This window comes from Malus sylvestris, chromosome 13 (assembly GCF_916048215.2).
Source record: "Malus sylvestris chromosome 13, drMalSylv7.2, whole genome shotgun sequence".
NCBI lineage: Eukaryota > Viridiplantae > Streptophyta > Magnoliopsida > Rosales > Rosaceae > Malus > Malus sylvestris.
In genome coordinates, this window is record NC_062272.1 from 17,511,963 (window position 1) to 17,584,051 (window position 72,089).

General features: G+C 40.2%; 2 protein-coding genes, 2 long non-coding RNA genes and 1 pseudogene across 4 annotated transcripts; 3 read left to right on the plus strand and 2 right to left on the minus strand.

The window, feature by feature from the left end:
- Positions 1-6,808: 6,808 nt before the first annotated feature.
- Positions 6,809-7,853, plus strand: LOC126595306 (uncharacterized). The gene is made up of 2 exons (XM_050261643.1): positions 6,809-7,255; positions 7,329-7,853. Exons 1-2 carry the CDS (start codon positions 6,809-6,811, stop codon positions 7,851-7,853), a joined length of 972 nt encoding a protein of 323 aa, XP_050117600.1.
- An 8,448-nt stretch (positions 7,854-16,301) lies between these two features.
- LOC126597128 (uncharacterized) lies at positions 16,302-17,524 on the plus strand. The gene is made up of 3 exons (XR_007614144.1): positions 16,302-16,578; positions 16,667-16,768; positions 17,218-17,524. It is a non-coding gene; the product is annotated as an uncharacterized LOC126597128 (long non-coding RNA).
- A 10,082-nt stretch (positions 17,525-27,606) lies between these two features.
- On the plus strand, positions 27,607-29,214 carry LOC126597125 (auxin-induced protein 22D-like). The gene is made up of 3 exons (XM_050263900.1): positions 27,607-28,025; positions 28,147-28,455; positions 28,557-29,214. The coding sequence occupies exons 1-3, from the start codon at positions 27,838-27,840 to the stop codon at positions 28,630-28,632; spliced, it is 573 nt and encodes a 190-aa protein (XP_050119857.1). The 5' UTR covers positions 27,607-27,837; the 3' UTR covers positions 28,633-29,214.
- On the minus strand, positions 28,307-28,591 carry LOC126597130 (uncharacterized). The gene is made up of 2 exons (XR_007614147.1): positions 28,531-28,591; positions 28,307-28,500 (listed from the first exon to the last, which is right to left on the minus strand). It is a non-coding gene; the product is annotated as an uncharacterized LOC126597130 (long non-coding RNA).
- Positions 29,215-54,400: 25,186 nt separating the features above from the next.
- LOC126595307 (uncharacterized) lies at positions 54,401-57,703 on the minus strand (annotated as a pseudogene).
- Positions 57,704-72,089: the final 14,386 nt, after the last annotated feature.

The window sequence follows — 72,089 nt, forward strand, 5'->3', positions numbered from 1 at the left end:
CACATCAGTAGTAACTTAGGATATAAACCATTGTTTGTTGAACCGACTATATAGAGTGTTGATGCACAAAATCAGCGAGGACTTTGGTACAACAAAAAGTGTTAAGTTTGTGATGCAAACATAAGATGTACGTGGTTCACCCAGATTGGTTACGTCCACGGAGTAGAGGAGTTCTCATTAATTGTGAAGGGTTTACACAAGTACATAGGTTCAAGCTCTCCTTTAGTGAGTACTAGTGAATGTTTAGTACAAATGACATTAGGAAATATTGTGAGAGAATGATCTCTATTTATAGAAGAGAGTTTCTAGTTTCATTCTGACATTGACACGTGTCGTGTTGTGATTGGCTTCTGATGTTGACATGAGTCGTGCTATGATTGGCTTCTGACGTCGACACGTGTCGCGCTGTGATTGGTCTTCGGTTGAAGGGAAACTCTTCTGGGTCCTTGACGGTATAACGTTGACCGGTGCTCAGTAGTTTCGGGATTGGTCAAGTATGGTACAAACAGTGCTCCCCTAAGTTCCCGAGTGAGGGAAGCTTCTCGGTTGGGGACTTGCAAGATCCAAGCCATTGAGTAATCACGAAACTTCTAAGTACCGAAATGTGGTATCATTTTTACTTGCCTTATCTGTCTCCTACGTAGATGTGGTATCTTTTCTGGAAGTACTTTTCCTCCATCCAGGGGTGGTATCTTTAACCGATGAAGATGCACAAGGTAATGTATCAATTTCACTTGAAGCTTGCTTGTAGTTTCGGGCTTGGTCAAGTGCGATACAAAACCCTATAGTAGGAGTCCCCCAAGTCGCCGAGCTAGGAGATTTGCCGAAAGAGGTAACAGACAAGGTAAGCAATCAGACTTCCAAGCAAGCAACCTGGATCGGAGGTTCGACTTCGGCTTCCGGTTGATTGTTCTCCTTCTTCTTGTGTTGTAAACAACAACAAGGATAAGGAGAAGCAAATGGAGAAGAGATGATATGAGATACTTTTGCTTTTGAAGAAGTAACTTTCCATAGGCTTATTCTTGAACTGGGCTGAAGGGTTTTCTGGTTTCCTCCAGAGTATAAGGCCGACTTAAGAATTTGAGGGTCAAAACAAGTCGATCAAATCAAAAGTGCGTTCGACCTTGATGATATGGGATACTTTTGTTGTTGACGAAGTAGTGGATGAATCGACACGTGTTATGTTGTGCTTGTTTCCACATGCTTCCTTGTACCCTTCTCACTTGCCCTATCTGTTCCTCAGGCAGATGTGGTATTTTTTTTGGAAGCATAAGATATTGAAGATGAGTACTTGAGAGCAATGCCAGGTAAGTAGTCAGGCAAGGGGTTCCAAGCAGTCAGTTCTTGACTAGAAGCTTGATTCCAAGTGCTGACTGATTGTTCTCTTTCTCATTGTCTTGCAGGTAAGAACAAGGGTAAAGGAAAAGATAGGGAAAAAGCATGATATGAGATACTCTTGCTCTGGTGTGGCTAGTTTGCATAGGTATTATTGGGGGCGGGGGAAGAAAGCTGAGTAATTCGAGAGGCTTCGTTGGGAGTGCCCTATCAGATATGAGGAAAGGTTGAGCATTTTTGCAGGTCTGCCTGTCCGTGGAGGATGGAGGTCGACATATATAGGAGTCTCCCTAACAACAAGTAGTAATGCTATTCCTTTACCCTTCTTGGTCGTAGCAATGTAGTGGGAGCTGCAAGCTTCATGTGTTTTAACTTTGTCAGAGCACTTTGAAAAAGTGGTATGCGGTATCTAGAAAGCTGATGTTGCGTGTGAAGATTGCAGACAAGCTTTATCCAAGGAAATCTGATTCTCGAAGTTCAGAGAGAGATGCCTCTTCGGTTTTCGAACAAGCAATCCTGTCAGGGATCTGGCTCTCGAGATTCGGAGAACGGTGCCTCTTCGATTTTTGAGAAAGCAATCATGTTGGGAGTCTGGCTCTTGAGATTCAAAGAGCGGTGCCTCTTCGATTTTTGAGAAAGTAATCATGTTGGGAGTCTGGCTCTCGAGATTCAAAAGGCGGTGCCTCTTCGATTTTTGAGCAAGTAATAATGCTATTCCTTTACCTTTTTTGGTCATAGCAATATAGTGGGAGCTGCAAGCTTCACATGTTTTAACTTTGTCAGAGCGCTTTGAAAAAGTGGTATGCGGTATTTGGAAAGCTGATGTTGCGTGTGAAGATTGCAGACAAGCTTTATCCAAGGAAATCTGATTCTCAAAGTTCAGAGAGTGATGCCTCTTCAGTTTTCGAACAAGCAATCCTGTCGGGGATCTGGCTCTCAAGATTCGGAGAACGGTGCCTCTTCGATTTTTGAGAAAGCAATCTTGTTGGGAGTCTGACTCTTGAGATTCGGAGAGCAGTGTCTCTTCGATTTTTGAGAAAGTAATCCTGTTGGGAGTCTGGCTCTGAGATTCGGAGAGTGGTGCCTCTTCGATTTTTAAGCAAGCAATCTTGCTGGGAGTGTTTTCTCGAATGTGAGTAAAGGTTGGGCATTTTTGCCAGTCTGCCTTGCCACGGAGCACGGAGGTTGACACACATTGGGACTTTCTAGTTATCAAGCAGTGATGCTGTTCCTTTACCCTTGTGCGTAATAGTAGGGTAGCTGGACTTTCAAAATTTATGTGTCTAAACTTTGTCAGAGATCTTTGGCAAAGTTATCTGTGGTACCCGATGAGCTGATTTTACGTGTGAAAAGTGGTGCCTCTTCGGAATCCAGAGGTGCCTCTACGATTCTTGAACCAACGGCCCTGTTGCCCTTTCTTTTATAAGGGCACCAATTGTGTGCAAGAAGTACATTTAGAGAGTTATTGCTTGTAGGAATTTTCCCCTTATTTCAGAGATTTATTGCATCTCATTTCTCCTTCATCATTTCTGAGAATGTCTGGCCCATCCGACCGTCGTTTTGACTTGAACTTTGGTGAAGAGGCAGCAATGCCTTTTCAAGACAACATATGGCGCCCATCCTTCTTATCTTCTACTGGTCCTCTTACCGTTGGGGACTCTGTGATGAAGAATGATATGACCGCTGCGGTGGTGTCCAGGAACCTTCTCACTCCCAAAGATAACAGACTACTTTCCAAATGGTCTGATGAGTTGGCTGTTAAGGATTCTCTGGCTCTCATTGTTCAGTGTGCAGGTTCTGTGTCTAATATGGCCCAATGCCTATTTGCTCGAACCCGCCAAGTTGAATCATTGGTGGCTGAAGTGATAAGTCTCAAACAGGAGATGAGAGAGCTCAAACATGAGAATAAACAGTTGCACAGGCTCGCACATGACTATGCTACAAACATGAAGAGGAAGCTCGACCAACTTCAGGAATCTGATGGTCAGATTTTACTTGATCATCAGAGGTTTGTGGGTTTGTTCCAAAGGTATTTATTGCCTTCGTTTTCTGGGGCTGTACTGCGTAATGAAGCTCCAAATGATCAACCTTTGGTGCGTCCTTCTTCTGGGGTTCTGCCTAGTACTGAGGCTCCGAATAATCACCCTCTGGTGCCTCATCTTTCTGGGGCTCTACCGACTGCTGAGACTTCTCCTGAGCAACCTTTGTGAAGGCTCCTTCTTGTTTGTTTATTTTGATTCATGTATATGCACATATTTGTAACTTATCGGAGATATCAATAAACAAACTTTGCTTCATTTCAACGTATTGTGTTAAATACACCAAGGCCTTCTTCACTAAGTTATTTGAATTTTTCCTTTTGTTGAAGCTTTTTTGAATGAAGCATGTAGGTTGAGGTAGTGCTCCCTGAATTTCTTGAGTGAGGAAAACTTCTTGTTTGGAGACTTGAAAAATCCAAGTCATTAAGTGGTCGTGAGACTTCTGAGTATTAAGGTGCAGTAGCATATGGTAGGAGTCCCCCAAGTCTCCGGTCGAGGGAGTTGACGAATAAGACATTTCCTTTCTAAGTGGTAGCCCAAAACTCCTTCTTCATAGATATTTGTTATGAAAGTTGTTAGGTTCAAAGAAGAGGAGGCCTAGGCAATTTTTTATTTTTTTTTTCGAAATTTTTTTTTTCGATTTTTTGAATTTTTGAATTTTTGAATTTTTGAATTTTTGAATTTTTGAATTTTCGAAATATATATATATATATATATATATATATATATATATATATATATATATATATATATTTTAAAGCTTTGTAGGTGAAGCTTTGGTGTTGAAACTTTGTAGGTGAAGCTTTGAGGTTGAAGCTTTGTTGGGCACCATGAATTGATTTTGCTTCACACTATCTTGATCAAGATAGTGTGAAGCTCTTGTAGGTGAAGCTTTTTTGTTGAAGTTTTGTAGGTGAAGCTTTTGTGGGTCAAGCTTTTATGGGTCAAGCTTTTGTGGGTGAAGCTTTTGTAGGTCAAGATTTATTGGGCACCATGAATTGATTTTGCTTCACACTATCTTGATCAAAATAATGTGAAGCTTTTGTGTTGAAGTTTTGTAGGTGAAGCTTTTATGGGTGAAGTTTTGTGGGTCAAGCTTTTGTGGGTCAAGCTTTTGTAGGTGAAGCTTTTGTGGGTCAAGCTTTTGTGGGTGAAGCTTTGTGGGTCAAGCTTTGTTGGTCAAGCTTTTGTAGGTGAAGCTTCTGTGGGTGAAGCTTTTGTGGGTGAAGCTTTTGTGGGTGAAGCTTTTGTGGGTGAAACTTTTGTGGGTGAAGTTTTTGTGGGTTAAGCTTTTGTGGGTGAAGCTTTTGTAGGTCAAGCTTTTGTGGGTCAAGCTTTTGTAAGTGAAGCTTTGGAGTTGAAGCTTTGTAGGTGAAGCTTTGGAGTTGAAGCTTTTGTTGGGTACCATGAATTGATTTTGCTTCACACTATCTTGATCAAGATAGTGTGAAACTTTTGAGAATTTGTAGTTGTCTTCCATTGATGAAGCTTTTGTTGGTGAAGCTTTGTAGGTGAAGCTTTAAGGTTGAAGATTTGTTGAGCACCATGAATTGATTTTACTTCACACTGTCTTGATCAAGAGTGTGTGAAGCTTTTGATAATTGTGGTTGCCCTCCATTGATGAAGCTCTTGTTGGCACCATAAATTGGTTTTGCTTCACACTGTCTTGATCAAGAGTGTGTGAAGCTTTTGAGAGTTGTGCTTGTCCTCCATTGATGAAGCTCTTGTTGGCACCATAAATTGGTTTTGCTTCACACTGTCTTGATCAAGAGTGTGTGAAGCTTTTGAGAATTGTGGTTGAACTCCTTTGATGAAGCTCTTGTTGGCACCATAAATTGATGAAGCTAATGTGGTCACCTCCTCCCTTTTTTTTTTTTTTTGAGGGAGAGAGGGGGTGCTGCAAGTTTGAAATTTGAAAACTCCCTAGCTTGTGTGGAAGTTTGAAGACTTTCCATGTGGGGTTTTCTCATGGTTTAAATTTTGAATTTTGAATTTCTTTGGCCATGTTGAACCCTATAAGAATGAGAAGTTTCCACTCTTTTCATTGTCTTCATTTGCTCATTTTGTAGTGATTTTTGGAGATAGAGTGCTCTTATAGTTGAGAGGGATTCCGGCATTGTTTTGCACCATTTTCAGGTTGGTAATCTTCTCCACTAGATCACATGCTTTCCTTCTTGTTGAATTGTTTGAGTGTTCAGGTATTTGGTTGAGAACATAATGAACTGATTGAGCTTTTCTCCATGCCTTAGGAACTTCCTTATGTTTCGATCTTTCATGTGGTGATAGAGTTTGTTTCTTTTTGTTGTAGATGTCAGAGTTTGGAAGTCCTAGTGATGGGGGCTTCCCTAACTCTAACTCTAGGTTTGAGCTTGCAATGTTGGAGTCTTCAGGGCTTTTGTTGGAGTCTTGTACAAAAAATTCGAGATTGGGTGATCCTCGCAAGTGCCAAGCCTTAGCCAATATTGGTTCTTCCTCCTTAATGTTAGTGGGTGAGGGGGTTGTTTGTGACGCCATACCCATATTTCGCTCTGAGTTCACAGTAGACCATTTAGTGCAAAACTTGTTAGATAACGAAAAGTAGCTTGAGGCCCTAAGGCAGTCATGTAGTATCCCCCGTAGTGTAGGAATGCGTTTGGTGCATCATGAAGAATTGTCCTCTGAACCATCCAAGGGTCATGTTATGTTCTATACCCAGATATTATTGACTTTAAGGGTGAAGCTGCCTTTGCACCCGTGGTTGCAATGGATACTGTCTTTCATTGGATATGCGCCTGGGCAACTCTACCCTGGTTTTTGGGATACCTTGATCGGGTTTTAAATTATTTGGATGGAATGTGGGTTAGGTGAGCCTTCCTTTCATCAATGGCGCTACTGTTATAAGATGCGCCCGGTGAAAGCATGCATTGGGTATGCCGAGTGTGCGTGTCGGAGTGAGAGAGAGCGTATTGTCTTTGGTAAGAAAAAGACGTACTGCACTTGGAAAAATCGTTGGTGCTTTCTTTATAATAATTGGGAGTATGCTAAAGGTGTCACACCTGAGCGACGTGTTCCTACTCACTTCCAGACTGTAGGTTGTAATGTATCCATTGTTTGCATTATTTGCTATTTGTTGTGATTTTCTCTTGCTTTTAACATTTTTTCTTCGTGAAGTGATGCGAGGGACCATCAAGCTGTCTAGACGGGAGCTAGCTGACATAGAGAAGGTGTTGAGGGTGCCCAAAGAGGATAAACATTTGGGCAAGCTACGACTCTTATTTCGAAAGTACGGTTTCCAGCCCCTAGTGTCAGAGTGCCAGAAACGAGCATGTAAGTTATGTCATTCATTTTGCCCTCTCTTTCTTTTACAAAGTTGCATTCCTTACTTTGATTTTTCTTGTTCAGTGGAGAAAATGGGCAAGAAAGGGGAGACTAATGCCAAGAAAGGGAAAACACCTATGTTAGTTACCATAGATGACATTTTGTTTCACAAGGGAGCTCGTAAGCACCGGGTGAGGCCAACCCCTAAACCTAAGTCGCAAGAGGAGGTCCTCAAGGTTGTTGCCTCGAATAAGGCTGAAGTTGAGGCCATTGGGTGTGCTGCTACCATAGTTGCAAGGGAGGAGAGACTATTATTGCCTCATCTTCCTACCATCAATCCCATATTTCCTCCAACCATGGAGTCTACTGACCAAGAAGGTGGCCCTAGCTGTAGCCGTAAGAGAAAGTATAAGGAAGAGGTTGGCAGCATTCATTGGAAGGACTTGAAGGTTGCCATGCAACCAAGTAGTTTTAGGTATGTCAATAATAGCCTAGCAGGACGTCGATCCACTGTTGATGAGCTCGGCGAGCCGCTAGATGAGAACGAATCAGATCGTGACCGAATGATGAGGCTATCTTCTTATGTAAGTGTTACTTTGTCATTTCTTTGTTTTCTCCCTTCTTTTTCCTGGTAGTGATGATTATCTTGTCATGTAGGTCATGATTGAGTACGATGATAGATTACGAGAAGTCGAGCGGTACAAGGCAAACTTTAAAGAGAATAAGCAGCTTGTGAATGACGCCAGAAAAATGAGCAAAGCTTTGGCTGATGCCATCCGCCTTAAGGATGAAAACTTTGAGAGTTTGAAGAGGTGGAATGGTGAGAACGTGAGGCTCAAGAAACAATTGGAAGCGACTAAGGAACAGTTGGAGACAACCATCCTTGAGGTTTCCAAGGTTAAAGGGGAGTTGGATAGTGCCTTGGTTGAGGTTTCTGGGCTGAAGATGAGTATCCCAACTGAGAGGGATGCTGCTGTTCAGGAGTTCTTAGGTTCCCAGGCATTTCACGATGCTTTTAGACCTCACTGCATCCGAGCGGTTAATTTTGAGAAAAGGAAATGGATGGCCATCCTTGAGCGTTACGATAATGGAAACATTATCCGAAAGTACCGTGATGAGATGGATGAGTACCGACAAAAGGGTGAAGCCTTCGTCCTTGCAGTTGATGGTCCTGGAGAGTGAGGCTAGTATCAGTGAGTAGTCTCAGGAGAGAGAGGATGGTCTTGGAGATGCTGAGGAATATGGTGATAACGATGGGGTTGAAACACAAAGTGATATTGTCAGGGGTTTGGCCTCAGATGAGGATGACTCGTAATGCCCTCTTTTTCTGCATGTACTATGCATGTACGAGTTTGTTGTTTGTGTGGCATGTGCCATGTACTTTGGATGTACTAGTTTGTTGTTTGTGTGGCTTGTGCCATGTACTCTGGATGTACTAGTTTGTTGTTTGTGTGGCATGTGCCATGTACTTTGGATGTACTAGTTTGTTATTTGTGTGGCATGTGCCATGTACTCTGGATGTACTAGTTTGTTGTTAATTACCAAGTATTTGCACTATCATTGATGAATGCTTGGCTATGTTTAAGCAAATCCTTTGTTTAGATATAAGCCATAACTTGGATGTACTAGTTCTGTTCAGTACTGTTTGTTTATTTGTATAGTCTTGTTGACATATACTTAGACTTGATTTCCTGTTGGAAGCATTCATGTCGAAGCTTTAAACCTGAGTGTTTCATTGCTAGGAATGTAAGAGGATTAGGACCGAGTTGTCTAAATCACCTCTTTATTGAATTCATGCCAAATAGTCTTCGTTACATAGGATGCCGAACGACTGAAGCTTAACACTTGTACAATGTGAATTTACTTGTAATAGTACTTCAAGTGATCAGCGTTCCATGGATGGCCACGGGTCTTGCCATCGGAGCTTCTAAGCTTGTAGGAGCCAGGGCAACTAATGCCAACAACTTCAAACGGTCCATCCCAGTTTGGACTAAGTGTTCCTTCACTCGGGACTCTGTCGCAGAGTAATCTCTTCTTCAATACCTAGTCCCCCACTTTGAAAGAACGAGGTTTGACCCTAGAGTCATAGTAGTTGGAGATGCGCTGCTTGTAGGCGACATTCCTTAAGTGAGCCTGGTTTCTGTGTTCCTCGACTAGATCTCAGTTGAGGGTAAGTTGTTTGTCATTTTCACTTTGCACGTAGTTTTGGACTCGGAATGTTGCTTGCTCAAGCTCAACTAGGACAACTGCCTCTGTACCAAAGGCAAGTGAGAATGGGGTTTCTCCTGTTGATGTCCGATACGAAGTGCGATATGACCAAAGAACTTGGGGTACAAATTCTGGCCAACAACCTTTAGCCTTGTCCAAACTGGTTTTCAAAGTTCGCTTGATTATTTTGTTGATGGCTTCAACTTGTCCATTAGACTAGGGATGAGCTGTGGAGGCAAAACATAAGTTGATGTTGAACTTAGAGCAGAACATCCAGAACTTATTGTTGTCGAACTGTCGCCCGTTGTCAGTGACTATCGCATTGGGAACGTCAAATCTGCAAATGATGTTCTTCCATACGAAGTCTTCTATTTTTGCCTCAGTAATGGTTGCCAAGGGTTCTACTTCGGCCCACTTTATGAAGTAGTCAACTACAACGATTGCATAGTGGACCTTGCCCTTCCCTGTAAGCATTGGGCCGATCAAATCAAGTCCCCATTGGGCGAAGGGCCAAGGGCTGATCATAGGAGTGAGCAGCTCAGGAGGGGAGTGAGGAATAGTTGTGTAGCGTTGACACTTATCACATAAGCGGGATATTCTGATGGCATCTTGGTAGAATGTTGGCAAGTAATATCCTTGGCAAAAAGCCTTATGTGCTAGGGATCGAGATCCAGCATGATCTCCGTAGACTCTTTCATGTATTTCCCGAATGACAGTTTCCGCCTCTGCGGGCATAAGGCACCTTAGGTATGGTAGGTTAAAACCCCGTTTGTAGAGTTGGTCATTAATGATCAAGTAACGGGTAGCCTTGTATCGAATCTGCTTAGCTTGGACTTTGTCATTTGGAAGGGTGCCATGACCAAGGAATCCATAAATCGGGGTAATCCAACTATCCCTCTGTTGTAAGTTGCACACTTCCGCAGCCATGGTGCTTGGTGCTGCCAACAATTCGACTTGAATTTTTCCCCCAATCTTGTCTTCCACCGCTGAGGCAAGGCGAGCCAAAGCATCTGCATGACTCTTGTCTTCCACCGCTGAGGCAAGGCGAGCCAAAGCATCTGCATGACTGTTTGCCGCTCGAGGAATTTGGGTGATCTGGTAGTGGAAGTGCTGGAGCAACAATTGTGTTTGTGCCATATATGCTGCCATAGAGCTATCCTTAGCATCAAAGTTGTTGGTGACCTGATTAACCACTAATTGGGAGTCACTGAAGATATCAATTCGTTTAACTCCAAGGTGTTTGGCCAAACGTAAGCCTGCTAGGAGGGCTTCATATTCGTCCTCATTGTTCGACGCCTTGAATTTGAAACGAATAGCATATTCCATCACCACTTTGTCAGGGGTCGTAAGGATTAGTCCTGCTCCACAACCCTATTGGTTGGACGAGCCATTAACATATAGACTCCATGCTGGGGTTGTTGGTTCTATTTTCTGAGCTTCCAAGGGTAATGAAACCACTTCTTTAGGCGTAGAAACAATGTCAATAGGATATGTGAATTCGGCGATGAAGTCTGCCACTGCTTGGCCCTTCTCAGCTGGCTTTGGTTGATAAGAGATGTCAAACTCACCCAATGTTATCGCTCATTTGATCATTTGCCCGGAAGTGTCAGGACTTTGGAGTATCTGTCGAAGAGAATGATTGGTAAGCACGATGATGGAGTGTGCTTGGAAGTAAGGGCGAAGTTTTCGAGCAGACATGACCAATGCTAGAGCCAATTTCTCAATGTTGGAGTATCGTGTCTCTGCATCTTATAAGGCATTGCTAGCGTAGTAGACAGGCCGTTCGACATTACCATCATTTCGAATGAGAACGGAACTTACTACTGAAGCCGATACCGACCGATAGATAATGAGAGTGTCACCAACCTTAGGTTTGGAGAGCAGAGGGGCTTTACTCATGTAGTCTTTAAGGTTCTTGAATGCCTCAGCACATTCATCAATCCATGTAATGTACTTCTTACTTCCCTTAAGTGCTTTGAAGAAAGGAGCATATCTGTCTATGGCCTTAAAGATGAACCTAGTTAAGGCTGCCTCCTTGCCAGTAAGGCTATGGATGTCTTTTGAAGTTACCGGTTCCTTCATGTCGAGGATTGCTTTGATCTTTTCGGGATTAGCCTCAATGCCTCGTTGGCTTATCATGAAACTTAAGAATTTGCCAGAGCCTACACCGAAGGCACATTTGTTGGGGTCAACCTTATTTGATACCTCTTCAGAATGGTGAAAGTTTCAGATAGGTTGGTGATGTGTTGGTCAGCATGTTTGCTCTTGACTAGCATATCATCAACGTAAACTTCCATGCTCTTCCCAATCTGTTTGGCAAACATTGAATTGACCAGTCTCTGATAAGTCGCTCATGCATTCTTTAGGCCGAAAGGCATGACTTTATAGCAATATAGTCCTCTGTCAGTAGTGAAGGCTGTGTGTTCTTGGTCTGGAGGGTTCATGAGGATTTGGTTGTATCCTGAGTAAGCATCCATGAAGCTCAGAAGTTCACACCCTGCCGTAGAGTCTATAAGTCTGTCTATGAGAGGAAGAGGAAAACTATCCTTCGGGCATCATTTGTTTAGGTCGGTGTAATCGACACACATTCTCCACAAGACCTTTTGGAGCAGGAGACTTTCCTTGGTCGGATTCTTCTTTACAAGGACAACATTTGCTACCCACGTTGGATAATTAACTTCGCGGACGAAGCCTATGCCTTTGAGTTTTTCAACTTCTGCCTTCATTGCCTCGTACTGTTCAGAGTCATAAGATATTCGCTTCTATCTCACTGGCTTGGTCTTGGGGTCAATACTTAAGCGATGACAGATGATATCGGGAGAGATACCTGACATGTCCTCGTATGACCAGGCGAAGACCTCAGTGTTCTCTTGCAAAAAAGAGATCAATGCCAACCGAATAGGTGGTGACAAGGTGGTGCCAATCTTCACCATGCGATCTGGATAATCTTTTGAGATAGAGACATTCTTCAACTTTTAAGCGGGTTGTGCTTGCTGGGTGAAAGAGTCATCTCGAGGATCGTCGGGTTGACTGTTGCCACCGTGAAGATCCAAGTTGGCTTCGTCTGGGCTGGTCTTTATGACTTGATCATGTATAGAAAGGGTTTCCTTGGGCACATGCAGGTGTTGTTGCTTGACCGAAGTGTTGTAACATGATCGTGCACTAAGTTGATCTCCTCTGATGTAACCATTGCCATAGGAGGTTGGAAATTTCATCAACAACATATGTGTGGATACCATGGCCTTGAGATCATTGATGCCTGTGCGTCCGAAGATGACATTGTATGCCGTTGGGCAATCAACCACCAGGAAGTTAGTGGTAATGGTAGCTGTGTAAGGGCCTGTACCAATGGTGAAAGGTAAGTGTATACTCCCCAAAGGTTGCACGATATCACCGGAGAAGCTTATCAGAGGGGAAATCGAGCGATCGAGCAAGTGTTCTGTTACATTAAGTGCCCTGAAAGCTTCAGCAAACATGATATTGACCGATGCCCCTGTGTTTACCAGGATTCGTCGTACTTCAAAGTTGGCTATGTGAGCTTCCACGATCAGTGGGTCATTGTGAGGGTAGATGATACCTCTTTCTTCTTCAGGGTAGAAACATATTGGATCCTAGTTAGGCTTTTGATGCTTACCTCCCCTGATGTCTTCCACGTGAAACACTTGGTGGCCAGACCTTAAAGCTCATTCGTTATTTTTCATGGCTCTGTTGGAAGATTTAGATATGGGTGTGCCGCCACTTATGGAATATATCACATTCTCCTGGCGTTGGTTACTGTTACCCCTTTGAGGGTGAAGGAGGAATTAATCAATTTTTCCTTCATGTGCCAAAGCTTCAATATGATCATGAAGGGTGATACACTTCTCGCCATCATGGCCGTTATGCTCGTGGTAGCAGCAAAACGTGTCCGTGTTCTTCGTGGGCTTGTAATCCGGGTGCCTTGGCTTTGGCTTCGGTATCAGGTGTGCTATGTTGGGGTAAATGGCCACGCATGTGGCATTCAAAGGTGTGTATGCCTCATACCTTGGGGTATGGGCTGTTCTAACACGTGCTTGACCTACTGTGTTGACTGCCTGAGGTCGAGGATTATCATGGCGATACCCTTGGTTACCGCGATAGTGTCTCTTACTTTTTTTACTAAAATGAGATTGGTGAGGATGAAAATCTTTCCTTTTGCCTTGAGATTGATATGTTTGTTGACTTGGCAAAGTATTAAGTAAGGCAGGGGGAGGCACCACTGCCGTTTGGAAGGTCGAGGTCTTCTTATTTGGTTGGATCTGGCTTCCACTCCCTACTTGCTGATAAGGGGTGGTTGCAGGGGGTTTCCCTTGATATGTCATTGCCTCAGCGGAGCATGGTTGTAAGCTTGTGCCATCACCTCAGAGTAAGTCTTCCAAGTGTTGGCATTGATCATGTACTTGAAGAAACAATCACGTAGGCCTGCCGTGAAGGCCTTAAGGGCGGTCTTGTCATCTGCCTCAGCGCAGCGAGAATACTCATGGCTGAAACAACCGGCATACTTTCGTAGTGACTCGTCTGACTTCTAGCGAATAGTGTACAAGTCATCTGCAGAATACAAGCGATCGGTTTGGAAGATGTGTTGAGAGATAAACAATTTCCTCAGTTTCTCAAATGAGTCTACTGTCTTAGGTGGAAGACGGCAATACCAGGTTAGAGCTCCGCCAGAGAAAGTGAAGGGGAAGAGAAGACATCGCTCTTCGTCGGTATGCATCCGATATGCCATGGTGGACTAAAAAAGGTTAAGGTGTTCAATTGGGTCTTCCCTTCCAGTATAGAGTTGTAAACCAAGCTTTTGTTTTGTCTTTGCTTGAAGGGGGTGTCGAGAATCCTCCTTGTGAGAAGGTCAGGCCTGGGTTGGTTCCAGTTAGGTTTCTCGGCTTGACGTTCGGCCTTCAACTTGTTTACTTCCTCAAGGAGCCGTAGGACGAAGGGGTCTTGAGTGGAGTCATGTACAACTGGAATTTTCTTTTGTAAGTCTCTATCGCCTCTTGGAAGTAGGAAAGTGTGAGCAAGGGAGTGTGATTTTTCCTTGGACTCGCCATACTGACTTCAAGGGTGAGTCTATCGGAATACCTCAGAGTCCCATGTACCTTCATGTTCCTTTATGACATGTCGTTCCTTCCTTAGATTGGCAGCTGGCTTGGGTCATGGAAGGGGACCGAGTCTTTCAGAAACCCTTGGGTCATTGATCTTCAAGCATATGTGGAGGGGATTCTCTCGACGTTGCTTTAGGAAGTCTCGGCAGTCACGATAAATGGCTTTTGATCATTCTAACCCTTCTGCAAGGAGGTGTATTCCTCCACTTATCCTGCTTCGGGTTGAAGCAGCTGGGTTGAGAGAAGTCTCACGTTGATCAATGTTTTGATGATTAGCTCGCTCATCATCAAGGATACCCATGTCGAATGAAGGTGACCCTCCGTGTTGGGGGGCACCTAGATGATGGTTGATATCCACAAAGGCAATGAGCTCGCATGTTTGAGTACACCTAGTTTGGTGGAGCGTCTCAAAGAGCTTCTCATACTGCTCCTGGATGACTTCATTCTTCATTGCTATTTTGTTGTTCTGAGCTTCTAGCTCATCGACTTTAGCTTGAAGAGTAACCCTTTTTCCTTCATTCTTTCGTTGCTTCGCACTAGGTGCAAGAAGGGTGTCATTCTGTGTGTTGTGGTTTCCTTCGCTCCCCATGTTGGAGATGGATGCCTGGTCAAAAGAGAGTGTACGAATGGTGGAAACCAGCTTGACAAAGCTGAAGAGAGTGGGAATAAGTGTCATTTCCCACAGACGACGCTAAATGTTGATGCACAAAATCAGCGAGGACTTTGGTACAACAGAAAGTGTTAAGTTTGTGACCTGCGCTAGATTGCTCCGATCACTAGTGTGGATAAGTAAGTAAATGGATAGAGACAGGGAAGCAAACACAAGATGTACGTGGTTCACCCAGATTGACTACGTCCACGGAGTAGAGGAGTTCTCATTAATTGTGAAGGGTTTACACAAGTACATAGGTTCAAGCTCTCATTTAGTGAGTACTAGTGAATGATTTTGTACAAATGACATTAGGAAATATTGTGAGAGAATGATCTCTATTTATAGAAGAGAGTTTCTAGTTTCATTCTGACATTGACACGTGTCGTGTTGTGATTGTCTTCTGATGTTGACACGTGTCGCGCTATGATTGGCTTCTGATGTCGATATGTGTCGTGCTGTGATTGGTCTCCTGGTTGGAGGGAAACTCTTCTGGGTCCTTGACGGTATAACGTTGACTGGTGCTCAGTAGTTTCGGGATTGGTCAAGTATGGTACAAACGTAGAGTATTATTTCCTTGTATTAGATAAGATTGGGTTGTAATAACTGTTTTGAGATGTCAGAAATACATCTTTCTTCTCCTCTAAACTTCTTTGTATTCTTCATTTCTGAAATTCCTTCATCAAGGTTAAACGTATATTACGATTTCTGCAAGGGACTCTAATTTTGTGGTCTTACATATACATTAGGAACTTCCATGGCATTGTCTGCATTCATTGACTCGGACTGGTCTGCCAATCTCAACACTAGACGGTCTATCATAGGATATGTTGTTTATTTGGGGGACAATCCTATTCTTGGCAATCAAAGAAGCAAGCTTCTATTTCAAGGAGTTCTACCAATGCAGAGTATAGGGGTTTTGCACATACAGCTGCTGATATAGCATGGATCAGGTTGATTTTTCGCAATGTCCATCATTTCATGTCTTCACCTCCCTTAATTCATTGTGATAATCAATCTGTAATAGCACTTAGCTTGAATCCAGTTCAGCATTGCCAGATCAAACATTTGGAAACTGACTTCCATTTTGTTCGAGAGAGGGTACAAAAGGGAGACTTAGTGATTCATTATGTTTCAACAAAAGACCAGGTTGTTGATGTTCTCACAAAAGGTCTTCATGGTCCTGATTTTCTTCACCATTGTTTCAATCTTAAGCTGGCCTATCCCAGCTAAGATTGAGGGGGAGTATTGGTTATATATGCCAGGTGTACTGAATATATGCTAGGTCATTAAAACTGCCACATCAGCAGTAGCTTAGGATATAAGCCATTGTATGTTGAACCGACTATATAGAGTATTATTTCCTTGTACTAGATAAGATTAGGGTTGAAAAAAAATCCCAAAAATTCCAAACCAAACCGAAAAAATCCCGATCCCAAACCAAAATTCCCGAAATTTGCGGTATGTAATCCGGAACCAAACTGACATTTTCGGTACGGGATTCGGTTTTACATTTCAATTTTTTTGGTAATCCCATACTGAACCGAAAATAAATATTATATATATATTTTAATTATAAGAGAATTATTTCAACCATTCATTGTTTTGGATTTAATCTATGCCGTTCATATGTTTTTAGGTCAGAATCCCATTTCACGGTTCACTTTCATTCCATTGTTGCTTCAATCTCGTCTCTTATCTCTCCCTCACCGAGCCGCGCGAGCCCTCATCTCATCTCTTTCTCTGTGACAAATTCCAGCCACAGACCCACCACCACACCTGAGTCCTGACTCTCCAGCCTTCCTTTACCACACAGCCACCTCTCTCTCTCTCTCTCTCTCTCTCTCACAATCTCTCTCTTTGGGGCGATTTTCTCTCACAGACATAACTCTCGATCCAGCACCGAGTTCGAGTCTCTATCACCCCAAATTAGGTAATTAATTTAATTTAGTGTTTTGAAATCTAATTTCTGTCTTTCTTTTGAAATTTAATTTAGGGTTTGGAATTAATTTTGTTTGCAGAGTTCACTACTTCACTTCTTCCTCGGCCTTTCCTTCCACAACCCACGGTCCACCTTAGGCATCCTCTTCCTTTTTCTCCTTCTTCTTCTTCCTCCACCTCAGGTAAAAAAGTTCGTAACTTTCGTGTTTCTTACTCGTAAGTTTAAGACTGTTTGGATGTATATGTCATTCTGTTTGAATTAATGTTTGGGATTTAAGACTGTTTGGTTGAACTTTGAACTCGTGGGTAATCGGGATTTTGGCTGGATGAAGATCAATGATGTTGTAGCGTTTGGAAATTAATGTTGTTGTCAGGCGTGGATGCTAATAATGTAGCTGTAGTGGTATTGAGTAAAGTTTCGAATGCCTATTATGTTTCTGATGGACATCAACTTGCAATGCAGCACTTTTAAAACCAAATTTTGTTTCTGTGATATATAATGGTTAAGTTAAAACGTGTGGTTGCTATGAAAATTCATATGTCAATGGAATCAATATGCATCTATGAGTTATAGTTCTTGTATTCATTTTATAGACAGCTTTTTTCATAATAAAGTTACTTTATTTATTAGGTCAATGCCATCTTTATTGCAATGATATTAGTATTGTAACAATCTTGCTTCTGATAAATATTTGGGGAAGAGTACAAGTACCAACATCAAGGAAGCAACCACAAACATCAACAAGATCAAGGGGCCGAAGAGGCCAACAATCTTTATAAACTTTAAGCTTTGCTTTTTTATTTTTGGTTTGTAACTTAATTATTGAAACTTTGGCTCGTAACTAATTTTTCTTTTTATTTTGGGTTTGTTACTTTATTTATTTTCAAACCTTGGCTTGTAACTATTATTTTTGCTTTTGGATTTGGTACTTAATTCATTTTTATTGCATGCATGTGTAGTAGAAATTGAATAGGCAGATGTTATTGTGCACAGATGGGTAGTGGGCAGATTGGTTATATACTATGAAACTATGTCAAATTTGTGCACATATTAGTAGAAACAAGTCTTGCCATTTGATTGGCAGATTAGTAGAAACAAATTGGCAGATTGGGCCCAAAAGCATAATATGTCAAATTGTAGTCCAAAAGCCCAAAAGCCCAAAACCATTTCGGGATTCCTGATTTGTCCCGAAATCCCGAAACTATTTCGGGATTCCCAAAAATTGGAATTCCCGAAAATTTAGTTTGAGATCGGTATTGAAATTGGGATTCTTGAATATTTCGGTTTGGGAATCGGAACAAGAGTTTCGGTATAGGATCTCATACCGAACCACCCCTAGATAAAATTGGGTTGTAGTAACTGTTTTGAGATATCAGAAATGCATCTTTCTTCTCCTCTAAACTTCTCTGTTTTCTTCAATTCTTCAATTCCTTCGTGAAGGTTAAGAAGTAATAATGACAAAATTCCCGACAATGCCAGAAAGGTGAAATAGCTTAACGTTCGTCCTATAATCGTCCTTTTACTTGACAGCAATGCTTCAAAGTAACAAAAAAAGGAAAACACTGGAATCTAAAATAATAATTTTACACCAAAATATATATATATATATATATATATATATATATATATATTCAACATTGTTTATTAAGTTTTGATATTCCTTTGCTTATTTATTATGTGATAATAGATACTTATGGCAGTAGAAAACATATTCGGGGTGTACACAAATGCCCCAAACCAAAATTTAGTCAATTTACCATCAAAACTCATATTTTAGTGATAACGTATCATCCCGTTAGTTTTATTTACAAATTTAGTCAAAACGTATAATTTGTAATGCATGTGAACTATTTTTTAAGAATAGTTTTTCCACTTAGAGACCCATTCTAAAGCTCGTGGGACATATTTTCTTCTTACTTGAAGACAAGATGTAATCAACGAAATTCTTGCCGCAAGTCGTGTATAAGGATTTAGAGTGGTGAACATAGGCATGGAAATTTTTCCGTGCACAAACGTGGTCTGGTGAAACTTTTAACAAGCCTTAATAGAGAGGTGGTACGTCCACCTTAAAAGTGAAGTCTGGTGGTAAATTTGCAAGAATTCTAATTTAAGTTGCGTTTGGGGAGGTTTTGAAGCATATCTGTTTTGCCATTTTGTTATGACTGGAGAAAGTTATATTGTTGATGTTCTTGATTAACCCCCTTTCGAGTTTTTATTTATTTACTTATTTTTAACTTCGACAGTACTAAGGGAATAAAACGAATATCAAAGAAAAACGCTTTCTAGAGCAACAAAAAAGGATTTCTGTGTATGTGTGAAGAAAATGATATATTTCAAGAAAAAGTTTATTATATTCTGAGCCGGTACTTGCAAACAAGGGTATCAAAATACAAAATAAAATTTACAGATGTTGCAATATAGTGTTGTAAGAGACGGAGGATCCACAGAAACCAAGACATCCGACGCACCAAAGTCATGTGAAAGATGAAAACTATCAAAGCTGCCGCGGATAGGAAACACAAATGCTTCTATCTGGTCAATATATATAAGGACATTGCAACTCTAAATTAATTACCTCATGATCCCAAAAGCATCGAAATGAAAAAAAAATTACCCTAAAAGCATCAAAAGGTTTGCTAATTTCCAAGCCTATATCCTAAATGCTAATGCCAGCATTAAAAATTAAAAACGTTGCCAAACGAATTTACTGCTTGGAAATCGATCAAGTAATTTGGCTAGTAAGTAGTTGTTTTGAGATTAATTTGCTAATGTGGATAAGAACATGAGAAATTGATATTTGAGTGTGTTCTTGACAATAATTGATCATCGTTTTAATGTGCACGAGTGCGGCAGGGAAAGGATGGACCAAAATGCATTTTAACGAGTAGGTTGCGATATACATTGAACAAGCATAATACTGTGAGCAAGATGATGGTCCAGACTCCATATTGATTGAAAGTGTGGGACTCACCTTTTAAGGACATGCCCTTCAAAAATTCATTACTTAATTGATCAACCTTTACTTTTGATCCCCCCAAAATATAAAGTAAATAATAATTAAATAGAAACCTTGCTTTGCTAATACCTATTGCCGCATTCAACATGTCAATAATTCAGAACGATAATACTTGTGTTAAAATTATCCTAACTCTAATTCTCTTATATTTATATTATTTTTAATTTTATTTAGATTTAAATTCAGATTATGAAAAAGTCCATCTTGTATTCGATTTCAAATGCTTATCAATGAAGGGTCATCTTTTTCTTACTAATTATCAGTGTTTTAAAAGACTCGCCTCAGAGCTCGCCTAGGTGGCCTTAGAGGGGGCGGGGCTGCACCATTTTCACCTCTGTTTTAAGGGAGTCTGCAAAATACATGCCTAGGCTTCTTGGGGTGTGCTTGAGATGTGCTTGAGGCATCAATTGGGCATCCCCTTTTCTTTTTTAAGTTTGAAAAATCTGGAAATTTTTGAGAGTTGTGGAGCTGTTTTGAGTTGCACACCACGAACACCAGCGAAGGAGATGAAGAAGATGAAGAAGACGGCCAGGTTTTTTGGGTTGAGTTGGTGTTTTTATTATTTTTTAATGCTTAAATTGACCCCACTTTACCACATTTATTACGCCCATTATCTTCATTTTTTTAAACTAATCCCACTTTAAAGACATTTATTACTGCACTCTCTTTTTTCTCTTCATTTTTTATTTCTAATATTTATTTTCTCATATACTAGATATATATTAGATAAGCATTGTTTTGTTTTTGTTTTTATTATTTTCCTGAATATTGTCATGATTGGCTGTAGTAAAGAAAACATTTTTTTTATTTGGATTATTAATTTCTTAATGTTATATTATTCTTTTTTTTTTTTTAAATTTCGTTATATTCTTTTCCTTATTTCTTTTTTTTTTAAGACTACCTATCCCACGCAAATATTATCCAAAACTCTCATATAAATAGGCACTTAAGTAGATGTTTGAAAATGATTAATTTGATTGCTTGATTAAAACTTGTTTGTGACTATTATATTTTTATATGTATAAAATATGTATTAAAAAAATTAGGACTTGTGAGGCTTTGCCTCACGCCTATAAGGCTTTTGCCTTGGCGGGGTTATCCATCAAACACCTCACCTACACTTTTGCTTTTTAAAACATTGCTAATTATTAAGTAAGTGGTCTTATAACATCATACATCGCCCAAGGGAGTGGATCATTTAAGCCTTATCTGTACATTCCCACCTTCATTTAGCACGAGGCCTTTTGGGAGCTCATTGGCTTCGGATTCCGTAGGAACTCCGAAGTTAAGCGAGTTCACGCGAGAGCAATCCCAGGATGGGTGGCCCACTAGGAAGTTCTCATGTGAGTTCCCATCAACAAAACCGTGAGGGTGTGGTTGGGGCTCAAAGCGGATAATATCGTGCTACGACGAAGTCGAGCCCGGGATGTGGTGGGGACCCGGGCCGGGATGTGACAATTTGATATCAGAGCTAATCCCTGGCTTGGAGTATGCTGACGAGGACGTTGGGCCTTTAAGGGGAATGGATTGTAACATCCCACATCGTCGAGGGGAGTGGATCCTCTAAGCCTTATATGTACATTCCCACCTCCATTTAGCACGAGACATTTTGAGAGCTCACTGGCTTCGGATTCCATCGAAACTCCGAAGTTAAGCAAGTTCGCGCGAGAGCAATCCCAGGATGGGTGACCCACTAGGAAGTTCTAATGTGAGTTCTTATAAACAAAACTGTGAGGGCGTGGTCGGGGCCAAAAGTGGATAATATGGTGCTATGACGGAGTCGAGCCCGGGATGTGGTGGGGGCCCGAGTCAGGATGTGACAATTTGATATTAGAGCTAATCCCTGGCTTGGAGTATGCTGACGAGGACGTTGGGCCTTTAAGGGGAATGGATTGTAACATCCCACATCGTCGAGGGGAGTGGATCCTCTAAGCCTTATATGCACATTCCCACCTCCATTTAGCACGAGACATTTTGAGAGCTCACTGGCTTCGGATTCCATCGAAACTCCGAAGGTAAGCAAGTTCGCGCGAGAGCAATCCCAGGATGGGTGACCCACTAGGAAGTTCTAATGTGAGTTCTCATAAACAAAATTGTGAGAGCGTGGTCGGGGCCAAAAGCGGATAATATCGTGCTATGACGGAGTCGAGCCCGGGATGTGGTGGGGGCCCGAGCCGGGATGTGACATCTTATCTGCAATTTTTAGTCAAACAATAATAATCACATCAAGATTAAATTGCACCTCACTTGGTCAGTCGGGTTCCAGTTTTGGAATTTGGAGTTATACAGCAAGTTTTGCCTGGTCAAGAAAAAGAAAATTTATTTCTCTAAACAAACTACATATTGAATACAATGAAACTATAGGGAAGAAAAAAAAAATGAAGACATAGGGACTAAGAGGATGACCATGCAGAACAATCTTTTCCAGCAATAAATATTGAGAAAAATAAAGTTATAGGGAAGAAAAAAAAAGAAAAAGAAATGAAGACAGAGGGACTTAGAGGATGACCATGCAAAATTATCTTTTCCAGCAATAAAATTTGAGAAAAATAAAGTTTACACAAAATTAGGTTTTCATCTTCTTCATATTATAAGGGGTAAGATTTATGTCTTTTATGACTGCATGTAATTTTTTTTTCATTCAATAAAATTCAAACAACAACAACAACAACAACAACAAAGCCTTTTCCCACTAAGTGGGGTCGGCTATATGAATCCTAGAACGCCATTGCGCTCGGTTTTGTGTCATGTCCTCCGTTAGATCCAAGTACTCTAAGTCTTTTCTTAGGGTCTCTTCCAAAGTTCTCCTAGGTCTTCCTCTACCCCTTCGGCCCTGAACCTCTGTCCCGTAGTCACATCTTTGAACCGGAGCGTCAGTAGGCCTTCTTTGCACATGTCCAAACCACCGTAACTGATTTTTTCTCATCTTTCCTTCAATTTTGGCTACTCCTACTTTACCTCGGATATCCTCATTCCTAATCTTATCCTTTCTCGTGTGCCCACATGTCCAACGAAGCATCCTCATCTCCGCCACAACTACGTGTTGATGCTTCACCGCCCAACATTCTGTGCCATACAGCATCGCCGGCCTTATTGCCGTCCTATAAAATTTTCCCTTGAGCTTCAGTGGCCTACGACGGTCACACAACACGCCGGATGCACTCTTCTACTTCATCCATCCAGCTTGTATTCTATGGTTGAGATCTCCATCAAATTCTCCGTTCTTTTGCAAGATAGATCCTAGGTAGCGAAAACAGTCGCTCTTTGGTATTTTCTGATCTCCGATCCTCACCCATAACTCATTTTGGCCTCTGCTTGCATTGAACTTGCACTCCATATATTCTGTCTTTGATCGACTTAGGCGAAAACCTTTAGATTCCAACACTTCTCTCCAAAGGTTAAGCTTCGCATTTACCCATTCCTGAGTTTCATCTATCAACACTATATTGTTTGCGAAAAGCATACACCAAGGAATATCATCTTAAATATGTCCTATTAACTCATCCATTACCAACGCAAAAAGGTAAGGACTTACGGATTGTTGATGCACAAAAGCAGTGAAGACTTTGGTACAACAGAAAGTATTAAGTTTGTGATCTTCGCTAGATTGCTTCGGTCATTAGTGTGGATAAGTATGTAAATGGATAGAAACAGGAAAGCAAACACAAGATGTACGTGGTTCACCCAGATTGACTACGTCCACGGAGTAGAGGAGTTCTCATTAATTGTGAAGGGTTTACACAGTACATAGGTTCAAGCTCTTCTTTAGTGAGTACCAGTGAATGATTTAGTACAAATGACATTAGGAAATATTGTGGGAGAATGATCTCGTAATCACGAAACTTCTAAGTACTGAAGTGTGGTATCGTCTTCACTTGCCTTATCTGTCTCATAGGTAGATGTGACATATTCTCTGGAAGTACTGTTCCTCCATCCAGGGGTGGTATCTTTAACTGGTGGAGATGCACAAGGTAATGTATCAATTTCACTTGAAGCTTACTTGTAGTTTCAGGCTTGGTCAAGCGCGATACAAACCATGTAGTAGGAGTCCCCCAAGTCGCCGAGCTAGGGAATCTGCTGAAAGAGGTGACAGACAGGGTAAGCAACCAGAGCTCCAAGCAATCGGTCCCAGATCAGAAGTTTGATTTCGAGTTCCGGCTGATTGTTCTCATTCTCCTTATCTTGCAGACAGCATGAAGGATAAAGAGAAGAAAAGGAGAATAGGTGATATGAGATACTTTTGTTTTTGAAGAAGTAACTTTTCACAGGCTTATTCTTGCTAGGTAAGTAATCAGGTAAGGGGTTCCAGGCAGTCAGTTCCTGATTGGAAGCTTGATTCCAAGTGCTGACTGATTGCTCTCTTTCTCCTTGTCTTGCAGGTAAGAACAAGGCCAAAGGAAAAGATAGGGAAAAAGCATGATATGGGATACTCTTGCTTTTAACCCTGATGATATGAGATATTCTTGCCATGGTGTAGCTTGTTTGCAGAGGTATTCTCGGGGGGAAAGAAAGCTGAGTATTTCGAGAGGCTTCGTTGGGAGTGCCCTCTCAGATATGAGGAAGGGTTGAGCATTTTTACAGGTCTGCCTGTCCGTTGAGGATGGAGGTCGACATATATAGGAGTCTCCCTAACAACAAGTAGTAATACTATTCCTTTACCCTGCTTGGTCATAGCACGGTAGTGGGAGTTGCCAGCTTCACGTGTTTTAACTCTGTCAGAGCACTTTGAAAAAGTGGTCTGTGATATCTGGAAAGCTGATGTTGCGTGTGAAGATTACAGACAAGCTTTATCCAAGGAGATCTGGCTCTCGAAGTTGAGAAAACAGTGTGAAGATTACAGACAAGCTTTATCCAAGGAGATATGGCTCTCGAAGTTGAGAAAGCGGTGCCTCTTCAATTTTCGAACAAGCAATCCTGTCGGGGATCTGTCTCTCGAGATTCGGAGAACAGTGCGTCTTCGATTTTTGAGAAAGCAATCCTGCTAGGAGTCTGGCTCTCGAGATTTAGAGAGCGGCGTCTCTTCGATTTTTGAGAAAGTAATCATGTTGGGAGTCTGGCTCTCGAGATTCGGAGGGCGGTATCTCTTCGATCTTGAAGCAAGCAATCTTGTTAAGAGTATTTTCTCGAATGTGAGTAAAGGTTGGGCCTGGTTGCTAGTTTACCTTGCCACGGAGCACAGAGGCTGACACACAGGGACTTTCCAATTATCCAGCAGTGGTCTTGTTCCTTTACCCTTGTGGGTAATAATATGGTAGCTAGACCTTCAAAATTTATGTGTCTAAACTTTGTTAGTGCTGTTTCTTTGCTATTCTTTTACCCTTCTTGGTCATAGCGATGTAATGGGAGCTGCAAGCTTCACGTCTCTAAACTTTGTCAGAGATCTTTGGCAAAGTTATTTGTGGTACCCGTGAGCTGATGTTGCGTGTGGAAAGTGGATGATTAAACAGTAACATTCACGTGCTTTCTACTTCACCAGAAATCTTCGACAGAATGCCCATAATTTCCGCAAAGTTGAGTGTGCATGTGACATGTGCTGACAAGGCTGAAAAAGTAGGTGCCTCTTCGATTTCTGAGATCAGCCCTCGTGGTTTCTGAGCAGCCCAGTTTTTGAGAAAGCTAGCGCCTCTTCGATTTCTGCGATCGGCCTTCGTGGTCTTTGAGCAGCCCAGCTTTTGAGAAAGCAAACGCCTCTTCAATTTTTGAGATCAGCCCTCGTGGTTTCTGAGCAGCCCAGCTTTTGAGAAAGCAAACGCCTTTTCAATTTCTGAGCAGGCGCCTCTTCGATTTCTGAGCAGGCGCCTCTTCGATTTCTGAAGCTCCGTCGAGTGCAGATTTTTATAGAGGCTAGCATTAAGTTCTAAAGCACACTTGAATGTCCACCAGTATAAGCTCTCTTCTTGCATTTCTAAGATCTTGATTTGTCCGACCTCTTCTCTCTTCAACACCTTTGAAAATGTATGGCCCCTCCGACCGTCGTTTTGACTTGAACCTTGTTGAAGAGGCAGCCACGCCTTCTCCAGACAACATATGGCGCCCATCCTTCTTATCCCCTACTGGTCCTCTTACCGTTGGGGATTCCGTGATGAAGAATGATATGACCGCTGCGGTGGTGGCCAGGAACCTTCTCACTCCCAAAGATAACAGACTACTTTCCAAACGGTCTGATGAGTTGGCTGTTAAGGATTCTTTGGCGTTCAGTGTTCAATGTGCAGCTTCTGTGTCTAATATGGCCCAACGCCTATTTGCTCGAACCTGCCAAGTTGAATCATTGGCGGCTGAAGTGATGAGTCTCAAACAGGAGGTTAGAGGGCTCAAGCATGAGAATAAACAGTTGCACCGGCTCGCACATGACTATGGTACAAACATGAAAATGAAGATTGACCAGATGAAGAAATCTGATGGTCAGATTTTACATGATCATCAGAGGTTTGTGGGTTTGTTCCAAAGGCATTTATTGCCTTCGTCTTCTGGGGCTGTACCGCATAATGAAGCTCCAAATGATCAACCTTTGATGCCTCCTCCTTCTAGGGTTCTGTCCAGTACTGAGGCTCCGAATGATCCTCCTCCGGTGCCTTCTCTTTATGGGGCTCTACCGACTGCTGAGACTTCTCCTAAGCAACCTTTGTGAAGGCTCCCTCTTGTTTGTTTATTTTGACTCATGTATATGTACATATTTGCAACTTATCGGAGATATCAATAAATAAGCTTTGTTTCATTTCAACGTATTGTGTTAAATACACCAAAGCCTTCTTCACTAAGTTCTTTGAATTTTTCTTTTGTTGAAGCTTGTATGTTGAAGCTTTATGAGTGGAGCATGTAGGTTGAGGTAGTGTTCCCTTAATTTCCCGAGTGAGGAAAACTTCTCGGTTGGAGACTTGTAAAATCCAAGTCACTGAGTGGGGTCGGCTATATGAATCTTAGAACGCCATTGTGCTCGGTTCTGTGTCATGTCCTCCGTTAGATCCAAGTACTCTAAGTCTTTTCTTAGAGTCTCTTCCAAAGTTTTCCTAGGTCTTCCTCTACCCCTTCGGCCGTGAACCTATGTCTTGTAGTTGCATCTTCTAACCGGAGCATCAGTAGGCCTTCTTTGCACATTTCCAAACCACTGTAACCGATTTTCTCTCAGCTTTCCTACAATTTTGGCTACTCCTACTTTACCTCGGATATCCTCATTCCTAATCTTATCCTTTATCGTGTGCCCACACATCCAACGAAGCATCCTTATCTCCGCTACACCCATTTTGTGTACGTGTTGATGCTTCACCGCCCAACATTCTGTGCCATACAGCATTGCCGTCCTATAAAATTTTCCCTTGAGCTTCAGTGACATACGACGATCACACAACACGCCGGATGCACCCTTCCATTTCATCCATCTAGCTTGTATTCTATGGTTGAGATCTCCATCTAATTCTCCGTTTTTTTGTAAGATAGATCCTAGGTAGCGAAAACGGTCGCTCTTTGGTATAAAAAAAATAAAAATAAAAACACACACACACAAGGTGAGGTTGTATTAGAATAAATTCGCATTTAGACGAATTTATTAGAAGGGTGTGTTCTCTCTGCATTATAGTTTGAATTCTTCGCCATAAATTATATCAGTTAAATGGAGAGTATCGTTTGTATATAAATACATAAGCTTAAATTTTATTAGAAAAATAAAAGCGCCAAAGTTTAATCTCACATGGTGATGCAAATGCTCATACCAAACATCCATGTGATCCCATTTCACATGGGAATGCTCCTCAACTCTCCCCTTACAATTAAAGGTGTAGATTACATTTCCACAGTCCCCCAAAACGCATCTTGACCGTCCTTGTGAGTCCCCAGTTTTGCATAGGGGTTGGCTGAGCTTGTCCAACTCTTGTCCCCCAAACGCAGAGGCAAAATGCCTCAACGGTGCTGCTATCGCTACCGACAGCCTAGCTTTCCTTTGTCCATAACTCATGTAAATTAAAGAGAGAATATATAAAAAATTAAATAAATTTAAGGCATTACCACAACTCCCAGTCCTTCCTTTAATCATATCTATAAAATACAACACACCCTGCATTCCCACCTCTCCACAAAGCAAACACATTTCTAACTTCTCCACAACAAAAAAGGGAAGAAAAAAAGAAAGAGAAAGAAGAACTTGGTTCTTTTGGGTTTTTGCTAGAGCAGATTGTTGGGTGTTGTTTCTTGAGGTTCAATAATTCGGTATAGTATTCGTGTCGAAGATTCTTCGTTAAAAAATGGAAAGCAAGGCACATGAGAAAGATCTCAACCTCAAGGCAACAGAGCTGACACTACGGTTGCCAGGGAGAGATGAAATTATTGAGCTTCCTAATCAAAACAAGAAGAGAGGACTGCCAGCTGACTCAAAAAATGAAGAAGGAAGCACTGATGCTAAAAACGCTCAAAAGGAAACCCCTCCTGCAAAGTAAGTCATTTTATTAATTAATCATGTTTAACTGAATTTATCTCGTAAGAAATATGTAGAATGACCTATAGATTTGAGTTGTTTGTTGTACTCAAAAAGTTTTGATGTGTTGGTATGACAGGGCACAAATAGTGGGGTGGCCACCAATCAGATCTTATAGGAAGAACAGCCTCCAAGCAAATAAAAATGCAGAGGGTGAGACTGCTACCGGGATTTATGTGAAAGTGAGCATGGATGGAGCACCTTACCTCAGAAAGATTGATCTTAAGGTTTACAAATGCTACCCAGAACTCCTCAAGGCCTTGGAAGTCATGTTTAAGTTTACTATAGGTCAATACTCAGAGAGGGAGGGCTACAAAGGATCAGAATATGCACCTACTTATAAGGACAAAGATGGTGATTGGATGCTGGTTGGAGATGTTCCATGGGAGTAAGTTCTCTGTCTCTTTCTCTGTCTCTGTCTCTGTCTCTCTCTCTCTCTCTGTCTCTCTCTCTCTCTCTCTACTCATAAGTCTTCTGTTGTTATTACAGTATGTTCATGTCATCCTGCAAGAAGTTGAGAATCATGAAAGGATCAGAGGCCAGAGGTTTGGGGTGTGGCGTATGAAAAAGACATGTCAACCCAAAAGATCAAGGGGAGAAGGAAAGATATATCATCTCTCTCTCTCTCTCTCTCTCTCTCTCTCTCTCTCGATCTCATGATATGCATGGAGAGAAAAATTTACCTCACAGCTTGGGTAATCGACGAAGATATTCAGATTTTAGTCTCCTTAATGACTGACATATCTTCTCTGGAGTTGATTGGGATTGTAGACAGAAGCAGAAGATAATCTAGCTGGTGAAGTAATTACAGATTCATTCCTTAAGTTTGGCACCTAGATTTGTTTGCGGTTTGCGCATCCGTGATTGATGCTGTATCGTATTGTTTCTTATGATTCAGTCAGACCAAAACTGCATAAAGAGATTTTGGTTCTAAAGAGATCGTATAGAAAGGAAGAGGCATGTTTCATGTTTTGGCTATGAGTTTGTACTATTGATATTTGATATGGATCAATATATATGTAGTATAAAGCTTATGTATTTTGAGTATATATGTGTGTAGAAATTTCAGACTGCACGCAGATTTTGTACCCCTTTCTGTTGTAATACAAGTTGCGAAAGATTTAATTCGATGTTCAATATTTTTTTCTGTTCGATTTCATAATTTCATTCCAGTCCTTAAACATGATCAAATTGACAACTGCGTACAAACATTTCACCTTACGTGTAACAGATTTGGATGTTCAGGATAGGGTACCGCATTGATGCATCTTATCTTATCCTATCTATTGATCATATTTTTATCACAAGCCACCACACATTTCAATCTGCTAAGAAATTATGAAACCTGCAACTAGAATAAGAAGTTTGTTAAGGCAGTAATTAAGCTAGTGTTGTACTAGCACAAGTAGTCTTCTTTGTAATGAGTTATTCATTAAGAAATAATATTGAATCTTCTGTTTTCCCTTCGTCTCTCTTCGATACTCTCTCTTTCTGCAACCTCTATCTTCAATGGATCTCTCTCTTCCTTGACATATAGGATAACAAAGATGCAAAAGCAACAAGCTAAAAAAGAACAGTTTGAATAACCACAAAAATTGCCTTCTTTGTTTGGTCATCAAAAGATGTTGAAATTCAGATTTCATGTTTTTCTTGGGCTTACGGATTAACCTATACCTAAGATTTCAGGAGTAGGATTCTCTTACCTCCTATTCTCATCTCCTTCTCTCCCTTTCTCTTACCTATAAAATGTTGACGTGGCTTAACCGTAACCGTTTAAATAAGAAGGAAGGGAAGGAGAGAGAGATTAGGAGGGAAGAGAATCCTCCTTCAAGATTTCAAGCTTGATTCTCCCTCCCTAATATCACTTTTATGAATGAAAATAAGAACATTAATTTATTCTTTCAACTCAGCATAAGGCAAAGTTACTAAGATATTGGGAATAGTGCCTCCCAAAGTGCACATGTCTCATGATGTTGCGAGTGTGGAAAATGGTTTACCTTTCGCCTGGCTTTTTAAGATATGGTTGTCTTCAAATCTAACCCTAATTACCAAAACATGTCAGCAAAGTCGGTGATTGAGTAAATTCATTAAAACTTGTTTCTTTTTGTCTAGAAATCTTAACGGGAAAAGAGATTTTTTTTTGAACTTTGTAAGCATAGTATTAACTAATATTTGTATCGGTACATGGTTATTAGCAGGAGATGCATCTGACTGCTATGTATTCTTTGTTTTTACTAGATGCAATTTAATAACAAAGTCACATTTATATAACCATTACAATTTAGAGAGCTTTAATGAAAAGGGCTCGAGCTAATAAATATTTAACCAAAAACCATTCCAAAATATTATTTAACCAAAATGTCTCAAAGTGTAATAAAAAATCATCCGAAACTTTTGTTCACGGGCCAACAAATATTCTACTGAGTCCATGCACCACCATAAGGACCAAAACTATTGGCACTATCTTGGGAATGTCTCCGCCTCCTCATCTTCTTTTTCCCTTCATCTTTCCTTGAGCCACTTTCCTCATGCCTGCTCTTCTCTCGCCTTGAGCCATTTTCTTCATATTTGATCTTCTTCCCCACCTCCCCATTTTCTTTTCTCATCTTACTTGACTTCTCTTTAAATGAAGCTTTCTTCTTCTTTCCTGATGATTGCCCACTGTCACCTGCAGCAGAATCATGTCCCAGTGGCAGGGGATCATCTTCATCATCTAACTGCCAATTGCCCGGTAATTCCCCAATTTCAAAAACAACCAAATCAAAATTCAAATCAAAGTTGAAAAATGAAGCATTCATCAAAACAAAGCAGCCGAAACAAGTTCAAAGAAGTTTAATGGCAAAAACCGGTGAAAAAGTGTCTAGAAAAAAAAAAGAACCAAAACATAAAACTGTTTCTGGATAACCCAAAACATAACATTGTTTCTAGAAGAAAAAAAAAACTCAAATACAGTGTTTGTTTTGTCTGTATACAAACAAACATTGTATCTGGAAAGAAAAGAACCAAACTCCAGAAACAGTGACTTAAATTCCAGAAACAATGATTAAATTCCAGAGCAGTGATTAAATTCCAGAAACAGTGATTAAATTCCAGAAATAGTGACTTAATTCTAGAAACAGTTTATGTTTTAACCTTTGATTGTTTCTTTTCTTTCATGCATCAATTGATTATATTTAAGAAATATGGTGCTTATTTTGTTTTGAATCCAATACAGTGAATTTCACTATTTCTTTTGTAGCTTACATTCCAGAAACAATAACTTAGATTCCAGAAACAGTGACTTAGATTCCAAAAACAGTGTTACTTAAAATCCAGAAACAGTGACCAGTCGTTATTATTGAATAGCATGCATATTTCATATTTATTTTCTGGAGAAACAAAAGATGAATTCCACTGACGATGAAAAATTGAAAAACAATACCTCGAATACACTATGAATAATAACAATGATCATATTTCAAAGAAATAATACAAAATATAAATTAAATAACATGAGGATCTATATTTTTGTTTCAAAGAAAAAGAAGAAGGTCTGCAAAACAACGATGAACTCCATTAACGATGTAAATCTGGAATCAACCTAAAAAAGTTAGGGGTAAAATCGATAAAAATCATAATTTATTATAGTTGGGTCATTTTTAGTTTGACTACTTTAATATGGGCATTGTACTAATCATTAAACAAAACTTATAACATGGTTTTTTTTTATTAAAACTAAAATTTTTCAAGCCTTTTTCATTAATTTTCCTTACAATTTAATTATATTTTAGATATTATAATATATTTCAAAAAATTTAACCTTATCTTTTTATTCTAATCGCTGCATATTCCATGTGATCTTTTTCATTAAAGCATGAACTCGTAAAACATGTCATTCGTAACTTTAGTTTATCGATCTTACTGTTAGTGTGCAATATGTATCCAACTAAATTTGATATAAGTCGTATTCTCTTAAAAAATTAGATATAAGTCTGTTAAATATTACAAGCCTACAAAGATCACTCGTATTCTGCGATTGCAGTAAGATAACGAAAATTACACTAGGCAAATGATTTCATGTTGACTGAGAAAATGCCACATCATATGCCATGTCGTCAAGAAAACAATTAATAATTAGTTAGAGTGGTAACGAGCAAGCTTACTGTGTAAGAAAGTTAGTTAGAAGAATTAGTTATGTATAAAAAGGCTGTGGTAGCTCATTGTCTACAACTTACATTGATCAATACAAAGCCTTCATTGTTTCTTTCTAAATTTGTCTGAATTCTTCTTGTTGTTCATCTTTCTTAGTTTTATGTTATATCAATTCAACGCTGTTAAGATGGTATCAATCACTCGGACGATCCTCGGTGCTATCTCTTCCGCTGAAGATTAAAGAACTGGAGATTTCATTGCAGTTCTTGGAGGCTTGCTGATCAATTTTCTGCAAATCTTGGCTCGTTGGATCTTGTATTAGGTTGTTTATTTTCTTCCTTTACTTTCTGCACATCAAGTGTTTGTGTTTATGCATCAGTGAAGATATATGGAGAATTGGGGTGTTTCTTTTGGTTTTTTCGTATCTGGGTTTCTTTATGTATATGATTAAGGTCGATGTCAAGAGTTGTTGATGGTAGAAGAAGTGTATGTGTTTATGTTATAAGGACTGGAGTAAAAGATTTGTGCAATTATTGACATATATGCATTTGTAGTGTGTAAATAAAGAAGGCCGATGCCAAATATATGAGCTTGTTGTCTTGAGAAGTTGATAATTGTTGGAGTTAAAAGGATTAGTAATTAAAGTTGAATGTTGTTATGCTGTGATTTGCGAATTCTAAATTTCTTGACAGATTGGTGTAAATTGTGATCAATTGTTGAAGATTGGTGTTTGTTGTGAAAGGAATTAAGTCATCAAGATGTTTGATAAATCAGTACACATTGAAAGTTTGCTTGGCATGTTAACTGTGAAGTTGCAAGATGACAATTTTGTTAAGTAGAATTATCAGTTTCAGTCAGTTTTAAGAGGGTATGATTTCTTGGAGTTCTTTAGTGGTGAATCTCCTTGCCCACCAAAGTTTGTGATTAATACTAAGGCTGGAGTGACTAAAGAAATAACAAAGGCTTATAAATCTTTGGTTCAGAAGTATATGACACTTTGAGTTTGTTGATTGCTACTCTATCAAATGATGTTATGAAATATTTAATAGGGTGTAAGACATCAAATGAGGCTTGGACAAATTTACAAGACAAATATGCTTATGTGTCAAGGGCTAGAATCAATCAACTCAAATGGGAAGTGACTCTATTGACAAGTATTTGCTCAAGTTAAATGCTATTTGTGATTGACTTTTGTCTGCAGGGGAGAAAGTTACTGATAATGATTTGGTTATAACTACCCTATCTGGATTACCACCTGAGTTTGATATGGTTAAGACTGTTGTTTTAGCAAGAGACACTTCTATTCCTCTGAAAGATTTTAGAGCACAGTTGATTGGTGTTGAATCTGCTATAGAAGCAAGAATCACTACTTTGGCAAGTGGAATAGCTGCAATGTATGTTCAAGGAGATCATTCAAAATGTGGTAATCAGAATGCAAGGTATTCACAAGGAGAAAGCTCAAATGCAGGATCAAGATCTGGTGATAATCAGGGGTATCAAGGGAATAATAGGTTTCAGAACAGAAATGGGTATAATTTTTCCCAGTTCTACAATAAGAATGGTTATGGTTCTTTCAATAATTCAATGCCTTATTACAATGGAAATAGACAGAGAAGGGGAAACAACTATAATGGCTACTCCAATACTGGAAATAAAACTTCTTGGAATGGTAATACAAATTTCAAAGTTGGTTGAATGTCAGATTTGTTCTCGCAGGGGTCATATGGCTCCAAATTGCTTAAATAGAAGTGATAATGGTTCATCATATAATGGCTATTAGGTTACAATTTGTCACATATGTGGGAAAAAGGGCCACATTACATAGGAATAACTATTCTTATCAAGGTGCACTTTCACCTCATTCTCTCACTATTCACTACTTATTTAGCTCAAGCTCCAACACAGGTCTCTGCAGCTAAATTTCGACAACATGCACAAGGAATTTTTTATGCTGATACTTGGATACTAGACACCGGTGCCTCCCATCACATGACACCAAACCTCGGAAATCTGAATCAACAAGTACAATATAATGGTAAAGAGAAGATGACTATTGGTAATAGTGAAGGTTTGATTGTTAAACATATTGGTTAGCAACTCTTTCTACTTCACAACATTTATTGTTTTTAAGAAATATACTACATGTTCCAACAATTGCAGTCAATCTTTTATTTGTAAAGAAACTTTGCAAGGATAGCGGTTACTGGTTTATCTATGATGAAATTGTATTTTTCATACATGACAAGGTAACATGAATGATATTGTACCAAGGCATGAGTAGAGGAGAGCTATATGAGATATCTGAGAATGTGTTTTCAAGAAGATTTATTGCTAGTTCAAATAAGGCAGTTGCATTACTTGGAAAAGCTGTGAGAGTTTTAGTTTAGCACAAGAGACTTGGGCACCCATCTGAGGAAGTACTATCTGCTATGCTCAGAAATTTTAGACATTTTGTTGGTGAGGATCTTTCACCTTCAATTTGTTCTTCATGTTTGTTTGGAAAAATGTGTAGGCAACTATTTCCTGTAAAAGAAACTAGAGCTAGTTCTTTGTTTGATAAAGTACATTCTAATATATGGGGGCTAGCTCCAACTAAGTCTCTAGAAGGATTTAGGTACTATAAGTTTCATTGATGAGTTTTCAAGATTTATGTGGATTTTTCCTATTATCAATAAATCATATGTGTTTCAAGTATTCATCAACTTCTATCATTTGTTGCAACTCAGTTTAATGTTCAAATCAAGTGTTTACAAACAGATGGTGGGTCTGAGTATTTGAGTAACAAGTTTCAAGCTTTCTTAGCATCAAAAGGCATTGTACATTATGTATCATGTCCTTACACCCCTCATCAAAATGGCCTTGCTAAGAGAAACATAGGCATGTAGTAGAAACAACAATAACATTATTGACAGATGCTAGTGTTCCATTACAGTTTTGGAATTTCGCTTGTAATCATGCTGTTTTTTTTTTTTTTTTTTTATCAACAAAATGCTTTGTAAGAACTTAGGCATGAAATCACCCTATCAGTTGTTATTTCAAAAAGATCCAGTTTTGCATACTTTGAAAATCTTTGGATCTGGTGTATACCCATTCTTAAGGCCATATAATCAAAATAAGCTTCAACCAAGATCTAAACTATGTGTTTTCTTGGGATTTGTTGCTAGATATAAGGGTGTTGTGTGCTATGATAGGAGTAGTAACAAGTTAGTTCTTTCAAGACATGTGATTCATGATGAAAATCTATTCCTTTATAAGTGTCAAGGTATAACATTTACTGTGGATTCAAGTAAGGTACATAATACAAGAATGCCGCCTGTTGATGTTCAAGTGACAAATTTTGGTACAAATTCACATATATAGTCATCTCAATCTCAAGAGCAACAATTTACAAGTCCAGAAACTATTGAAGAAGGGTTAAGGCACATTACACAGGTGTCTAGTTCTTCAATTCAAGACTCACAAGATCTCCATAATGCATCTAATAGTTCATCTTCTTTAACTCCTTCAACATTTACTCAAGGTACAATATCACAATTACATGTTGTTTGGGCCCAAAAAAATAGTTTGGGCCGAGTATAGAATCATTCTCGGCTCGGAAGGCCTTGCGACAAGAATGCCGTGGATCGTTCAGTACGTGGGCCTCCAAACCTAGGTCGGCTAGGTCATAACGCAAGAAGTCGAGTTCTAGTGCAATGAGGAGTTGCGGCAGGACTAATAACCCGGAAGCGAATCTGGCTCGGTTAGGGACTAGGTTCATAATCCTAGTGAAAATAGGACTGGTCGAGTTGGTGTTGATCAGGAGGAGAAGACCTAGTCCGAGTATGGTTTTAACTCGGATTCAAAGAGATCCAGTGCTATAAATAGGGGAGGCTGTGCATCATTCAAGCCCCCTGCAAATCAATACAAAACTGCCCTGAGCAAATTCTCAACAACTTGAGATTTTTTTTCCTTCTTTTTCGCTGACACATCTTCCGTTGGCATCAACAGCACTGTGGAAGCAACCGGTGATATTTTAAGTCGGCATAGATAGCTCTGTCACCGTAGAATCAGTCGATTTTGCAGTATCTTCCGTTGGCATCAACAACACTGCGGCGAGAATGGTTGATTACCTATCCAAGTCTCGGTCGAGGAGGATTTCCGGGTCCTTATTGATTGAGGTCATCTCATTAGCCTTCTCGGCGAAGTGAGGTGTTACGGTATATAGAGCTCGGCGCTTTGTTCGCCGAGTTATTTTATGATTGGATATTCCCAAGTGGGATTTAGAGTTCGGCATTCGGACGGCCGAACCACGTTCACCATTAAAACTTATATTTGCTTTGAGTATTTGTGCCCTTACACTCTGGTGTCGATTCGACGTGAGTTTACTCTGACGAATAACATCACTGTGACTGAATCCGACGATGACGACTTGTGAACTTCGTAAGAATAGTAACCTTGTCTTCAGGTTCGAGAACCCAAGAGGCCGAGACGCGTTCCTTCCTCGGTCGCAATCTTAAGACGCAGGAGTCAGCCGCGCACCCAATGCAACATCAACAAATTTACTCCTCGGCCGAGCTCGGTCGACGAGTTGGCACGCCTGCATTCACCGAAGGACGTAGTTAGCTTATAGATTACTCGGCCTGCGCGCCACATAGGCTTGGTAGTTTCTAGGGTCAACATTTTAGCACGCCCAGTGGGACCCAGTGCTAAACTACGAAGTTCATGCCAATTGAAACACGATCGGTAAAAAAGAAAACAGCTATGGGAAAGTTGACAGCCGATCTACCAAATCAGAACATAGGACACCATGTGCCACAAGGGCAGAATCCCATCAGCGCCGTGACACCTGAGTCCACGAGCGCGACTCGCCGAGAAAGGGAAGTTAATCTCGGCGGTCAGGTTCGCAGTCTTGAAATTCCCGACAGGAACACTTGCGTTCTCAATGAAGGAGTAATAAAAGATTGTGATGAAGATGGTGGCGAAGGATCCGATCCACCCACAAGGTCGTTTCTTCGAAAACGGCTTGACGAGCAATCTCGGACGGTTGAACAGACATTGAGTCGAGGAATCGATAAGCTTCATGACGTGATACGCAATTCCAGTGAGGCACAAACCAGATTACTCGAAATACTGGTTAGTAAGGTCAGCGATGGTAGAACTTTCGATCTTGCCCAGCATTTGCCGTCGAGGAATAATCTATTATCAAGTGCACCGGCCGAGCCAATTCCTGCTCGGCTCAGGCCACTTCAATTGGAAAGAGGAGGATGGTTGAATAGTAGGTCAGACGGATCCGACCAGAGAGTGGAAGTAACGCCCGTCGATATGACCGAAGTTCAACGGATGATCAATTCGGCCATGAAGAAAGGGCCGAAGTTCCCTAAGTTTATACACCCGTATCCAGCTTACGTAGAACAGGTCGAATACCCTAGAGGTTTCAAGATCCTGGATTTTAGCCTTTTTGCCGGAGAATCATCCTTATCCTCGTTAGAACATGTAGCTCGCTTCACCGCACAATGCGGAGACGTTAATAGTGACTTTCACAAGCTGCGACTTTTCAATTTTTCGTTGACCGGCTCAGCGTTCGCTTGGTATATTAACCTCCCACCGAACTCCGTCCAGAGTTGGGAGGAGTTGGTCGAGAAATTTCATGAACAGTTTTATCGGCCGGGAATGGAAATGTCAGTATCCTCACTAGCAAGGATGGCTCAGGCGTTCGACGAGTCACCAATGGATTATCTTACTAGATTCAAATCAGCTAGGAATTGGTGCCGAGTGCCTCTCCCCGAAGTTGAATTCGTCAGACTTGCTCTGAACGGTCTTGACGTCGAATACAAAAAGAAATTCTTGGGGGTAAACTTTCGGGATATGTACGACTTAGCCCAACATGTCGAGCAGTATGATTATTTGCTCCGCGAGGAAAAGATTTCGAAAGCTCCATCTCGGGGGACGATTTACAAGAATCCTACTGTCAATTATGCATCAACCGAGGATGAATACGTTAGTGTGGATGCAGCTGAGATAGTGATAGATAAGCCATACGTCTGCAAGGCACTGACTCAAGTTGACTTTAAGGAAGTCAAAACCCGCTCGGCTACTGAAGGAGCACTGAAACCGTCGAAGGTTTATACTTTTGATATTACAAAGGCCGATGTAATTTTTGATCAACTGTTATCAGCAAGGATCATTAAACTTCGGCCTGGGCACAACATTCCCAAGGTCGAAGAGCTTAAAGGAAAGATATATTGCAAATACCACAATTCAAGCAAACACACGACAAACAATTATGTCGTGTTTCGAGACAACGTCCAAAGCTGGATTGATAATGGCAAACTGAAATTTCCAGAAAAGAAGATGAGTGTTGATACTGACCCGTTCCCCACGGCAACAGTAAATATGGTCGATGCGTGCCTACCTAAAGAAAAAGGGAAAGGGAAGGCCGAAGATGTTGCGACGTAACGCTTTCGGAATCATAATTCTCAGCCACGTTTCATGGCCGATTTTCGTTCAAACAAACCACCTACAGCTTTAACGGGACCCGCTATTGTCAAACCTATGATGGATTATACCACCGATGAAGACAGTGGGACAGCGGTTTTGTGCAGTAAATGTAGAGCAAAGGTCGGCAGTGAGCCAGAGGAGAAGCCCTCTTCGCTTATAACAGAACGACCTACGGCCGCAACCCAACAAAAGGTTGCCAACGTAGGCCAACATCAAGGGGTTTTTGATAAGCTCGGTCCTAAAGTGAGGATGGAAGAGGCACCCTCAGTCAGGCGGCGCCTTGATTTTGATGCTTCATTTTATGACGAGGACTACTATAAATGTAATTCTAGCAGTTCAGAATCATCGTGGAGCCAAAAAACTTTCAAACCTCCCAAACCTAGCGATCAACGTTGGTATACATATCATTCTTCGAAAGGCGTCTACACCGCACTGTCCAAATCCCAGAAACGCCGGCACCAAAGGATAGATTGCATGGCCTGCCGACAAGCGGCCCAAGAAACTTCGGTCCCTCAATGGCGGCCGAAGGACATAATTGTTACTGATGATGAACGACCACCTCCAGCTATTATGACAGAGTTGGTTCAAGGGAAACGGCTGGTCAACCGAGATGTCGAAACCACGTTCGAAGAGGCTGATAAACGGATCAAACTTCTTCTTCAACCAGGGGAGATGAAGGCACGCCTCGAGCATTTCAGGCAAGAGGTCGAAAGCAAATTAGCCCCGCCGGCCATACAAGAACCTTTGATCAAAATTCGACGAAATTTGCACCCACCGTTCCTCGGGGAGGCTTTGGAATACATGCGAGAATTTCATAAGAAACATTCGGCCAATGATCTGTATGGTTTGCCGAAGGCATGTCAGGATACAATTGATCTAGTCCTGACTTGTCCTGATGTCGAGAGAATCATTCAGAAGGCATCAGACCTAGGATTGAAAGCAAGGTTCCAGCACATACGAGAAGCTCGTGTCCTTGGATTTGAAGTCGACCCATACACTGATATCGATGCAGCCGACCTTCCTTTCTCAATGGAGGACCTTCAGTATTTACGATATCACTTCGAAGTATTTTCGGCTGTTTCTCTCTTCGGCCTTACGACCGATGAAATAGCACGTGTTGCGTGATTGGATGCTTATCTCGACACCAGGGATGCCCGGATACACTACCAAGAGCAGGCTCGGATCTTGACCCCAAGCACACTGTCGATCTCAACCTCACTTGAGGCAATCATGCAGAACCAACAAGCTGTCGAAGCAGCACCGCAGGATCAAACCATTGAAGAAGGAGCAGAAGAGTCTATTTGTCCAACTTTGACAACAACAGAAGCCGTAGTCGCCGACCAGACGAAAGATGAGGCTAGCGAGGAGGATCCTAACCCGATGGGCCCATCAGTTTTGGATAACATGGAAATCAGTATGGTCCATGTGTTACCTGCTGCTTTTCAATCCAGCACAGCTCAGCCGAATTTCCTCGATGGTGATGTAGTCGCCGAGGAAGCCGGCCATGTTGATTTTGTATCTGTTGCTGAAGTTGACTCTACAACAAAAGATGACAATATCAAAGCAGCTTTAGTCGAATTGTTTCCTCGCTCACCATCGGCTAACCTCCATCATTTAAAGCCATTGTATGTGACGGCCCATATCGAGGGATATCCAGTTTCCAAAGTTTTTGTCGACTGTGGAGCTACCGTCAATATCATGCCTATGAACATCATGAAGGCCTTACGTCGCTCTAATGACGAACTTATTCCGTCAGGGATCACAATGAGTAGTTTCGTCGGCGACAAATCCCAAACCAAAGGTGTACTTCCGTTAACAGTGAATATTGCAGGGCGTACTCACATGACCGCCTTTTTTGTGGTTGATTCCAAAACCGAGTATAATGCACTACTCGGTCGAGATTGGATTCACCAAACCAGTTGTATTCCTTCCTCATTGTATCAAGTGCTCGTTTTTTGGGACGGCAAATCGGTCACTGTTCACCCGGCCGATAGCCAACCCTTCGAAACTAACATGATCCAAGCACGGTATTATGATGACCACGTCGGCTACATTACTTTGCAAGGCTTCAATGATGAAGGACGGCCGACTCGGATTTCTGTTTAGAAAGCTATCGAGGTTGGCGCCGAGACTGTCCACCAGGATTTGGCGAGACTCGGATTAGCCAACTTCCTTCCCGAAGCCGATGTTTGACACCGATCGGGAAGAACGTAGAGCCGCGGTTTCATCTACTATGGAACGACTGCTGGCCCATTGGTATACTATATCTAAACAACCAAATTCGGGCGTTAACCTCGTCGAGTTCCTTGCCGAAGGAAATAATGGTCCTGTCTTATCTCTTGATAAAGTTCAAGCCGTCCCGGCCGAGCTCGAAGATCATCAGCCCCAAGTTAAGGACCCCCTGGAAGAGATTAATGTTGGGACGGCCGACGACCCACGACCTTTGTTTATTAGTGCTTTACTTCCCCAACAGATGAAGGACGAACTTCGTGCCTTGCTTACGGAGTTCAAAGATTGTTTTGCTTTGAGCTACCATGAAATGCCCGGCTTAGATCGTACTCTTATCGAGCATGAATTACGTATTAAGCCCGGATGTAAACCTTTCCGGCAGCCACCTCGTCGATTCTCGACCGAAGTGCAACTCGGCATCAAGGACGAACTGGTTAAACTTTTGAAAGCCGGGTTCATTCGGACAGCTTGATATGTGGAATGGTTGGCGAATATCGTTCCTGTCTTAAAGAAGAATGGTGCACTGCGTATCTGCATCGATTTCAGAAATCTGAATCTGGCAACTCCCAAAGATGAATATACAATGCCGATTTCAGATCTGTTAATCGATGCCGCGGCGAATCATGCGATCTTATCCTTTATGGATGGACATGCCGGGTACAACCAAATTTTCATTGCCGAAGTCGATGGGCACAAAACTGCTTTCCGCTGCCCAGGGGCACTCGGCACTTACGAATGGGTTGTTATGCCATTCGGCCTCAAAAATGCCGGCGCCACATACCAACGGGCAATGAACACCATATTTCATGATTTAATTGGAACCATCGTCGAAGTCTATATCGACGATGTTGTAATTAAATCCAAACAACGGCGGACTCATGTGGATGATCTCCGACAGGCTTTCCTTCGTATGCGCCAACACAATCTCAAAATGAATCCTGCCAAATGTGCATTCGGTGTGTCGGCCGGTAATTTTCTCGGTTTCCTGGTACATCACCGTGGGATTGAAGTGGACGAAAATAAAGCACGTGCAATCATCAGTGCTCCTCCCCCGACTACGAAGAAACAGCTGCAGTCCTTACTTGGCAAGGTAAATTTTCTCCGCCGATTTATAGCTAACTCGGCAGGGAAAATGAAAGCGTTTTCGACGCTTTTGAAACTTAAGGACTCGGATACATTTGCGTGGATGGACGAGCATCAGGCGGCGTTTACACAAATCAAAGTCTCCCTCACAACACCATCTGTCCTTGTTCCACCACGGTGCGGTAAACCTCTCAAACTATATATCTCGGTGGCTGAAAAGTCCATCGGCTGCCTCCTTGCCCAAGATAACGATGCCGGGCGAGAGTAGGCTATTTTTTACCTTAGTCGAAATCTTAATCAACCGGAGATCAACTATTCCGCCGTTGAGAAGCTCTGTCTCGCCGTGTTCTTCGCCACCTCCAAGTTCTGGCATTACATGCTTCCGTCGGTCACACAAGTCATTGCCCAGATCGACGTTATCCGGTACATGCTTACCCGGCCAATCGTAAAAGGGAGAATTGGGAAGTGGACGATGGCGTTGTCCGAGTTTAGATTGCAATACGTGCCCTAGAAAGCTGTCAAAGGCCAAGCATTGGCCGATTTCCTTGCTCACCACCCCTCCCCCTACGGTTTTGGGGACACCGATGTCGAAATCGGCATGGTACACACGCGACAACTATTGGACGATGTATTTTGACGGTTCCAGTACTTCATCCTCGGCCGACGTTGGGGTTGTCATTCAATCTCCTAATCACGATCGTTGGTATTTTTCGCTTAAGTTGGATTTTGACTGCACCAATAATCAGGCCGAATATGAAGCCCTTATCATCGGCCTTGGCCTCCTTCATGACTTGTGGGCCACCCGTGCCCTCGTCCTCGGCGATTTTGAGCTTGTGATTAACCAACTTAATGGGTCTTTTCGCTGCATGAGTTGTACCTTGGCACCCTACCACATGGTTGCCAGCTATTTGGCCGAGTCCTTTGACGGTATTACGTTCGAACATATTTCCTGGATCCATAATAACGACGCGGACGAGTTGGCTCAAATTGCCTCTGGTGCACAACTCTTGGGGGGCAAGCTAGGCCGAGAAATACCGGTGTTACGACAGCTATACCCGGCCTTGGTTAACCAGCAAATCCTCCGGCGCGACGATGTAATACGCACCCGAGTCATATCTTTACCTTCGTTGCTAGACCGACAAGACACTATAGAGGTTTGTACCGTCGAGGCAACACCAGATGATTGGAGAAAACCCATTATGCAGTACCTTGATAATCCCAATGGAAAACATAGTCGCAAGACACGAGTTCACGCCACGAACTATGTCACGTACCAAAACGAGTTATACCGAAAAGGGGAGGATGGATTGCTACTGCTATGCCTCGTCCCCTAAGAGGGTGCTCAGGCGATCACAGAAGTCCATGAAGGGGTTTGCGGAGCTCATCAATCCGGACGAAAAATGCGATGGCTACTTCGACGACACAGTTATTTTTGGCCAAGAATACTAAAGGATTGTATCGAGTTTGCACAAGGATGCGTACAGTGCCAAATCCACGAGCCTATACAAAGGGTCCCGGTCGAATCGTTGCATTCGGTCATTAAACCATGGCCGTTTAGAGGATGGGCCATGGACGTAATCGGCAAAATCACACCATCTTCCGGAGCTGCCAAGCACGCATGGATAATAGTCGCAACCGATTACTTTACTAAGTGGGTCGAAGCGAAATCATATGCCAAGCTAACATCTAAAAAAGTTTGCGACTTCGTGGAGGAACACATTGTGACCAGATTTGGCGTACCAGAAATGATCATAACTGACAATGGAACAATCTTCACAGCCGAGAGGTTTAAAGAGTATACGGAAAATTTGAAAATTCGGCTCGAACAGTCTACACCGTATTATCCACAAGCGAATGGGCAGGCCGAGGCAAGTAATAAAGTGTTAATCGGCATCCTCGAAAAAATAATAAAAGAAAGGCCTAGCATGTGGCATTTAAAGTTGAACGAGGCATTATGAGCATATCGAACATCGCCCCGATCGGCGACTGCGACAACCCCGTATGCATTAACCTACAGACACAATGCAATGTTACCAGTCCAGTTAAGCATAAATTCGTTGCGATTAATTGAGCAAAGTAGTTTGGTTAGCGCCGAATATAGTCAGTCCATGAGACAGGAATTAGAAGATTTGGAAGAAGCGCGACTTGACGCTTATAACTTACTGGTGGCACAAAAACGGATTGCCGAGCGAGCTTATAATCAAAAGGTGCGATAGAAAACATTCGGCGAGGGTGAATTGGTTTGGCAAACGGTGTTACCCGTAGGACTAAAAGACCCTAGGTTCGGCAAGTGGTCGCCAAATTGGGAAGGGTCGTTCGTTGTACATAAAGTATACGGAAAATGGGCGTATCATCTTAAAGACCGGACCGGTTTAGTTCATAGATTACCAATCAATGGGAGATTTTTGAAGAAATACTATCCGGTCACATGGGAAATGCGGGAATAGAAAACCAGTTCATTAAGATCGATAAGCATGTACAAAATGAGTAAGTCGATCGGTTTACATTCAAATACATTCAAGGTGAATAAGGTAGAAGAGTGCCGAGCAGGGCCTTCAACTCCAACCACCCACCTCGCCCATGATGACCTCGGCCTGCCGATTCTTCTTGTCCAACTTCAACTGCTCGACCTGTTTTGTGTTCGCCGCATACTCGGTCAAACAAGCCTTGCCGCCCGACTCGAAGTCCTTGGAAAGCTCGGAGGCAATGGCCGACCGACGTTTCGCCAATTCGGCCATTTGACGGTCGAGGTTAGCCAAAGCTTCTCCTTTAGCCTTTAAGGCGTCAATAGGTCGTGTAGGTCGTGTTCAGCCCTTAGAGCGCTCTCCAAAATACTGAAGGTTTCTTGAACTCGCTCCAAGGCAGTTGACGCCTGAACGACAGCCTCGCCGCTCAGCTGATCGTCGGCTCCAAGGTCATTTAGACACGAACCCAGCAAGTCAAGACCTTTGCGCTTAAGGACTTGCGACGCCGAAAGCGACAAGACCTCTTGCAGCCGAGTCAGAGCAGTTGAATCAACAGTGTCAGTTGTGGCGGCCGAGGGACTAGCCCCTCCAGTGGTGCTGGACAAAAGAGCTTTGAATTCGACCTCCCACGAAGCATGCACACTCAAATCAGGTTAAGCTCAAAAGAGGTCATGAAAAAGATAGCAAAAGGTTTCGTTTCTTTTAACCTATCGAGAGGAAACCTCGGCAATATCTTCAGGATTGTTGCTCAAACCTAAAGAACTCAATGGTCGAGCCCAGTGTCTTAGATTGCTTCTCAGTTCAAGCGGCCGATGGAGGTTATCTACGTTCGATGGCCACTGAGGCGGCCATGAAATATAGATAACACCCTTCGGCGCATAGAAGTTTCGATGAAAAGAGTACGCAGGCACCTGACAGTATTTTTCTGGTTTAGAGTTTTACGGCAGGAAAATAATCAAGGAAAGGCAATAGAAGGCACTTACTAAGGCCGAAGTAGCTTCTTGTGGAGAAATGTTGAGGTTCTGGTCTTGAGGATGAATGGGCGTTTCCGCCGTTACCTCCGGTTCCTCGGCCGATAGTTTACCACGGTCGACCGTGGAAGGGCCGACTGGGACAGTCACTTCGGACGCAGAATGGACATCCTGGTCCTGTGGAGAAACGGGCGTTTCGGTCACCGCTACTGGTTCCTCGGCCGGTCATTTTCCACGGTCGACCGTGGAAGGGCCGACTGAAACAGCCACCTCAGACCCAGGAAGAGGTTGACGGCGGGGACGAGGGCGACTCGCCACTGGAACTTCGTCGCTCCCCTCGCTCTCTTCCAGAACGACGATCGAAGGTTTTGGATGTGCGGGAGAAGTCTTCTCGGTCGCAAGGACTGCCTTTTCTAGGACAGGCGTAGCCCCGACCGATGGAGCTACGATTGGAGCACCGACCTCAGAAACAGGCCGTGCTTGGATTGTTTTTGAGGTCGGAGTTGGCTGTTTCTCGACCAAGGCTTGGCCGATGGTGAGAGAAGGGGAAACACTGGGAGTCGTCGCCCCCGTAGTTTGACTAGAGATGACGTGGATCTCCCGTGCTCCTTTCTTTGCTAGCTTTTTGACCCGCTTGGCAAGCCGAGAGGGTTCGACGGTCGGCTCGGCCTCTTGACGAGGCCGTTTGCTTGGCAAGACAGGCACAACGGTTTTAGCCCTCTTCGAGGCAACCGATTTTTTCTCAGCCGCAGCTGCGGCGACCATTTCCACTTTTTTCAAGGACCGGCTACCTGGGGAAGCAAAAGCAAGTCAGCAAAGCAGATCAGTAGTTCAAAATTGAAAGAAAAAGGTAGAAATAAACCATTACCTTGGGTTTGAGGGGCGGAAGCCTTCTTAGGACGACCATCGAAGAGTTTGGCAAGAACGGTGTCGACCGAAACACCAAAGAACTGTTGGGTATATTCTTCCCACCAAGCACCGAAGGTATCAGTGCAAAGAGTTTCTGGAGTGGCCGGTCGAAGGCGGAATTTCTGGCACCGCTCCTGGAACTCCCTTTTTGCGTCACTGCATTCCTTATCGGAAAAACCAGTTTCGCGTCCACGACTCAGGACGGACCGAGAGGAGAGAAGGGGGACCGGGCAACCTTGGAGGTAGCCAAGCTGCCGAGCGAGGAAGTTGGGATGATACACTTCCCAACTCGCTCGGCGGCCCTCACAGCCGAGAGGAAGGTCACGGGCAAGCACGAAGGACCCCCAGGATTGACGAAGGTCGGCCTCTTCGTCCGCGCCCCATGCTGATGTAGGAAGTTTAATCGACGAAGGGTATTCTCGACGACGACAGATCAAGAATTCGTCATCAGAAAGGTCGTCGAGAGCGAAAAAGTATCTGAACACTTTTTCAGCTAGGTGGGGGGGGATTGGCCGAAGAGCCAGTTGGGGGCCGAGCGTTTCCTTGGGCGAGAAATCGGCCATCGTTGGTCGAAGAGGGGCAAAATAGACCTGCAGCCAGAGTTGGAAGACCAAGAGGGGCCCATTCTGCTGCGGATCGACCTTGTCTAAAGTAACTTCGGCCAAGCAGCGTAGGAGGTGTGCGAGAATGGCCGGGCTGAGTGCCAAAGTGTGACCGCTAGCTAAAGCTTCGGCCACTGGCATATTCTCGACCAGACACTTATTAGATTTGGTACAACAAATAAATTTGTTGTACCAATAGAAAAGGAAAGCCTCGTGCTCTCCTTCTCGCAGAGCCTCATCTCCTCGGCCGACAAAATGGAGATAGAGGGTGTTGTAGTTGAAGAAGTTCTTGTGAAGTTTGTGGACCTCTTCCTTCGAGGGTGTTTGGCCATCACCGCTCAGCGTCTCAAGGGCCCGCTTGTCGAAGAGCACCTTCAAATTAAGGTTCGACGGGTACCCAGGGAGGGCAGCGTCGACTGGGATTCCAGTTAGGGAAGTCCCCAAGATGGCAGTGAGGTCGAGGATGGTGGGGCCAATGGGGCCAAAAGGGAGAACCATGGTGTTAGTAGCCGAACACCAGAAACATGAAGCCGCCAAGAGAAGCTCCTTGTCCAGGATGATATCCATGGACGAGAGGCGAATGGCATCATAAATGCCTAGGGCTTTCCATTGCTCGCCGAAAAGCCTTTCCATTCGTACAACCCAGGCTGCCCAGGCTGTAGTGGTCGAGGGCCAGGAGCCTTAAGGCCTCGCCACCTCCCACTTCGAACATTCAAATCCTTGCAGTAAGGATGACAGGCAGTGCTTCTGGAGGAGCCCGGTGATGGTTGGTGGCACCGCCGCCTTAAAGAGAGGACCCAAGATTTGGTGAGGGGTACTCATGTCACTCTCAAATCGGATGGTCTTGATTGAACTTCGATCGATGATTTTTTGGCATTGGTCACACTTCTTAGAAAGCTTGGAGATAAATGAGGCCATGGGGAATGGTTTGACAAGAAAATAATTTTCTGGGTTTAAAGATTGAGGAACGAAGACTTGGGGAAAAAGAACTGCGCTGGAGAACAAGGGCAAGAAATTTCAGAGAGATTTTGAAAGCGTGAAGTATGAATGAGGGATTTCAGTATTTATAGGATTTTGGAAGGAAGGGCAATCGTTCGAAATTCAAAACAAAGGGCAAAATCGACCAAAGGAATCACTGACCATGATGAACATTCAGGAAATGCAGTTGAGAAGACTGAGAGTCTCAGGTTTTGGGGGCGCACGATTGCATGTGATGGCGAGATTAATGGCAGAAGACGTTTCAACGTCTGCACGATGACAAACGGCTCACGGATTGAGGTAGAGTGGCTATGTTCAGCCATAAGGTCATGATGGCATGACGGTTCAGGTAGCCGCACGCCTTAGACGTCATTATTAGGGATTGGCCGTGTTAGAAGACGCCACGTGGCGAGTTGGTTAGCAGGATCAAGATCGTGCAATCGTGCTTAATAAATGCGCATTGGAAATAGAGCACTGGGGTTCTGAGGATTACATTCGCTTCTTCAAGGCCGAAACTCGCCCAACGAATTGAGGCTGAGGACCTCAGAAGCGAGGGGGCAATGTTTGGGCCCAAAATAATAGTTTGGGCCGAGTATAGAATCATTCTCGGCCCAGAAGGCCTTGCGACAAGAATGCCGTGGATCGTTCAGTACGTGGTCCTCCAAACCTAGGTCGGCTAGGTCATAACGCAAGAAGTCAAGTCCTAGTGCAATGAGGAGTCGCGACAGGACTAATAACCCGGAAGCGAATCCGGCTCGGTTAGGGACTAGGTTCACAATCCTAGTGAAAATAGGACTGGTCGAGTTGGTGTTGATTAGGAGGAGAAGACCTAGTCCGAGTAGGGTTTTAACTCGGATTCAAAGAGATCCAGTGCTATAAATAGGGGAGGCTGTGCATCATTCAAGCCCCCTGCAAATCAATACAAAACTGCCCTGCGCAAATTCTCAACAACTTGAGATTTTTTTTCCTTCTTTTTCGCTGACACATCTTCCGTTGGCATCAACAGCACTGTGGAAGCAACCGATGATATCTTAAGTCGGCATAGATAGCTCTGTCACCGTAGAATCAGTCGATCTCGCAGTATCTTCTGTTGGCATCAACAGCACTGCGGCGAGAACGGTTGATTACCTATCCAAGTCTCGGTCGAGGAGGATTTCCGGGTCCTTATTGATTGAGGTCATCTCATTAGCCTTCTCGGTGAAGTGAGGTGTTACGGTATATCGAGCTCGGCGCTTTGCTCGCCGAGTTATTTTATGATTGGATATTCCCAAGTGGGATTTAGAGTTCGGCATTCGGACGGCCGAACCACGTTCACCATTAAAACTTATATTTGCTTTGAGTATTTGTGCCCTTACACTCTGGTGTCGATTCGGCGTGAGTTTACTCTGACGAATAACATCATTGTGACTGAATCCGATGACGACGACTCGTGAACTTCGTAATAATAGTAACCTTGTCTTCAGGTTCGAGAACCCAAGAGGCCGAGACGCGTTCCTTCCTCGATCGCAATCGCAAGACGCAGGAGTCAGCCGCGCACCCAACGCAACATCAACAAATTTACTCCTCGACCGAGCTCGGTCGACGAGTTGGCACGCCCGCATTCACCGAAGGACGTAGTGAGCTTATATATTACTCGGCCTGCGCGCCACGTAGGCTTGGTAGTTTCTAGGGTCAACACATGTCCATGAGGCTTCGCAATTGGAGGTAATACTTCCAATCTCTTCTCATTCATCTTCATCTGTTATTCATGAAGAATTAGGTCATCTTATGGTCATAAGATTAAAGTCAGGAGCAATTACAAAGAGATCATATACAGGCTTTATTGCTTCATTTCCAAAATTAAAAACTTTGCAATTATATGATGAATATGAATTTTCTGGTGGATTTTCATTCCTTGCTGCAATGAAAGATTCATATGAGCCTTCAACATTCAGAAAAGCATCCACAATCTCTCAGTGGAAAATTGCAATGCAAGATGAGTATAATGCACTCAAAGCTCAAGGGACATGGCAATCTTTTGACATATCAATCATTGGGAGTAAGTGGATGTGTAAAATCAAGAAAAATCTTGATAGAAGTGTTTCCATGTACAAAGCCAAACTTGTGGCTCAAGGGTTTTCACAAGAACAAGGTCTTGATTACTAAGAGACCTTTAGTCCAGTGGTAAGGCACACTACAGTGAGGTTGATATTGTCTTTGGTAGCTATATATAAATGAGAATTAAGGCAATTAGATATTAAGAATGCTTTTCTACATGGTGAATTACAAGAAAAGGTACACATGATGCTTTTCTACATGGTGAATTACAAGAAAAGGTACACATGAAACAACCTCAAGGTTTTGTAGATCTCTTTCATCCAAATTATGTGTGCAAGTTAGTGAAACCTCTATATGGTCTAAAACAGGCACCTAGAGCATGGAATTTGAAGTTCACAAGTTATTTACCAGTGTTGGGGTTTGTTGCATCTTCCCCAAATACTAGCTTATTTGTAAAAAATGATGAACAAGATGTGGTTGTCCTATTACTATACGTGGATGACATAATACTCACAAGGTCGAATGCTACTAAAGTTTAGAAAGTGATTGAAGACTTGGCTGGTGTATTTGACTTAAAAGGCATAGGTAAATTCACTTACTTCTTGGGATTACAGATTCATTACAAAGTTAATGGAGATATATTTTTGAATCAATCTAAATATATAAAAGATCTTGTACACAAAACCGGGATGGATCTGCAAATACTCCATGCAAACTTCATAATCAGATGCTACTTAATGAGGGCAAACCACTGCAGGATCCTACTTTGTACAGAAACTTTGTCGATTCCCTACAGTACCTAACATTCACACATCTAGATATAGCTTATGCTGTGAATTCAGTGTGTCAGTTCATGACATCACCAACAGATGTGCATTTGTGTGCTGTCAAAAGAATTATTAGATATCTTCAAGGGACTGCAGAGTGTAGAATCACTTATTCTTGTGATACAGATGTTCATTTAATAGCATTTTCGAATACCTTGGTAGTAATCCTATCTCTTGGCAATCTAAGAAGCAAACTTCTGTCTCAAGAAGTTCAACAGAAGCAGAGTACAAGGCATTGGCACACACTTCAGCAGATGTAGCTTGGATCAGATTGATATTGAAGGACTTGGGGTTTGCATTGTCTATTCCACCAACCATACATTATGATAACATGTATGCCATAGCACTCAGTGCTAATCCAGTGTATCATTCAAGGATCAAACACCTTGATACTAACTATCACTTTGTCAGGGAAAGAGTACATAAAGGTGATTTGATGATTGAATGTCCACCTATAGATGAACAGACATCTGATGTTCTTACTAAAAGGTTGCACAATCCTATGTTTACTCGTCATTGTTTCAATCTCAAACTAGGTTACCCTAGTTGAGATTGAGGGGGATGTTGAATCATGTTGACTGAGGAAATGCCACATTATATGCCATGTCATCAAGGAAACAGTTAATAATTAGTTAGAGTGGTTATGAGCAAGCTTACTGTGTAAGAAAGTTAAAGGAATTAGTTGTGTATAAAAAGGCTGTGAGTAGCTCATTGTGTACAAATTACATCGAAAATACAAAGCTTTCATTGTTTCTCTCTAAATTTCTCTGAATTTTTCTTGTTGTTCATTTTTCTTAGTTTTCTGGTATATCAATTCAACACTGTTAAGATTTCCAAACAACCTTTTTCTCCTCCTCCCCTTGATTCTTTTTTGGTCCTCATTATCTCTTGGCGACCTCATCAGCTTAATAGTTGCCCAAATTCTTCTCCTAATTTCCCTAATTACATGCATGTATTGCAAATTTAAGTATGAACGTCCACAAGCAATGATAAGAGATTACTAGAGCAGGATAGTTTCATAGGAAACTTTGGTTCAAAGTTCTAAGAGACCTTTCTAATATTATTATAGGCATATATAGTTTTCTTTAAACCACAGAAATCTCCAGAATTCAAATCAAATTATCTAAGTATCACTATACTCATTATTATTGCTTTTGATCAATTTAATTTTTAAGAAATCGAAGCAGCCTAAAATCAAGATATCTTAGAGAAAGACAACCAACATAGAGCAAAGCAATGCATGGAAAAGAAAGTAAAAATTGATACCCTAACCAAAATATACAAAATAACAAAGGGTTGTACATCCAGAAATAGCAAGAAATTAAAAGAAAAAATAACTTTAAACATATATGTGCATATAAGAATAAAAAGCTCAAAAAATAAGAAAGAAAATAAATAGTCACATGCACAACTTCAGTTCTTCTAGATTTTTGTTAAGCCTTCTCCTGCTTGACAATTCTGCTTCACTAGTTTTGTACTTGACCACGACGGTCACAAGTCCACATATCCCAATGAATAACCAGTCTCCAAAGTCCATTCAGCTGGAAAAGAGTTTTCGATATGGAGGTATATTCAGATAATTAGGGCTCGATGCACAATATATAAGGGTTCTTATGATTGTTATTCCTAGAGATAAACCCTCCCAGTTCTTTTTAAACCTAATTTTTTTTAATAATTGGGATAAAACCTAGAGTTAAAATAGTTAGAGCTGACTTATTATTACAAATTCAATATATACTAAAACCCATTTTGCCTTGAAACATTGTTCATAAGCACAGTGTTGTTCTGGTTTTACCCTTTCTTAGTTTATGTTATTTCAAGTTCCTCCTGCCTTCTCTCTTCCCTTCTGCGAGCAACTCACCATGCCTCCCAACCATGACTACTGTAAAACGACCACTACACTCTTCTGAACCACTACCAACCCATCTTTCTCACTCTTCTTAGTCAAGCACTCGCCAATTTTGTCTTTGTTTTCGTGTAACCAATAGTTAGGGTTTCATACATATTTTCCAGCAACCTAATTCATGCCGATTGTCGACTAATTGGGCATCTCTGTTACCTGGAAACAACTTCTTTCACTCTCAGGAGATACATTAAGGTATTGCATGTTCAACATTAGTTCATTGTAAGATGAATTGAAGGAAACTGTATAATCTGCATATGAATGCCCTTAGGCATCCTTATGTTCGTGTTCATACCAACAGTAGTATTAGGAATCGCATGCTTATGATTTACCTTTTTTTTAGAATTCTTTGTTTAAATTTGCAGGGTTTAGGACAATTTTTATTTTAAAGTTATGGGTCTTTTGATATGCTTTTTTTAATCTGAATTATTTATTTAATTTCTGAGATCTTTTATCAAATCTCCAAATTGACTCATAATGATTAGGCTTGAAACAGATGTTGTAAATCAGTTTTGGTGGAGGAGTTGTTTCGCAACCTGAGGAATAACAGATGAATGTTTTCTAAATAAGGTCTTTTCGAAACTTTTCTATAAAATTTCACAATTTTTGAGTTTTAAGCCATTCAAATTGGTTTGTTAAGTAGGTTACCTATTGAGTTTTAAACCATTCAAATTCACATTTGCCTACATTAATCTATTAAGTAGGTTACTTATTGATTCTTTTTTTGGGATTTTGTGTACAAAGTGCTGTGTTGGAACCAGCAATGCAAGGGCGATATCTGATCGATTGCACTTGAACAAGGTTTGTTTCTCGAATCACGTTCAATATGATTTTTGTAATTTCCCTTGATTAGAGAACAAAAATTAATAAATCACAAGAAATGGAGCAATTGGAAACATGGATGCAAGTGATAAGCCAGAGTCTTTGTTTTAAATAACTATACTACTTTTGTATTGTATGCATGCGTAACTTATCACAAACAATCAGATTTATGGTTTCTTTTAGGTCTCTATGCCTTGGAACACAACTATCAACATTCGAATTTGATCCTATTGCTTTTTCTCTATCTTTTGTTTATTGTTTTTTTTTTTTTTTTGGATAGGATTACGTGATTATTTATTAAGAAATCAAAGGATATGATTTGAGTTTTAAGTCTATAGAATTACTCTTTTAAGAGGTTTTGTGCATAGTTTTTTGCAGCAAATTCAGAAATTTCTGAATATAGACTTCTCTCTCTGGTCTGTTGCCTCTAAAACTTAAATATCGATGTTCTAACTTCGTATGTATTGGTTGTAGATTATCTTCATATAGCACTTTGTTTAAAGCATTTTGTTTGGGTTAAGGATTATATCATTGACCTCAGAATATTCTTCATATGCTCAGAAATATGCATTGCATGCTACAACGAATAAATAATGAGGCGTGTAGTGGAGTTTCGTCAAGGAAATTGAAAGGTAGTATTAGGCATCCTCAAGGTTCTAAAAAATGCTAGGCGCTAGTCGGGCGGCGGGTTAGCGCCTAGGCGGTTAGGCGGCCAAGGCAGATTTAGGTAATTTTTTTGTATATCCTGTGAATAAGTGCATATGGACACTTACAAAACAAGTAGAAAATGTACAAAAGAAATATTTCTTTCAACAAATGAAGTAATTCATATTTCATAATCATATGGTATACTTGAGGACAAGGCAGTGCTTGCAACCACTGAAATATGATTTCCAATCTTATGTCCAATGAGCATTCTCACTGCTTGTAAGTATGGGAAGACTACAAATGTTGTAATAATACTCCACCATGTTGACAACGCAGTTAGAACAAAGCTGAGCAACCTGGAAACAAATTACAATGCAAGCAAAACAAACCTCACTTGATAGGTTCAAGCCGTTTACATTTGAATCAAACACTAATTCATTCAAATATGTCCGCCATTACTTCTTTTTTACTAGAACTATGGAAACATTCAAGTCCAACATTACTATGAGTCTATGACACATATACATCTCACATAATCTACTATCGATGAGTCAAATGTACAAATGCTACACCAACATTTCACAGAATTAACATCAATGAGTACGAGTGCTGGACATACATTTCATAGGATAGAATTAACAACAATGAGTCAAATGTTCGAATGCTACACATGTAGACACTAACAGAAAAGAAAATCGAGCTACGAAAGTTACTAGGCATCAAACTCTTCTTCACCATATCCCTCCAAGACTCTCTCCGTGTCAGACTCGAACTCAATTTCTTCATCATCTCATTTTTCTTCTTCCGTGTCCTCATCCGATGTAAAATCTTCTTCATGAAGTTCTCTTACTTCAACATTTTAAGAACTCCCCCTAGGCTCTAGGGAACTACTTACCTCCGAAGTCTTTCCAATTCCCGAGCCAAGCTCAAGTTCTTCATCACCACCCTCCACAATCCATCCTTGAGCCATACTAGCTTCACTTGCAAGTAGTATGTCCACTTTCTTCTCCTTCTCTCTTTTCTTCTTGTTCATAATCCTTGCATTAAATTGGACATAGACTAAATTATTAGGTATCTAGTCTATTCCTTTTCTTTATATGTATACCTTCAAAAGAACTCCAATTTCTTTCACAACCGGATGAACTTGTAGTCAGTGAGAGTATCTTTATAGCCATCCTTTGCAAATTAGGCACACCATTTCCATAATTATACCACCATGCAACTAATGAAGAAAAAAAAGCACACAATTAGTAATGAAAAATAAGTAGTAAACTCAAATTTAATAAATAAAATATAAGCATATGTGAATATTCATACCCGGATTATAGTTTTCATCATTCTCAACGCATCCAAGTTTGACCAAATGTCTTCCAAATCCACCTTCTTTTACTCTATACTTGTGCATCTCAACATTTATCACTTGGTTTTGAACCTCATAGTTATCAGGGAAGAACTTCTCAACACAAGTAAAAATCCCCTCCATGACAATTGGATCATGTTGTATGCTTTGATATTTGAAGAAATAATAAGGGTTGAAGAGGTAGTCCGCCAAATGCAATGGGCTATCAAGCCGCTCACGAGCTTTTTCATCAATAATTTGAAGAATTGGTTGATAGTTGGCCTCATTGTTCTTGAATGTCTCTTTAATCTCCATCTTTGATTTTTGTAGCTCTCCATACAAAAACCCCATTGATGGCTTCTTATCCCCATCCACAATTCGAAGTAGCTTGAATAAAGGTTTAAATACTTTCAAACAAAGTAAGACCCCACTCCAAAAATGTGAACTCAATATAGTAGCATATGCCGCTTTCCCTTTTGTAGTCTTGACATGTTTGCATTGTTCGCATTCTTCACTAGCAACCACAACCTTCAAGTATTTTTTCTTATCCATCAAGCTTTGCAATGTGAGGAAAGAAGTTGCAAATCTAGTGACTCCGAGCCTTATTATGTCTTTTTTCTTGGTATGCTTCCTCATCAATGCCAAAGTTTTATGATGTGCATAAATGAAGATGGTGAAAGCCTTTGTCTTGTCAATAACTCCTTTGAACCTAGGGAGATTACCAATCCCTTGAAGCATGAGATTCAAAGTATGAGTGGCACATGATGTCCAAAACATATTTGGCCTTTTTTTCTTCATCATGTTTGCCGCCGCCATATTGTTAGAAGTATTATCGGTTACCACTTGAATCACATTTTTAGGCCCAATTTCTTCAACACACTTGTCAACCTATTCAAATATATATTCCCCGATGTGTGCTTCACTAGAGCATTCCTTAGAAGAAAGAAATATGGTGCCTTCCTTGCAATTGACACATAAATTCATTATGCTTCTTCTTTTTCGGTCACTCCAAGCATCGGTCATGATTGAGCAACCATTTAAAGCCCATTCTTCTTCATGTTTCTTGAGTGACTTTTTTACTCTTTCTACCTCTTCTTTCAATAATGGCTCTCTTAATTCATATTGGCTTGGAGGTAGGTAACCTGGGCCAAATTGACCAACCGCTTCCATCACACGCTTGAAGCTACCATTATCAATAGCTTGGAAAGGAATACTGACTTCATACACCCATCAAGCCACATATTGATCCACTTAATATGCTCTTTCCTTCCAAATTGCATCATGGATGTTTTGTTGCCGAGTCTTCTTACTTCCCTCATTTGAAGAATCAAGATTGATAGAGGATGCAAACCTATCCATAGGTCCAAGAGTGTGAGGCTTTTTCCTTGACCCAATCACTTCAATGTCTTCTTCTTCTTGAATTTGTTGAAGTTACACCTCTTCCATCACTTCCACAATGTGCTTATCCCTTTGTTTCTTCTTATTTTTTGTTTCTTCTAATGCGGCTCTACATTTGGTTTTATCTTCACCCGAAGACTTTGTGCATGCCGCTACATTTCCCCTTATGTTGGCTACATGTTGTTTTAATCTATGTACTCCACCACTAATGATTTTGTTACACAACTTACATTTCACCTTATCTGAGTTTGTAGGATTTGCCAAGATCCCATATTCCCATCCTACATCTTCCGAGCTACACTTCGACACATTTTCAGATTGGGAGGAGGACGACATTGCAGTAGATGCTCCAGAAGATGAAGTACCAGTCATCACAGAAGAAACAATCCTAAAATTCATATAAAATAAACATTACAAACTTTTAGGTCTTAATCTCCCACAAAAAACTATCACAGTATTTTAACTTATAAGCCAACACAGATTGTTTTGTTTTTCTATTTTGTCAAAGCACGATGTTTTAAAGTGAGTAAAATGAATCATGCAATGTCAAGATCAATATCTACTGCAATGGCTCAGAACAATGCATCAAAGTGAATAAAATGGCTTAGAACCCCTGCATCAAAGCCAGCAACAAGAGCAGATAATGATATTGCAATGGGAATCCGACAAAGAATGGTGAATAAGCTGAATGAATCTTCCAAACATACACTTTAGAGAACAATGCACACATGATAGTCTAGAAAAATGCAAAGATAAACTCAAGTGAAGTAAATATTGGGGTAAATATTTGGATAAACCAAATAGCTAACCTAGCCATATCCCGTGATATAGTGAATAAATTCAAGGTTTTGGTTAGAAGGTCCTACTTTGAAAGGAATAATTTTACTGCAACGAAATGAATAAAAAGTGCAAGCAAGACACCAATTCCAAGACATTTGCTCTATCATTAAAACACAACAGCTTATGATAACTAAAATTGTCTATTTAGTGGGGCTTAAGGATTCAGAATTTGTTGTTTTATGTGCTTAGGATCTTAAAAGAAGTATTGTTCGTAGATTAGCGATAGTTTCAAAGATTAGGACTAAAAACAAGTTAATGATCTGGAAGACAAAGGGTTTGCTGCAAATTTCAATTAGCAGCATGCTTTTTGAATTTGGGGGGCTAAAAGTTAGAGAAACCAGAAAGAAAAAACAGGTCAAAGATTAGGGCTTTTGAATCAAATATGAAAAGAAAGAGAGTACAGAAGTTCTAGAAAGAGAGAACTGAGTTAAGAACTTCCAAAAAATCACTGAGCTAAAGAGTAAAGGAAGAATGAAGAGGCAAAGAGTGGAAGGAAGAAAACCAAAAACCCATACAAGGAAAATGTATACTAGTATGGTCATGATCAAATGCAAAATCCCCTTAATCATTCACTTTGAAGTTCTGAACAGTTGTGGCCATAAAAAACATAGACGAAAAATAAGAACAAAATCATTGAATAAACAGAAACTACGAAATTGCCTAACATTGCACCAAATCCTTGTGAAAACAAATGTGTCAAAACTTATAAACTTACAAAGGCATTACCTGATCATAGTCCTTGTTAAGTACTTCCCAAATTAATCTTTTAAACTGTGCCGCCTCCTTACTGTTAAGGTATATAGCAACCTAAAAAACAGAAGCATGAGTTCTTCCATTTCGAAATTCACAAATGAAAAATAGAAGCAACAATCACATACGAATCCAAATCACTATACGGACTACCGAGTGGGCTATGATGGAAGTGTTCTCTGCTGGGCAGGTGGGTGTAACTTTCAGGATCTTTGCTTTTATCATTCATTAAATTTCCCCCCCTTAATTATTAGACATGGAAAATGAGGTTGACTATCATGAACCAAGAACAGAACTTTTCACAATAACTATGAAATAAAAGTCCAACAACGTAGCATGCAAGATTAATTCTAATTATCATCAAATATTTTGGGCACCAACCTTAAATTTATCAGCGTATAGAGAATGGGCAGACACCATTCGACGAAAATAATTCAGAAAATTGAAAAATAAAAAGAATAAGAAAGCAATGCCCGCATTATCTACATCCCTCGAAGTCGTTAATATCTGATAGGCTTTCTAAGACGTCGCAGGTGAGTGCAGTGCAGTTGAGGAAGAAGAGACGAAGTGGACGAACGACGAAGTGGCTGTTGACGAGAGTCCTTGGTTTATGAAATTAGGGTAGCTGCAGGGCACGGGAAGAAACTTAGAATCTGAATTAGAAGTTAGAATAGAATAAACTTACAAAAAAAAAAAAAATTCGCCTAGCTTCGCCCAACACCACCTAACCCGTCTAGGCGACCGCCTAGATCCTGGCCGATTTGCAAGAAAACACCTCGGATGGTGCCCGCCCAGCGCCTAGGTGGTCGCCTAGGCCGTTTTTAAGTAAACTGGGCATCCTTATGTACATGTTGATACCAACAGTAGTGTTAGGAATGGCATGTTTATGATTTCATATTTATGAAATTAATTTACTCATGTCTTTATCAGATTGATTTACCTTTTTTTAAGAATTCTTCTTTTAAATTTGCAGGGTTTAGGACAATTTTTCTTGGGTTAAACTTTGTTTACTACCCTCATGTTTCGTGGTTTTCAACATTTAGTACATCAAGTTTTTTTCATCCTAGAGTCATACCTAAAGTGTTAATTTTGGGACAATCTCATACATCCGTTAGTCAAACTGTTAGTTCTCCCATTAAGTGATGACGTGGCGCCCAGGTGGACAATGACTGGGCACCATGTGTCATTAAAAAATATTAAAAAAATTAATTAAATAAAAGTAAAAAAAAAAAGCAAAAAAGAAAAAAAAATCATCAAGAAGAAGAAGAAGAAGAAGAAGAAGAAGAAGAAGAAGAAGAAGAAGAAAAACGAATATGCATCCTAGAAGAAGAAGAAAGAAGGAAGAAGGAGAAGAAGAAGAAAAAGAAGAAACCCAGAAGAAGAAGAAAAAGGAAAAAAAAAACACCGAATATGCAACCCAGAAGAAGAAGAAAAAAAAAACCGAATCTATAACCCAGAAGAAAAAAAAAATGAATATGCAACCCAGAAAAAGAAGAAAAAGGAAAAAGAAGGAAAAAAAAAGAGAGCAGCCCAAACCCAATTCGTACCACGACCCACCTGCCTTCCCCCCCGCCCTGCGACCGCGAACGCGTACCCAGAAGCTTCTTCTTCTTCTTCTTCTTCTTCTTCTTCTTCTTCTTCTTCTTCTTCTTCTTCTTCTTCTTCTTCTTCTTCTACTTCTGCTCCTCCTCCTCCTCCTCCTCCTCCTCCTCCTCCTCCTTCGTCCTTCTTTTTCTTCTTCTTCTGGGTTGGGGAGGGAGGGATGGTTCTTCTTCTTCTGGGCTGGGGAGGGAGGGATGGTTTTTTTTTTGTTTTTTTGAACTTTTAATTAATTAATTATTTTAATATTTTTTAATGACACATGGTGCCCAGTCATTGTCTACCTGGGCGCCACATCATTACTTAACGAGAGAACTAACAGTTTGAAGAAGAAGAAGAAGAAGAAGAAGAAAAACGAATATGCATCCTAGAAGAAGAAGAAAGAAGGAAGAAGGAGAAGAAGAAGAAAAAGAAGAAACCCAGAAGAAGAAGAAAAAGGAAAAAAAAAAACACCGAATATGCAACCCAGAAGAAGAAGAAAAAAAAAACCGAATCTATAACCCAGAAGAAAAAAAAAATGAATATGCAACCCAGAAAAAGAAGAAAAAGGAAAAAGAAGGAAAAAAAAAGAGAGCAGCCCAAACCCAATTCGTGCCACGACCCACCTGCCTTCCCCCCCGCCCTGCGACCGCGAACGCGTACCCAGAAGCTTCTTCTTCTTCTTCTTCTTCTTCTTCTTCTTCTTCTTCTTCTTCTTCTTCTTCTTCTTCTGCTCCTCCTCCTCCTCCTCCTCCTCCTCCTCCTCCTCCTCCTTCGTCCTTCTTTTTCTTCTTCTTCTGGGTTGGGGAGGGAGGGATGGTTCTTCTTCTTCTGGGCTGGGGAGGGAGGGATGGTTTTTTTTTTGTTTTTTTGAACTTTTAATTAATTAATTATTTTAATATTTTTTAATGACACATGGTGCCCAGTCATTGTCTACCTGGGCGCCACATCATTACTTAACGAGAGAACTAACAGTTTGAAGAAGAAGAAGAAGAAGAAGAAGAAGAAGAAGAAGAAGAAGAAGAAAAACGAATATGCATCCTAGAAGAAGAAGAAAGAAGGAAGAAGGAGAAGAAGAAGAAAAAGAAGAAACCCAGAAGAAGAAGAAACAGGAAAAAAAAAACACCGAATATGCAACCCAGAAGAAGAAGAAAAAAAAAACCGAATCTATAACCCAGAAGAAAAAAAAATGAATATGCAACCCAGAAAAAGAAGAAAAAGGAAAAAGAAGGAAAAAAAAAGAGAGCAGCCCAAACCCAATTCGTGCCACGACCCACCTGCCTTCCCCCCCGCCCTGCGACCGCGAACGCGTACCCAAAAGCTTCTTCTTCTTCTTCTTCTTCTTCTTCTTAACGCGTACCCAAAAGCTTCTTCTTCTTCTTCTTCTTCTTCTTCTTCTTCTTCTTCTTCTTCTTCTTCTTCTTCTTCTTCTTCTTCTTCTTCTTCTTCTTCTTCTTCTTCTTCTCCTCCTCCTCCTCCTCCTCCTCCTCCTCCTCCTCCTCCTCCTCCTCCTTCGTCCTTCTTTTTCTTCTTCTTCTGGGTTGGGGAGGGAGGGATGGTTCTTCTTCTTCTGGGCTGGGGCTTCTTCTTCTTCTTCTTCTTCTTCTTCTTCTTCTTCTTCTTCTTCTTCTTCTTCTTCTTCTTCTTCTTCTTCTTCTTCTTCTTCTTCTCCTCCTCCTCCTCCTCCTCCTCCTCCTCCTCCTCCTCCTCCTCCTCCTCCTCCTCCTCCTCCTCCTCCTCCTCCTCCTCCTCCTCCTCCTCCTTCGTCCTTCTTTTTCTTCTTCTTCTGGGTTGGGGAGGGAGGGATGGTTCTTCTTCTTCTGGGCTGGGGAGGGAGGGATGGTTTTTTTTTTTTTTTTTTTGAACTTTTAATTAATTAATTATTTTAATATTTTTTAATGACACATGGTGCCCAGTCATTGTCTACCTGGGCGCCACATCATTACTTAACGAGAGAACTAACAGTTTGACTAACGGATGTATGAGACTGTCTCAAAATTAACAATTTAGTTATGATTCTGGGATGAAAAAAAATTGATATACTAAATGTTGAAAACCATGAAACATGAGAGTAGTAAACAGAGTTTAATCCATTTTTCTTTTAAAGTTATGGGTTCTTTTTAATTAATAATCTGACAGTTGTGTGAGTTAGTATTTGCATGCAGCTTTTATCAACTTATCACAAACAATCAGATTTATGGTTTCTTTTGGGTCTTTATGCCTTGGAACACAACCATCAACATTCGAATTTGATCCTATTGCTTTTTCTCTATCTTTTGTTTGTTGTTTTTTTTTATTTTTTATTATTGGATGGGATTACGTGATTATTTATTAAGAAATCAAGGGCTATGATTTGAGTTTTAAGTCTATAGAATTACTCTTTTAAGAGGCTTTGTGCATAGTTTTATGCAGCAAATTCAGAAATTTCTGAATATAAACTTCTCTCTCGGGTCTGTCGCCTCTAAAACTTAAGTATCGATGTTCTAACTTCATACGTATTAGTTGTACATTATCTTTGTTCCTGTCTATTTACTGCTGGAAATTCTTTTCTGGTAGTGATTTGGTACTGTCCACTACACAGTAGCACAACACTAATTGTCACACTTCACGTTCTTATCTTGCTTTTCATGTATAAGCATAATAAATACAACACCACAATCTGCAGAACATTACATATGAATCCTACTACTGTAGAATATTACATATGAATTATACGACCTCTGTGTGTCTGCATATGAATGCCCTTAGGCATCCTTATGTTCGTGTTCATACCAACAGTAGTATTAGGAATCGCATGCTTATGATTTCATATTTATGAAATTAATTTATTCATGTCTTTATCAGATCGATTTACCTTTTTTTTAGAATTCTTCGTTTAAATTTGTAGGGTTACCATTTTTCTTTCAAAGTTATGGGTTCTTTTGATATGATTTTTTTTATCTGAATTATTCATTTAATTTTTGAGATCTTTTATCAAATCTCCAAATTGACTCATAATGATTAGGCTTGAAGCAGATGCTGTAAATTAGTTTTGGTGGATGAGTTGTTCCGCATCCTGAGGAAGAACAGAGCAATGTTTTTGAAAATAGGTATGACTGAAACTTTTCTATAAAATTTTGCAATTTTTTAGTTTAAGCCATTCAAATTTGTTTGTTAAGTAGGTTACCTATTGAGTTTTACGCCATTCAAATTCACGTCTGCCTACATTAATCTATTAAGTAGGTTACCTATTGATTTTTTCTTTTTTGAGATTTTATGTACAGAGTGCTGTGTTGGAACCAGCAATGCAAGGGCATCGGTTGCACTTGAACAAGGTTTGTTTCTCAACTTATTTATGTGCTTCGATAGGGGTTTTCAATATGATTTTGTAATTTCCCTTGATTAGAGAAGAAAACTTAATAAATCACAAGAAATGGAGCAATTGGAAACATGGTTGCAAGTGATAAGCCAGAGTATTTGTTTTAAATAACTATACTACTTTATGTGATGACTGTTGATATGCAATTTAGATTCATTCAATTTTTAAGTGATCGAGTTCTATTTTTAATTTTTTTTGTTTTTTTTTTCGAGTTCATCGTTGTCGCACAAGACAGAGGAGACACCATTAACGTAAGGAGTTACGCATATGGGTGTCTTTAGTGGAACAAATCTTACATTTTGAGCTTTGTACAATTTTAAGCGTTAAAGTCTCCCTAGGATAGGACCATAGCTTTTGAAGAACAATCCATGAGGATGACATACTAACATCCTCAATTTTTGGCATGTAATATATGAATGTATATAGTATTCTCTGGCTATGGCATATTACCATCCCAATTTTTGTCATGTAATATAAGAATGTAAATAGTACTCTCTAACTGTGCCATATCAGCATCCTCAATTTTCTCATGTAATATATGTATATAACCCTAATCTTTGGCATATATTTTCTTACGTATATATGCCCTACTTTTTACACGTTTAAGATAGTTTTCAAACCTGCGGCATCGCGCGGGCTTCACTGCTTGTTATCTTTACTATTTGTTGATCAAAGAGATCGGGTATTTTTGTTTTACCGAGAAACGTGATGGAGTTATACTATTATGTCTTCTCCCGTACAAGCTTTACAAATCCAATTCAAAACAATATAATTTGAGTGAAATAGTAACAACACTATATGATAGGGTTTTGAGTACACCAAAAATCTCTCAAAAAAATTGGTATCTCAATCATATTTCAACAAATTTCGTTATTTAATTGTGGTTGGTCTCATTATAGTGGTGTGGCTGTTTTGGGATGTACCATTGTAACTTGTAAGTCCTCGTCAGGAGTCTATTCCATTGTAAATTTCCACTTACATGTTGAGAAAAATATTACTAATTAACATTCTTTGACTTAAAATTTAATGGTATTCATTTTTTTATCAAAGTCTATTGACTTGGTACACCTCATTATTTCCATCAATATGTATTTTCATATGTTTGATATTAATTACTTGACATGTTATGGGATTTAAAATCTCATGTTATGTGGAATATAAATTAAAAATGATTACAATAAAAAGAAAATACTCAAAAATTTTGATTGAATAAATAGATAAAAATAGGTAACAATATAACTTTGAAATAATAAATGTCAAAATAATGTACTCATAGTGTTCAAAAAAATTTGAAAAAGGGTACATTTTATTATAAAACATGTATACATTATAAATAAAAAATAAATAGATTTTACATTAAAATATGGGTATATTTTACATAAAAAGGGGGTACATTTTACATATACAAGGTGGTACATTTATAAATAAAAATAGGTACATTATAAATAAATTATGAGTATAAATAAAATTTAAAATTATGGGCTCAAAATGATATTAATATATGGGTACAAATTAAAACTAAAAAAAAAATTGTTACAAATTTAATAAAAAGGTTGCAAATTAAAAATGTTACAAACTAAAAATAGAAAATATATGATACAAAGTTTAACCATAAATATAAATATACCAAATGTAATGTTTCTAACACTAAATTAATATATTTTAGAAAGAAAATTTAAATATGTTGATATGTAAACAATTTATATCTGAAATAATAATTTTCATTAAAATCTAAAAACCATGAAAAAAAAATTTAAAAAAAATAAAATTTTAATCAACTCAATAAAAAATGAAAATCTAATTTCTCCTATAAATTATGTATTCTCTGCAACAATTCTCCCAACACCAAAAACTAGAATTACCGCAACTAGCTAGCAACCCATTTGAAGTTTCCAACAGGTTTCACATCAGACACGCATCTCACTGCATCTTTATCACCTGCCACACATATTCAAAATTCGGAGGCAGATTCTCTGGCCTCCTACTTTCCGTGCATTCCTATTTTGTGTGGTCACGGTTAAATCACGTCAATATTTTATATTATTTTTTATAAAGATAATAAGACAAAAATAAATAGTAATATAAAATGTTGACGTGGTTTAACCGTGGCCATACAAATAGAAAGGCATAGGAGGGCACGGGAAGTGGGAGGGCAGAGAATCTGCCTCCTCAAAATACAACTTTTAAACGGAAAAGTGTAACACATTTGGATAAACATGTAGTCTTTTAACTCTTGCAAATTGAGAGAGGATTCTTGCCAGATTTTCTTTGTGAAGATTCTAGAGATCCTCTAATTATATTTGTTCATCGTATATATGCGGTCAGTTTTCGTTTGGTACTGTTTATATTTAATTTTAAATAAAAAAATTTACAATAATTTCCGACCGCATGATATACGATAAAATGATATGATTTGAGAATCTTCAAACTCCTCACAAAGAAGATCCGACAAGGATCCTCACTCTTGCAAATCACTTCATGTGTGTAATTATCTCATGATATAAACCAATAACAGGCAAACCGAACCCGACCGACATATAACAGACACCAGGCCCTAACACTTAACTAGTATAGTATTTTCGTGTTACTCAATCAATTCCAATGGGGATTTTCTCGAAAAAGAATGAACTTCAAGGAAAGGAGAAGGAAACATTTCAATGATTGCGTAAGGGAGGGGATTTCCATTTTTTTTAGGAAGCATATCGGCTCCTATATTGCTATACGTATAGAATTAAAATCAGTAACTAGAGCGATCGACGAAAAGGTGGAAGAGATTAGGCTAACATGGAGGTAGGTAGTTACCTTATGACTAGTTTGTTTCATGATTTTTCTGTCAGGTTTCATCTTATTATGCTACATCTCAAATTCTTTAAGTTGGTTACTACAATTGTCGCCTTCTTTTTTGTCTGATTAATTCAAAAGTAGTTTGGCTGGTTTTCCCTATCTTAATTGTGAATTTTGTTTTATCAATGGAGTGAAGAGATTCGAACTTAGAACCACATATGAATTCTCCACAATATCGATCCCTAATGATTTACGATGAGGTTAATTCATCATATGATTTTATTTGTGAGGATCTTATTGTACTACATCTAGTTCATCTTTAGTTTGCCTTGTCCACAGTGGCGAAGCTAGGAATTATTCGCAGGAGGGGCGAAATTTGAAGAGGAATAAAAGGCTCCAAAAGAATTTAGACAATCATTCAAGGTCTCAGGGTTTGCAAGAAGGTTAGCTGATATTTCATCAACTGAGTAAGCACATTTTATTGAGAAGATTTGGACTATTCGACATATTCAAAAGAGGATTTGGAGTACTTGAAATTTCAAATGAGGATTTGTGCATTAACCGTCTTATTTGAAGGAGGATATAAGTATCGTTTCTTATAATATTGTTCCATTACATAAATGTATAATGAGAAAGGTCTTAAAAGACGTTAGGCTTTAGTCAGGCGGCGGCTTTGAGCCTAATGCCTAGCGCCTAAGCAGAACCTTGATTTATTATATTCATATAAATAAATCCCTATTTATTATAATAATAATATTATTATTAATATATAAAAATATTCAAAATTCTCCTTAGTACTCTGGTAAATCTAATAGTATGAGATAAAAATTCAAGTGATTAAGAGTTCGTAATGCATTACGAAATATTTTTGCGAATCTATGAATTTATTTTATATTGTATATGTGTGACTTGAAACTCATATAAAAAAAAGGATATAGTGATTATATTTATATGATAGTGTGTACCATAAAAAATAAAAAAGAAATATAATTACAAAATTCAATAATATAATCGTTCTTTCTTTCTATTTTGTCGATTAGTATATCATTTTCTTTCAATTAGAGTGCTATCAGTTCTCCTGCCACGTGTAAAATGTAAACAAAATTCAAAGCACTCAAACAGTGTCGTGTAATTAAGTTATAATAAAATAGGGTTTTAACTTTTTCGTATTCTTATTTTCGATGGTGGGTATGCAAACCCTACAATCTGCTACTGCACCAAGCTTTGCAACTGCAACCATGGCTGTCTTATTAAAGTCGAGATTCGCATCAAATTGGATGTTAAAAAAAAAAAAAAAAAACCAAAACAACAACAACTGCTGCGCAGCAGCAGAACTAGATCACCGGAGAACAGGGAGGGGCTGAAGCTTGAACCAGTCGGGTTTTCCAGTGAGGGGAGGGGCTGAACCAAGGCTCCAGTAGTGTTTTCTGGCGAGGGGAGTGGCGGCAGCCACTCCTCGCCCTCACATGGCTTCGCCACTGCTTGTCCAATTGGGAATTATTATCTAATAAATTAAAAGTGATTTTCTTCGCTTGAAATATGTATTGGTCCTCACAAACTGTTTGTGTGTGTGTGTGTGTGTGTGTATATATATATAAGTGCTAATTATTGGCACTTAAAAAATGCAATTGTGTTGGACAACTCACTCAAATTTTTTCTTTCCTTGTGGTCTTATAAATTTGGAGTGCATATTAACAAGTTGTGTTTTTTTTTTTTTTTTTTTTTTTTTTTTTTGTCAAATGAAAACTTCATTAACGACCCGAAAAGGGGCAGCAAGTACAAATAAAGGCTATGATAGCCCAAAGCCCAAAGGCAAAATCCAAAAAAAAAAAAAAAGTGCAGTTGATACAAACTAGGCAGTAGCGAAATATGACCTAGACAATCAGACAAATACTACTAAACACCATTCAGGTAAAACAAAAGAGAGAGAGGCTAATAGTGATACCATTATCAGACCTCAATCAAAAGATGGCGAAGAACATGCAAGCCCATCCCGAGATAGCACCATAACCAGTGAGGGAGGAGGCAAAGTTTCCCATGAGAGATTGTCACCCTCAAATCGGTTAAAGATGCAGCCACATAAGCTGCTTGGTTGGCCGTTCTTGGAATCCAGTTCCACTGAACAAAAGCAAAGGAAGCTGCTGCCATACGAATTCTGTGATAACCCGTCCCAAATTTTATATTTTTATTAATTTTAAAAGCGTGACTTTACGAAAATGCCCTTAGAGGCGGGGGTATTGACTTTTGTGGACTAACATATAGTGAGACGTACAAAATATTTCTATAGTGTATTCATGAAGTTCTCAATAAAATTTTTGTGTATATATATATCGTTATTTTATATATTCGCATAAAAAGATATTATTATTATTATTATTATTATTAGGAGGATGTGGAGATTAGAGGGGAAAAAAGAAAGGAGAGAACCGGCAGGGGACGAGGAAGGGCAAAACTGCCCAACTGGTGAGAGAGAGATTAGCTGAATTAGGAGAGGAGAGAGGAATGGCTGGCCAATCAGAAAGCAATAAATGAGGGAAAGGAGGGAAAGGAGAAGGGGGAGAAACGGGTTCTCCAACCCGTGTGACCCGTGCATCCATATCTCCATATTTCGGATGGTTTTCCACAGAATTTCTCACAAATTGGATCAAGGCACCACTCCTAATCATCACCTAGTCCTTTCCTCTTCCATTTTCACCCAAATTTGGAAGGGATTTGATTGTAATTTGGTGAAAAACACCCGTGGGTGCCGCAGGGAACCATGTGTTAAATCCATCAATTGTGAAACCATTTCCTTCAATTACCACCACTACAACACTCCCTTAGAACCCAGGAACGAAGCCCAAGCAGTGGTGAAGACGTTGGAACACCGAGGATGTCGAATTGAAGAACACCCATTCTAGGGTTTCGGGCGGATTTGAGTGAAATTGGAGCTCTTCACGGTCAAATTGACCTTGGTCACAGGTATGAAAGTTGCTCCACTCACCGAGATCTTTATTTTTATAAAATTTGGTAATTTTTAGAAATAATTGAATTTTTCAGCGAGTTGGGACGACTGACCGCCATGCACGGCGGCGTGTGGCCAGTGGGCCGCCAATGCTATTTTTAGGCTATGTTAAATGTCTTGAATTTAGTTTTGATATTTGTATATCGTAGGTTGATCGTTTTGGACCTAAACTCATTAGGATATGCTACTTGGTAAATATATGAATCGATGATCCGACCGTTGGATCGTCACCAAACTTTAATATGTTATAGTACGTAGTATTTGAGGACTATAGAAACTTACGGATTGGGAATCTGATATACAAATCTTCCCGAATTGGATTCGTAAGTTCATAAAATAAAAGGTTAACCGCCATTTAGTTTTGGCAATTGGCGGAAATCCGACCGTTGGATCGTAATGGAACTTTAGGATGTTGCTCTAGAAGTATAATGTGAATCTTTAGAAGCAATGGATCGGAAATCCGTTACGCAGATCTTCCGAATTGAATTACATAGAGACGCGTTTTATGTAAATTGTGTATTTTATCGGTATACCTTTTATTTTGTCCTTATTGTTAAAACTCAAAAATTTCAAACTCTTTTCATTAGTTTTCTTTTGATTTTAACAATTATTGTTTCTTTCAAAAGTTCGATTTCATAATTAATTATTATTATTTATGAAAGTTGGATTTGATTATAATTATTCATACAAACCGCGTGAGAAGAATGATGATAATAATGAATCTAGAGGCAGCCTGGTGAACTGGCCAGGCCATATTTTTAACTAGAAGTCTCAGCAAAGAGTGTAGTAATCAGCCCCCGCTGCGGTCTACTGGTATCCTCTGTCCCAAGTTCTGCCAACATCTGGAATAATATTATTGCAGAGAAGATTCTCATATATTTAGTTTCGCGGGAGGCGGGACCATTTTAATAAACTACATCAGTTCGAGCACTCTGACCTTAGCTAATATTAGTTAATTACCTAATGCAGCATTAGTTAATTTAATACAAATATCTGCTTAATTTGCAAAAGTATCAAAACGGATCGACTGGGATTTGACCTTTTTCTGAGTTTTTTTTTTTTAACAAACAATATTATCTACATTTTTATTCTGTCAAAAAAATGAACGGAATGACGGAAAAAGAGCTAAATATTGAACTGTATGGGGCCCTAGCTTAAGGCCATTACACGTGTATGTCACATAATCTTATTTTGAAAATGATTTCTACCCATTTTTCTATTTATTTTTTAATTAATATTGATCCGTCTTTTGTTTAACTAAATATATTGAAGAGCTACAATTAAGAGAGGTATGCACAGAGTGAAAAGGAATTGTCGAAATCACTTTCCTGCCAACCTTATATTAACAAACAACTGAGTATTGCCAACCGAAAATGATATATAATCTTTAATTATGTTGTGGTCAATTTATCTGACAAGGAGAGAGAGAGGGATGCGGGAGAGAGAGAGTGGAGAAAATATGAGATGTTATGAGGGTGTATGAGTTGTGTTTCGCCCTACACAATGCTTTTGTTTATGGTAGTAAAGAGGAGAAGAATCTTTGTCCATCAAGGAAATAGAATCCTACTAGAGAAAGAATAACTAGCAACCAAATTTATTTAGGATTTACACAATCACACTTTAATATATTATATTCATAATATACTTCCCCTTGAATGTGTAAATACTCAAGCAGATTCATCATCTAGTAGAGTTGAGAAAGTCAACTCGTCGTCACTGATTCTAGGAACACGCTAGTCTCAAACAAAAGGAACTTGCATATGGACCTAAGTCTCACAAAAACCTAATGACTATGGTAAAACCCAAGGCCGGACAAAAACTCAAAGTCTAAGGAAAAGTTTGTGAGAAAGTACAAAGTCAAATTAAACATCTACGGGACGTACATCAGAGATATGACCAACTCAGGATGGGCGTCTCATCAAAGCCTCGTCAGGTAGCAAAAGCTCAAAGAGAAAAATGCTCCTCATCGTAGGAAAAAAAATACATTAAAATCAAATGAGTATACTTCGGGATACTTCCCCTGAATTTGATATAATTACAAAGAGAACTAAAGAGTTAAAATGTTTCTTGGTGTATGAAGTTCGAAACCTAATTTACTATAATTTTATTTTTAAATTTGTCATACAAAATAAAAGGTCCAACTTGAACCCGAATCAGCCTATCCAAGTATATTAGGGAGGTCAATTTTTGCATTTCCAATAACAATTAAGTGTTCCCCCAAGGATTATCTACATTTTCAATTTAAAAGAGTTAGCAAATAACCTTGAATTTTTTAAAATTCTTGCCTTTTCAGTTTCCAATAACAATTAGGTGTTCCACCAAGGATTATCTACATTATCAATTGAAAAGAGTTAGCAAATAACCTTATGTAACTGTTTGGGCCCAAAAATATTGGTTTGGGTCGAGTTTAGAATTGTTCTTGGCCCAGTATTGATCGGGCCGAGTTTAGAATTGTTCTTGGCCCAGAGGCCGTGTTTAGGTGTCATCAGGGGTTATCCAGCTCATGGGCTGCGCAGTCGAAACTGGCCATATCTCGTCGGGAACCTGTGGGATATGGGTGAGTCCTATTACAAGAAGGAGTTTAGACAAGATTAGGATGCTGGGGTTTGAGATTTAATGCGGCCTAATAGCGAGTTAGGTTCAAAGTCCTAGTAGGAGTAGGACTAGCCGAGATAAGGTTGGATCGGGGAAATGAGTTCTAATCCGAGAATGATTGGGATTCAATGCAGGTTGGCTACTATAAATAGGGAGGGATGACATCGAACAAACCCCCTCCAATTCGACACACAAATTGCCCTGTGCAAACTCTCGCTCTACACGAAACCTCTCAACAACTTTGAGATTTTTACTTCTTTTTTTTTCCCGCCGACATACCTTCAGTTTGGATAA

What these genes read in the sequence shown, in the direction of transcription:
- LOC126595306 (XM_050261643.1), top strand. Translation starts at nt 6,809, where the DNA reads ATGTTAGTTACCATAGATGACATTTTGTTTCACAAGGGAGCTCGTAAG. An exon ending in TGATGAGGCTATCTTCTTAT is followed by an intron (nt 7,256 to 7,328) that starts GTAAGTGTTACT and finishes CTTGTCATGTAG; the next exon opens with GTCATGATTGAGTACGATGA.
- LOC126597125 (XM_050263900.1), top strand. Translation starts at nt 27,838, where the DNA reads ATGGAAAGCAAGGCACATGAGAAAGATCTCAACCTCAAGGCAACAGAG. An exon ending in AAGGAAACCCCTCCTGCAAA is followed by an intron (nt 28,026 to 28,146) that starts GTAAGTCATTTT and finishes TTGGTATGACAG; the next exon opens with GGCACAAATAGTGGGGTGGC. An exon ending in GTTGGAGATGTTCCATGGGA is followed by an intron (nt 28,456 to 28,556) that starts GTAAGTTCTCTG and finishes TTGTTATTACAG; the next exon opens with TATGTTCATGTCATCCTGCA.